This window comes from Rhinoderma darwinii, chromosome 3 (assembly GCF_050947455.1).
Source record: "Rhinoderma darwinii isolate aRhiDar2 chromosome 3, aRhiDar2.hap1, whole genome shotgun sequence".
Taxonomy (NCBI): domain Eukaryota; kingdom Metazoa; phylum Chordata; class Amphibia; order Anura; family Rhinodermatidae; genus Rhinoderma; species Rhinoderma darwinii.
Genome location: NC_134689.1, coordinates 357,378,961 through 357,451,049, shown reverse-complemented (window position 1 = coordinate 357,451,049; position 72,089 = coordinate 357,378,961). Strand labels below are relative to the sequence as shown.

At 43.5% G+C, this 72,089-nt stretch overlaps 1 long non-coding RNA gene across 1 annotated transcript; it reads left to right on the top strand.

Moving 5' to 3' along the window:
* The first annotated feature begins 17,243 nt into the window (after positions 1-17,243).
* On the top strand, positions 17,244-58,160 carry LOC142748236 (uncharacterized). Its single transcript, XR_012882200.1, has 3 exons — positions 17,244-17,329; positions 29,768-29,942; positions 57,834-58,160. It is a non-coding gene; the product is annotated as an uncharacterized LOC142748236 (long non-coding RNA).
* Positions 58,161-72,089: the final 13,929 nt, after the last annotated feature.

Genomic DNA, 72,089 nt, shown 5'->3' with positions numbered 1-72,089 from the left:
CATCCCTTTCATGTATGGAACAAGAATATCTTGAAATGTTTTGTAGTAGTCATTTGCCAGGCCATCTGGTCCCGGTGATTTAAATGCAGGAAGGGAAGTGATAATTTTAGAGATCTCCTCCCTCGTCACAGGAGAATTCAACATAACTAGCTGATCTTCTGTTAGTTTGCTCAGTTTTAGTTTAGACAAAAATTGTTGGATATCTGTTTCTAGTATTGGGAAGGAAAAAGGGTCCGATCGCAGATCATAAAGCATACCATAATAGTCTTTAAATCTATTAGCAATTTCTAAAGGGCTATATAACTTTCCATTCTCCATTTTATTTTTCAGGTAAGGAATTCTATTTTTAGTATGTTGTATTTTAATTCGGGAAGCTAGGAGTTTAGTCGCTTTATCATTCTGGGAGTAATATTTGGCTTTCACCTTTTTTAAATTATGTTGATAGCGAAAAAGGAGAGAAGTGCAGAGTTTCTGTCTAAGATTTGCTAGGGCAGCTACTTGTGCTACTGTTTGTTGGGCTTTATTAAGAACTTCCAGTTGTTTGATTTCTTCAAGAAGCTTAGATATCTGCTCATTCCGTATTTTTTTGTCTCTATGTCCCAACTTAATAAATGTTCCCCTTATAAAAGCTTTATGGGCGTTCCATAAGATGTATGGATCACTTACTGAGTCGACATTTGCTTCAAAATATTCTTTCAAGTCTGCTTCAAAAATAGGTCTATATTTCAAGTGATTTAAAATATATGAATTACTCCTCCAAATATATGTCTGCTTGGAATTGTACGTCTCCTCCAACGACAATGTAATGGCGGCATGGTCCGACCACGTAATAGTTTCAATTGTGGACGCCTGAGAGACTACTAAACTTTCTTTGTCTACTACGAACATATCTATTCTTGAATATGTTTTGTGTGCTGCTGAGAAGAATGAATAGTCTCGTTCTGTAGTATGATGTGTTCTCCACACATCATACAACTCCCTCTGCCACAGTACTCTGCCCAGGGACGGCGCATTTCCTCTGGCAGAAGAGGTTGCATCCACCGCAGGATCTGATACGGTATTAAAATCTCCACATATGATAAGTCTCCCTTGTTTGATGTTATTCACCTTTCTCAATATTTTATGAACAAAACTTATTTGGCCTTTATTTGGAGCATATATAGACGCTATTGTGTATATCACATTATTAATGGAGCAGACCAGTATAACAAATCTACCCATTGGGTCCACGACCTCGGTAATACTTTGGAAAGCTAGTGAATCTCTCATAGCAATAAGTACCCCTCTAGATTTGGAATGGTAATGTGCTTGAAATACATGTCTGAAATTTGGATGTTTCATCCGAAATGCATCCTTCTGGACAAGATGCGTCTCTTGCGCACATATGATATCACATGATAAACTTTTAGCTTCCGCCCATAAGGATGCCCTTTTTTGTGGACTATTCAGCCCTTTTACATTTAAGGAAAGAATTTTAAGTACCATTAGGAAACACAACAAGATTGATATATTTTAGATATGTACCTGTCATCAGATGTTCTGTCACATAGCGATATGCCCTCAGCATACTTAAATATGTTGTCAGACTTTGTGGAAAAACATACAAACAATAAAACCGTATAACCATGAGTAAACATGACTTTGTGATTAATGCCCTTGTGGGCAGACAAACAAAAAGGTCTAGCATATTAGCTAACCTCAAACTTTCGGGTTTAGAGAACATTGTCCCTGAGTACCGAGACTACAGGAAATAGCCGCTCGGTTCACCCGAGATCTCTCTTCGTATCCTCAGATCTTATCCCTTCTCCGCTGTTTAACGGACTGCCATCCATCTGATATCGGTCTCAGACCTTGTCGTTGTGTCGACTCCGCCAACGTTGCTTGTAGGTTCCATTTGCGTAATAAGGCCAACCCTTCTTCCATATTCCTAACAATGTGGAATTCGTTTTTATTGGATATAATCAGCCGCACTGGGAAGCCCCACTTATATACAATCTTGTTTTCTCTCAAAACTGCAGTGATCGGATTCAGTTGTCGACGAAGCTGAAGCGTTGCCGCTGATAGATCCGTGAATAACATTAGCTTCTGGTATGGCTCTGGTAAGCTTCCTAACTTTCTTGTTGCCGCCATTAGATTCTCTTTGGTCTGATAAAAATGGATACGAGCCAATACATCTCTAGGTACTGATTCTTCCAAGTGTTTAGGGCGAGGAGCTCTATGAGCTCTATCTATCAGCATATCAGATGGCCGACACGTAGGAAGCATAACTTGTATAAACTTTTGGATGAATTGCTCCAACTCTTGGGGGGCTACATTTTCAGGTATACCCCTAAATTTAATGTTATTTCTCCTCGATCTATCTTCTAGATCTGCTACTTTGGTGCGGAGAAACTGCACTTCTGATTCCATTTGGTAATGGGCATCAATCAGATTATTGTGTGAGCTTGCAAATTCTCCCATCTTAGACTCCACCACATGAACCCTTTGATCTACTTCCTGTACCGCCACATTTAGAGGATTAATCAAATGTCCAATGTCGTTTTGCAATGAGCGTCTCAACAGTTGGAGCATATGCTTCATGCTAGAGTCAGTAATTGCCAAGTCAGATGTAGGAATGCTTTCGAACATGTCTGTAGTCTCCAAGATCCCCAACCCTGGAAGAGCATCGTGGCTTACCTCGTTGATGAGGACAGACGGAGGCTGTAACTGTTGTGTGTGGTTTTTCTGGTTAATGGGGGATGGTGACGTCGGAGCAGATGAGGAGAACTCCCTTGAATGGCGTCTCACTGGTAAGTCTGTGTCATCTTCTCCTTCTTCCTCTCCCTCTTGGCTCCCCTCCGTTGAAGAAAATATTACCGGAGGACGGGGAGGCACTGATGTACTGCGTCTCGGCATGTTTGCTGCAGCCCGCGCTTCTCGGCGTCCGAGCGGGAGCTCAGACACCACTAGGCCTATACCTGTGTCTGCGGCCGCGCCATCTTGGATTCTCTCGGAGGCTGCAGAGAAGAAGAAATCCATCAGCTTCTCCGGTTTCGTCGTTAGTTTTTTCTTCTTAGGCATGTCGGCACTTGCTTCCCACGGTTGGTTCGTGTCTTTGAGGATAATTTGCTGTCTCTGTCGTCGCTTTTACAGGATCTCGGGTGCGGAGCTAACCTCTCATGCAGCCATCTCGGTCAGCAGCCAGGCCACGCCCCCGACATGATTGTATTTTGGAGCGCAGTGTGTGACATGATTGCATTCAGGGATCCAGTGTGTGAAATGATTGTATTCAGGGCACAATTGTATTTAGAGGCACAGTGTAATGTGCGATTATATTCAGGAGCGCAGTGTGTGGCACCATGAGAATATTGTCTTAGCTTATACGTGCGGATATCTTGGAAACGTTAGGAGTAATAGACATCTGAATGGAAAACCCTGCAGAGATGCTGTGGTTGAGAAAATTTGTCATGGTGGTCTGGACTAGATGGAAAAGAAAAGGAAGGAGAATGACTGCAATCGGAGAATATGTCACAGATGAGTCACTGAATGTAAATGTTTATTCTCCCTCTGACTAATCAGTAATGTATGATCTGAAACAAGAGGATGGGTGATAGCATTTTTTTTTTGTGAAACAGCAACTCCCAGCATATTCTTACCATTGTGCAGGCCATACTAGAAGCTGTAGATTCACATAGTACAAACTTATACGGCACGGGCTATCCTGAATTTGCAAATGATCTCTGTCTTGAGCTATATTTATGCTTGTATTGTATATTTTGTATTGAGCTTTGTTCTGGTGCTGTAGTTATGTTCTGAGCTTGGTTCTGGTAGTGTGTGTATGCACTGAGTTTGGTTCTAGTGCTATATTTATGTACTGAGCTTGGTTCTGGCACCATATATCTGTATTGAACTTGGTTCTAGTGCTGTATATATGTACTGAGCCTAGGTCTGGCACAGAATCTATGCATTAATTTGGCATTATTTAGTGCACTATATTCAGAGATTTTGTCAATAAGGAGAGAGACAGGATTTGCACACTACAAAAGGGAAGCAGAGGATACTGCATCTGTGGAGGCTCCAGGGGACCAGACAGAGCAGAGGAAGACGCTGCAGGGAGAATCTTTCTTCAGCAGAGGCAACAGGTACCACTAGGTGCCTATTGCCCATAGTCGAGAGGCCCTTCACCATGACAGACAGAGATAGACTGTGGGGTTAGTTGGCCTAAAGGTCATTATCTGACAGGATTCTAGTTTCCCGAACTTTCATTGGAAACCGTCCCATGTACTCAGTGGTAGCCCACACCCTCCCCTACCTAAAATGTGTGTGAACAACAGTAGCTTTGGTTGGGGACACAAAGGAGGAACAAGACGACAAAGTGAGGGCACAAAGAGGAAACATTACCACTGTGTGGGAGCACAGAGGGAGGACTTAGTGTATAGGAAGCACAAAAGGGGGCATTAATACTGTCATGGGGCACAATTATTAAAGTTATTAAACCATACTGATATCCCTTATTGATATGCTATCCTTCCTGATATGAAAAACAAAACACTGCATAGGTCACAAATTTAAAAAAAGTTACGTTACAGAAATTGGTGGAGAAAAGAGGTGTGACTAACAGATGGGGAGTGCGCCAGAATTTTTGCCCCGGTTGAAGGTAAACATAGCTATGCATCTGGTGAGAATGCATCCTTTATAATAACTGCATGTCCACAGTCCACCATGAACACAGGGGTGAACATATTGGGGGCAATTTATCAAACAGGTGCAATGAAAAAGTGGAGCAGTTTTCCATAGGATCTATTCCGGTTGCAGCTTTCATTCATACAGGGCCTCTGAAAAATGATAAATGGAAGCTGACTGGTTGCAATGAACAACTGCACTACTAATTTTTTTGCACCAGTTTTGATATATGTCTCTTTTTATCTTGCAGCTCTGTGTAGGAGCAGAAATACCATGTGTGCAGTTGTACCAGGGCCCAGTTGGTGAGGGCACTCACTGCCACCTGAAAGCTTTATTCACACAGGATGGATACGCTGCGTAAAAGCACACAGAATAACCGCCTGGGTGCCACAAGGAATTCCGGCCGAAAAACCGCACCAAATTGTGGTGCAGTTTTTCGGCCGGAATGTCCGCTGCGGAAAACTGCACATAAATAAAAAAGTTTCATACTTTCATAGCCATGGCGATGCATCCCTGTGCCGTCCTGCAGCTCGGCCTCCTGGGGTGGCGTTTCATCCCGTGTGACTGCTGCAGTCTGTGATTGGCTGCAGGGATCACATGGGATGAAACGTCATCCCAGGAGGCCGTCCTGGATGGAGAAACACAGAAAACTGGGTAAGTATAATTTATTTTTTTTCTGCATTGCGTTTTTTTTAGGTGGAATCGCTGCTTTTCGGCCGCAAAAAAATGCAACATCTGCTATTTTATGTGGGTTTTACTTCCCCATTGAATTCAATGGAGAAAACCCGCATTGAATAAGCAGCGGTTACGCAAATACAATTGACATGCTGTGGATTAAAAAACCGCACCACAGGTACATTTTTTGTTTGTTTTTTTCCGCTTATCATTTTCGCAGCGTGTGGATGAGATTTGTTACAATCTCATCCACTTTGCTGCTACTGTATTATGCTGTGGATTTTCTGCAACAAAATGCGTTGCGGAAAATCCACAGTATTTATGCTACGTGTGAACATGTGAAAATAACTTCCTATTGTCTATTGAATTGCATGTAAGGAACTGAGCTAATAAAAATCATTGTTTACATTTATTGGTCGATTGCTAGAGAGACTTAACCCCTTGAGTACCCAGCTCATTTTGGCCTTGAGGACCAGACCCATTTTTTCAAATCTGACATGTATCACTTTATGTGGTAATAACTCCGGAGTGCTTTCACCTATCCAATTGATTCTGAGATTGTTTTCTCGTGACATATTGTACTTTAGTTTATTGCAAAAATTTGGTCGATAAATTCATTGCTTATTTGTGAAAAACACCAACATTTAGCGAAAATATGAAGAAATTATGATTTTTCCAATTTTAAATGTATCTGCTTGTAAAACAGATAGTAATACCACACAAAATAGTTACCAATTAACATCTCCCATATGTCTACTTTATGTTTGCATCGTTTTTTGAACATCCTTTTATTTTTCTATGACCTCACAAGGCTTAGAACTTTAGCAGCAATTTCTCATATTCTTAAGAAAATTTCAAAAAGCGATTTTTTCAGGGACGAGTTCAGTTCTGAAGTGGTTTTGAGTGCCCTATATATTAGAAACCCCCATAAAACACCCCATTTTGAAAACTGCACCCCTCAAAGTATCCAAAACAGCATTCAGAAAGTGTTTCAACCCTTTAGGCGTTTTACAGGAATTGAAGGAAAGTAGAGCTGAAATTTTCAAATTTCATTTTTTTTTACAAAATTCATTTGTAATACATTTTTTCTGTACCACAGGAGGTTTTACCTGAGAAACGCAACTCAATATTTATTGCCCAGATTCTGCAGTTTTTAGAAATATCCCACATGTGGCCTTAGTGCGCTAATGGACTGAAACACAGGCCTCAGAAGCAAAAAAGCACCTCTTGGATTTTGGGGCCTCCTTTTTTCAGAATATATTTTAGGCACCATGTCAGGTTTGAAGAGGTCTTGTGGTGCCAAAACAGTGGAAACCCCCAAAAGTGACCCCCATTTTTTAAACTACACCCCTCAGGGAATTTATCTAGGGGTATAGTTAGCATTTTGACCCCACAGGTATTTTGCTATATTTTCTGGAGTTAGTCTGTGAAAATGAAAATCTACTTTTTTTCTGGAAAAACGTAAAAATTTCTAATTTTTGCAAGAAATAAAGGAGAGAAAGCACCCCAACATTTGTAAAGCAATTTCTCGGGATTACGTAAATACCCCATATGTGGTAATAAACTGCTGTTTGGACCCACAGCAGGGCTCAGAAGGGAAGGAGCGCCATTTGGATTTTGGAGCTCTGATTTTACTGGAATGGTTTTCAGTGCCGTGTCACGTTTGCAACGCCCTGGAGGGACCTAAACAGTGGAATCCCCCCAAAAGTGACCCCATTTTGGAAACTATACCCCTCAAGGAATTTTTCTAGTGGTATAGTTAGCATTTTGACCCCACAGGTTTTTTGCTGAATTTATTGGAATTAGTCTGTGAAGATGAAAAGAGACTTTTTTTTTGAAAAAACACAGAATTTTCTAATTTTTATAAGGAATAAAGGAGAAAAAGCACCTCAACATTTGTAAAGCAATTTCTCCTGATTCCGGAAATACCCCATTATGTGGTAATAAACTGCTGTTTAGACCCATGGCAGGGCTCAGAAGGGACGGAGCACCATTTGGATTTTGCAGCTCAGATTTTGCTGAATTGGTTTCTGGGGGCCATGTCGCATTTGCAGAGTCCCTGAAGTACCAGTACAGTAGAAATTCCCCAGATGTGATCCCAATTTGGAGACTATACCCCTGAAAGAATTAAATTAGAGGTGTAGTGAGCATTTTGAGCCCTCAGGTGTTTTATAGATTTTATTAGAATTGGTCCGTGAAAATGAAAACATTTTTTTTTTCCAATAACCTGTAGCTTTAGCTCAGAATTTTTCATTTCCACAAGGAATACAGGAGAAAAGACACCCCAAAATGTGTTACACAATTTCTCCTGATTACGGAAATACCCCATATGTGGTTGTAAACGGCTATTTGGACATACGGCAAGGGTCTAAACGGAAAAAGTGCAATTTCGTTTTTGGAGTGGAGATTTTACAAAATTTGTTTTTGACGCCATGTTGCATTGCGCTGAGGTACCAGTACAGTGAAAACTCCCGAGATTTTAGGAAACTACACCCCTCAAGGAATTCATCTAGAAGTGTAGTGAGCATTTTGACCCCCAAACGTTTTGCAGAAATTAGTGCACAGTGGATGTTGCAGATTGAAAATTGACATTTTCCACATATATGCTATTTCAGTGCCCAATGCGTTGGGCCCAGCTTGTACCACTGGAGACAATAGGCCCCATAAATTGTTAAGCGGTTCTCCAGAGTACGGTAATACCCCATATGTGGTCATAAACCGCTGTTTGGGCACACTGCCAGGCCCAGAAGGAGCGCCATTTGGCTTTTGGAGCGTAGACATTGCTTGGTAGTAGTTTTGTTTAGTGTTTTACTGGTGTTTCAGTTTATAATGTGGGGGCATATGTAATCTGTGCGGAGTACATCAGGGTATATGTAAGTTGGGCAGAGTACATCAGGGTATATGTAAGCTGGGCGGAGTGTATCAGGGTATATGTAAGCTGTGCGGAGTACATCAGGGTATATGTAAGCTGGGCGGAGTACATCAGGGTATATGTAAGATGCGCGGAGTACATCAGGGTATATGTAAGCTGTGCAGAGTACATCAGGGCATATGTAAGCTGGGCGGAGTACATCAGGGCATATGTAAGCTGGGCGGAGTACATCAGGGCATATGTAAGCTGGGCGGAGTACATCAGGGTATATGTAAGCTGGGCGGAGTACATGAGGGTATATGTTTGCTGGGCGGAGTTCATCAGGGTATATGTTTGCTGGGCGGAGTGTATCAGGGTATATGTTTGCTGGGCGGAGTACATCAGGGTATATGTAAGCTGGGCGGAGTACATCAGGGTATATGTAAGCTGGGCGGAGTTCATCAGGGTATATGTTTGCTGGGCGGAGTGTATCAGGGTATATGTAAACTGTGCGGAGTACATCAGGGTATATGTAAGCTGGGCGGAGTGCAACAGGTCATATAATAGGATGGTGTAATAATGGGGAGAATGAATAATAAAATTAATTATCCCTGGATAGTGACGTACGCTTTGAACCAATCCTTCATGCACAGGCCGGATTATTGGGTGCAGGAGTCGCACTTCTAAGGCCCTGTTCACACAGAGTTTTTTGACACGTTTTTTGACGCGGAAAACGCGTCGGAAAACGCGCCAAAAACGACCCAAAATGACTCCCATTGATTTCAATGGGAGACGGAGGCGTTTTTTTACCGCGAGTAAAAAAAACGCCTCGCGGCAAAAAGAAGGGACATGACCCTTCTTGATGCGGTTTCCGCGTCCAAAACCGCATTGAAAGCAATGGGGACACGTCAAAAAACACCTCGAACTAGTGAGGTGTTTTCTGACGAGTATATTGCCGAGTGTTTTGGAGGAGTTTCTTGCAGGAGTCGTCTCCTGCTGCTAGTCCAGCCCAGCAAGGGGCTGTCATTTCCTGTCTGCTCGTGGAGCCTGAAAAACATCGTGGACAGAACTCAGGGATACAGAAAACCGAAGTCCTGCATCCAAATCGAATACAAGTAAGTGCAATTGCTCCTATGTTCCATACATGCTATACATGTATGGAGCTGTGCATTTTTTTTTTTAGATTTTTTTTTTAGATTTTTTTTTTCAATTTTTTTTTCAATTTTTTTTTTCAATTTTTTTATTTTTAATTTTTTAATTTTGTTATGCAGTTGTTCATGTATGTCATCTCTTTTTTATTTATTTTTTAACATTACAGGAACAGAAATGACGACAGCAGAGGTGTACCACCGAATGGACATTGATGTTGGGAAATTGATTCAAGAAGTAAGTATACTTTTTTTTTTTTAATGTGGGCCTGTTCACATCAGCGTGATTTCCGCTGAGGGGTTCCGTCTGTGCTTTCAGTCAGGGGAACCCCTCAACGGAAGGGCAAGTGTGAAGTGGTGACAGATCCGTTGCTAATGGTTTCTGTTTGTCCCCGTTGTGCAAAGGGTTCTGTCGTTTAGACGGAACCAATACCGCAGTGTAGGGAATCCCATTAGCAACGGATCCATCAGCATTGAAGTCAATGATGATGCAAACAGAAAACAATGTTTTTTTTTAATGTGGGCCTGTTCACATCAGCGTGGTTTCTGCTGAGGGGTTCCGTCGGTGCTTTCAGTCAGGGGAACCCCTCAACAGAAAGGCAAGTGTGAAGTAAGTTCCGTTTGCATCACCATTCATTTCAATGGTGACAGATCCGTTGACAGAAGGATGTCAGGCTGGGTTCACACGACCATGTTACGTCCGTAATGTACGGAACGTATTTCAGCCGGAAGACCCGGACCGAAGACAGTGCAGGGAGCCGGGCTCCTAGCATCATAGTGATGTACAACGCTAGGAGTCCCTACATGATTACAGTACGGGACAGTAGTTCCACGCAGAGGCAGGGACTCCTAGCGTCGTACATCACTATGATGCTAGGAGCCCGGCTCCCTGCACTGTCTTCGGTCCGGGTCTTCCGGCCGAAATACGTTCCGTACATTATGGACGTAACATGGTTGTGTGAACCCAGCCTCATGTGTGTGAAAACCTCGGCAAAAACAGCCTGAAAAACCGCCTGGAAAACCGCCTCAAAAACCATGTCAAAAACCACGTCAAAAACCACGTCAAAAACCATATCAAACATGAAAACCTCCAGGGTCAGTTTTTACAGGAGGAATTTTCCTCCTGCAAAAAACTCCGTGTGAACAGGGCCTAAAGGGTGTCTGTGGTGTTGTACAAAATATCCGCACTCCAGTATTGCCTAATCTTTGACTTCTTTACTAGCCCCATCGTTTTCGCTGGATTTACAGGGTCTACCAATGGGGGCTGCAAATGATGACGTGGGGTTTTAGGTGAAGAACTGCTGCACACATAAATTAGTCTGGGCCGTCGTTAACTTTTTATTTTTCCGTTGACGAGCTATGTGAGTGCTTGATTTTCATGGGACGAGCTGTCGTTTTTATTAGTATCATGGGGTACATGCGATAATTTGATCAGTTTTTATTCCATTTTTTGTGAGGTGAGGAGACCAAATACCAGAAATTCCTTCACTATTTTTTTTATGATTTTTTACCGGCGTTCTCTGTGCAGTATAAACAACATGTTGACTTTATTCTACGGTTTGATACGATTATGGCAATACCAAATTTATATAGTTTTTATGTTTTACTACTTTTACAAAAAAACAAAACTTTTTTCTAAATAAAATGTTTTAGTGTAACCATGTCCTGAGAGCCATAACTTTTTTATTTTTTTGTCGACGGAGCTTTGTGAGGGCTTGTTTTTTGCGTGACACACTGTCGTTTTTATTGGTACCATGTTTGGCTACGCGCGACTTTTTGATCACTTTTTATTCCATTTTTTTGGAAACAACATGACCAAAAAAGGAAATTCTGCCATTGTTTTTTATGGTATTTTTTTTACGGTGTTCACCGTGCGGGATAAATAATATGATATTTTTTTAGGTCAGGCCAACACGAACGCGGCGATACCTATTATGTCTAGTTTTTTCATTTTTTTTCTAATTATAAAGGGCTTGATGAGGGAAACAAGGCGATTATTGTTTTTATTACGTAAAACTTGTATTTATTTATTTATCTAAAACTTTTTTTTTACTTTTTTTCACTTTTTATTTTACACATACTAGGGGACTGGAAGATCTGATCTTCTGATCCCCTGCACAATACACTGCACTACTTCTGTATGTACTGATGTAGTGCAGTGTATTGTAACTGTCACTTTACAACTGACAGTTGAGCCTATTACGTCCTGCCTTGGGCAGGACCTAATAGGCTCCCGTACCTGGCAACCAGGAAGCCGTTGCTAGGCTTCCTGGTTGCCATTGCAACCATCAGAACCCCGCGATTTTTTGCGGGGGGGGGGGCAATGGGGTGCAGAGGGAGCCCCCTCCCTCTGTATTAATCACTTAAATGCCGCTGTCGCTATTGATAGCGGCATTTAAGGGGTTAAACTACAGCGATCGGAGAGGACAGTGATCGCTGTAGTTGCAGTGGGATGTCGGCTCCTGTGCCCGCTTCATCCTCAGGGCATTACTATACGCCCATTTTCGGGAAGGGGTTAATAAAAATAGTGGTTTTTTTTACACCGCTTTCTCTGATCTCCTCACGTATCTCACAGAAGTGAGGAGATCAGAGAAAGTGACAGGAGCTTTCTCCTGCAGACGACGTCACAGACGGCTCTGATTGGTCAGTCTTCAGAGACTGACCAATCACAGCAATCGCCGGCATTGGGGACTGCTAATTGGTCCCCAGGCCGGTAGCAGAGACGGTTAGCTGTCAATGACAGCTGCCGCCGCTGTTCTGTCACTATGTGATTTCACATAGTGACAGTTTTTTCCTGCGCCGTAATAGTACGTCGAAGTTACGCTGGAATAAGCGGCCAGCTACGTACTATTACGGCGAAGGTACGCAAGGGGTTAAGGTGTGTTCACATCAGCGTTAGGTTCCGTTGATGTGTTCCACTAGACCTTTCCGTTGGAGTAACCCATCAACGCAAAAGCAAACGGAAACCATAGCTTCCGTTTGCATTACCATTATTTCAATGGTAATGCTTCCGTTGCAAATAGTTTCTGTTTGTTTTAGTTTTGTAAGGTTTCTGTTTTTTTGACGGAAACAATAGCGCAGTCAATGAAATAGTTAATTGTCTCAGATCTTGAATCAGGGGCCACCAACCCATAGTTTGAGCAAATAAAATGAAGGATAACTCACCTCCCATACTCCGAAATACAGAATCAGCAAGACTATATGGAAATAATCCAAAGATAATGTTCAAAAGGAAATCTAAAAAAAAGCATCACATTAAAATGTATTGCAAGCCTGAAGTCCCAAATAAAATGAATTAAGTTTCTTATCTGGCCAGTGCCCACCAGAAAAATCTATAATTCTCTCTCTCGCTCTTCAACCTCTTCTGTGTCTTGTATGGGAGTCACGGATGCTGCCTGGAAGCTTCTACATAAAAAGAGTTAAGGGACCGTTCCCCCCTTGTAGATGCAGGACACAAGATGTTACTGCAAACGTATATTTTAATTGTGGCGAGTCTGTCTGCCTCACATTGTTCAATATCATGAAAGCAATTATTAAAAAAAGAATGAAGAGATAGGAGAAATCTACAAACCCTATAGGCGGGGGATGCACGTATACTTTTCTTATGGAAATGACAATATCAGCATCTGCCAATTGCTCCCCAGTCTCTAAAAAATTGCATGAACATAGTTATTATGGTTTGAAAAACACATATGTCCATTTGAGCTCTGTTCACATCTGTGAGCTCTCCCTGCATATTATGCATATTCCAAATGAATATGCATAATATGCATTGCCATTGTACAGAGCAAAGTGATAATTTTATGCCCCTGTCATTTGGGTCCATGCCTGTCACATGCTTACCTCCAGCGCCATCTTGACCTGATAGTCACTGTCGCAATAAGTCTTGCGGGAAGGGCTGGCAGGGCAGAGGGTGAATGGAGCGTACGGCCGCCTGGCCAACTAGAATAAAATGTGCCATATTTAAAACAGCAATGAACTGTAAGGTATTAAATCCTGGCTAGACAGGTTTGACCATTTAATTCCATGCATTGTATTTGCCTCCTCATTGACCTGCGGAATATATTTTTTTTCATTGTTGCATTCCAAGAGCCATCATTTATTTATTTTTTCGTCGATGTAGCTATATAAGGCCTTGTTTTTAGCTAAGGAAAAATTTAGAGGTCCAGCACACGATATGTGAAAAAATACAAAACTGTCTATTTAGGTCAAAATTAAAACAAGAAATTAAAAAATCCCGGAAGAGAACGCCTACGCGTTTCAAACTTTTTAGTTCTTAAAGAGGCTCTGTCACAATATTATAAGTGCCCTATATTGTACATAATGTGATCGGCACTGTAATGTAGATTTCAGCAGTGTTTTTTATTTAGAAAAACAAAATCATTTTTGACGGAGTTATGGCCTATTTTAGCTTTATGCTAATGACTTTCTTAATGGACAACTGGGCGTGTTTTTACTTTTTGACGTTACTCAAGTGTCCTGACAGTGAATACATCACTACCAGGCAGGAAGTGATATCTTTTCATAGAGATTTACAGCAAGGCAAGCGTAATCTCGCGAGATTACGCTGTAAACTGTCATTCAAAACGTGATTACACTTGCTGTGCTGTTAATCTCCCACAAACGTTACCTAAGTGTCAGGATTCTGAATAAACATCACGTCCTGGCTGGTAGTGATGTCTATTCACTGCCAGGACACTTGAGTAACGTTAATGTGTGTGTATGTTACTGCACATCATGATCTCGCTAGATCACTATGTGCTGTGTAATTGAATGGAGAGAAGTGTATGACGCTGATTGGTCACTGATTGGTCAGCGTCATACACTTCTCTCCACAACGCCCACTTGGTCAAAAAGTAAAACACGCCCAGTTGTCCATTAAGAAAGTCATTAGCATAAGGCTAAAATAGGTCATACATCCTTCAAAAATTATTGTTTTTCTAAATAAAAAACACTGCTCTAATCTACATTACAGTGCCGATCACATTATGTACAAGATAGGGCACTTATAATGTGGTGACAGAGCCTCTTTAATCATAGTTATGATTGAGAACTGAAAAGTTTGAAAAGCGTATGCGTTCTCTCCTGGGACTTTTTAATTTCTTGTTTTAATTTTTACTTAAGTAAACAGTTTTGTATTTTTTCACAACAGATCGTGTGCTGGACCTCTACCTTTTTTCCTTGGATTTCTACCTACTCCCGACGTAGCTCTCTTGCTCGTGCACCGAATAATCAAGGAATGTGGCGTCATGGTGAGCGGACCAATTTTTCTTGTATATTTTTTTACTTGTTTTTCGCTGCCGCATCACTGTTTATCCCTGCGTAGCAGTTCCTTGGCCAGGCAACCTTAGCACGTCATCCATACCTCCCGACCGTCCTGGATTGAGCGGGACAGACCCGGATTCCAGGCAGTGTCTCGCTGTCCCTGCCGGCCGGCGTATGTCCCGCTGTCAACTATATCTGCGTCCGCAGCTATGGGGGCATTATACTGTATCTTGGCTGCTAGAGGGCATTATACTGTGTGGGGGCATTTATTTGGCATTATACTGTATGGGGGCAGCTATGGGGGCATTATGCTGTATGGGGGCAGCTTTGGGGGCATTAAGCTGTATGGGGGCAGCTATAGGACATTATACTGTATGGGGCATCTGTGTGGGCATTATACTGTATGGGGTATTATACTGTATGGGGCATTATGGGGGCATTATGCTGCATGGGTGCAGCTATGGGGCATTATACTGTATGGGGCATCTGTGTGAGCATTATATTGTATCGGGCAGCTATGGGGGCATTATACTGCATGGGGCATCTGTGGGCATTATACTTTATGGGGGCATCTGTGTGGGCATTATACTGCATGGAAGAATCGGTGTGGGCATTATACTGAACGAGGGCATCTGTGTTGGCTTTACACTGTATGGGTGCATCTATGGGGGTATTATACTGTATGGTGGCAGCTATTGGGGGCATTACACTGTATGGTGGCAGCTAGAGGGCATTATACTGTGTGGGAGGCACTAGGGCGGGAATTGGGTGGGGTTAAAGGGTGGGATTAAAGGCGTGGCTTAAAATGAAAAAAATTGGCAGGGCTTCAAAGGAGACTGTCAGAATAGCGATATACTGCCATACATAACGGGTATCGCTGCATCCGTAAAAGTCGAAACTATTAGGCTCTGTTCACACGGTCTGTAATCAACATGTTTTTCAGCGCAAATTATGCAAAAAACACTTGTTTTAAGCTTCCCATTGATATCAATGTGAAAGCGCATTAATAGTGCATAAGACACGTTTTTTTACATGTGTGTGTTTAAAAAACCCGTAGTGTGAAAAAAGAAGCGTCAGGTCAGTTCTTTGGCACGTAAAACACCCCGAAAATGCCCTTAAAATGTGCCAAATTCCCATAGTCAATGGGAGTCCTAATTACTTGTCAAAAAAACTGACGAAAACTCGACAAAAAGTGACAAAAACACATTAAAAACGCCTGTATTTTAAAAAGGGCTTTAGAAAAACACTAGCGTTTTTGTCACCTTTACATGTCTATTTTTTTTAGCGCCGTGTGAAGAAGGTCCTACAATATAGCGTTATTTAACCCACTCGGTAAATGTCACAAAAAGAAAAAAGTAAAACAAATTGTTGTTTTTTGGTCACCTTAGATCTCCAAAAAATTGTAATAGAAAGTGATCAAACAGTCGCATGTACTCCAAAATTATACCAATAAAAACTACAACTCGACCAAAAAATAAGTTTAAGAATTTTAGGTCCTTTTATCACTTTGCAGACCAGAGTGACCACAGGACTGATCAGCCGCAGTTAAGGGGGGATTCACACGAGCGTGTATTCGGTCCGTGCGGGCCGCGTGGTTTTCACGCGGCACGCATGGACCAATACAAGTCTATGGGGCAGTACAGACAGTCCGTGCTTTTTGCGCAGCGTTTGTCTGCTGCGCAAAAAGCGCGACAGGTTCAATAACTCTGCGTATTTCGCGCATCACGCACCCATTGGGGTATGTTCACACGGCCTATTTACGGACGTAATTCGGGCGTTTTTGCCCCGAATTACGTCTGAAAATAGCGCCTCAATAGCGCTGACAAACATCTGCCCATTGAAAGCAATGGGCAGACGTTTGTCTGTTCACACGAGGCGTATATTTACGCGCCGCTGTCAAATGACGGCGCGTAAATAGACGCCCGCGTCAAAGAAGTGACCTGTCACTTCTTTGGCCGTAATTGGAGCCGTTATTCATTGACTCCAATGAATAGCAGCGCTAATTACGGCCGTAATTGACGCGGTGTTCAAGCGCCTGCACATGCCGGTACGGCTGAAATTACGGGGATGTTTTCAGGCTGAAACATCCCCGTAATTTCAGCCGTAACGGACGCCCTCGTGTGAACATACCCTTGAAGTCAATGGGTGCGTGAAAATCACGCGCACCACACGGAAGCACTTCCGTGGGACGAGCGTGATTCGCGCAACAGCAGTGAAGAGGATGAATGAAAACTGAAAAGCACCACGTGCTTTTCTGTTTCCGAACATCCAAACGGAGTGTCTTTGCGATGAGCGAAGCCGGACAAGCGTACCGAACTTCACCGGGTTCGGCCAAACTCGTTTTGGCCGATCCCGGCAAAAAAATTATCGGTATGCGACGTCAGGAGATAGTCACTGTCCATGGTGCTGAAAGAGTTAAACTGTTTCAGCACCATGGACAGTGACTTGCGATCCCAAAATACATTAACCTGTAAAAAAAACCGAAGTTCTAACTTACCGATTACTCATGTCTCCTTCTTGCAGTCCGACCTCCCGGGATGACACTTCAGTTCAAGTGACAGCTCCAGCCAATCACAGGCCAAGCACAGGCTGCAGCCAATCACAGGCTGCAGCGGTCACTTGCACTGCTGCGTCATCCAGGGAGGTGGGGCCCGATGTCAAGAGAGGCGCGTCACCAAGGACGCGTCACCAAGGACGCGTCACCAAGGCAACGGCCGGGAAGTTCTCGGTAAGTAGGAACTTTATCTTTTTTTTTTACAGGTTTTTCGCTGTTGTGTTCGGCATTCACTGTCGAGGGTGCTGAAAGATTTAGCTCTTTCAGCACCTTGGACAGTGACGGGCGTTGACAAGCATGAGCTCTATGATGCCGGCTGCGCGAAAATCACGCAGCCGCGCATCAGACACGCATGACACACGCAGCTGTCAAATGGTTTTTGCGCTCGCAAAACGCTGCGTTGTTTGCGCGCGCAAAAACGCAACGTTTGTGTGAATCTGCCCTTAAAGGAAGAATAAACATTTACATTAAGTGACTGATTGTAGTTGTTTTCATGCTTTTCTCCTGCATCTGATCTAGATCTTCATGATAACTTTTCTTGGCCACAACTCATCTCTGCAGCCCAGAGGTCTTTCGCTCTTCACTTTGCAGCACATCTCCTACACTGTGCCCCCTAACTAATAATAATAATTGCGCTACACACTTTGACCCCTGAATATAACACCACCCTGTGCTCCCTGATTAAAATTGTCTCACACTGTGCTCCCAATATAATAAAAATGTCCACCCTTTACCCCTCAAAAATAAATATTTCCCACACTGTACCCCTTAATAATAAATAATGCCCACACGTCCCCCTCTTAGTAAATAATGTCTACTTCATGCCCATTTAGTAAATAATGTCCACACTGTGCCCCTTCAGTAAATAATGCCCACACTGTGCTTCTTTAGTAAATAATGCCCACACTGGTCATAAATTACCCGCACTCTGGTTATATTAAAATTTCTGTTGGCGGGGGTGTGATCTCGGCATGTGAGGAAGCAGGATGCATAGATCAGGAGCTCCCGCCAACCGTGATATTTAACGCGACATACAGCATACCAACAACCTGCAAGTACCTTGTTTCCCGAGCAATGCCCCGAGGGAAGACCCTCAAGACTTCCCAAAAGATTAATCGTCTTCACTAACTCATTTCTTGAGACCGCGTCTCTCGCAAGGACAGGAGCAATCCATCATGGCCGGCGCCTCCCCCAGCTCCACTCCACAACAGCATGCCGCAGCCTCCCCTCCATACTCAGGCGTTATATATCAGGTGCGTTCACGCCACCAGACCCCTAGCCACGCCAGTTGCTTTTCCCAGCTTCGGGAGATCCCCTCTCAGATCCAAGTGGTCGCCAGGCCCTATATCGCCAAGCCATATAGAAGAGGCACTACTGACTAGAATGGACCTTTCTTAAATATCTTCCGTCCAGAAGTTTCTTTGATAATATACCGGACAGGATCGAGAAAATGCAGCGCAAATGTCTGGAAGAAGTAAACCGCACTGTAGAACAAATGTGCATACATACGTGTTTCTGCCTTAGAACAGTAAACATCTCAAGGAGGCAGGCTGGACAGGTTGGAGAACCAACTTCAATCTCATCAGTCGCTGTTACAATCTATGGCCGTAGAACACGATGACCTGGAAAACAGAAACAGAAATAGGCGCAATAATGTACGTATAAGGGGATTACAGGAATCGAAGGTGGGAGACAATATCCGTGCCACAGTGACGTAAATTATTAATAAAATTTTGGGGGAGCCGCCGGACAGCCCTATTGAGCTGGACAGAGTGCACAGAGCGCTGGGACCTAAATCGCAAGATCCGGACAGACCCAGGGACATTGTGTGCAGAATCTACTATTTCACTGTAAAGGAACACTTAATGCGCAAAATGGGCAACATGGGTCATTTGGAGTTTAATGGCGCTGAAGTAAATATCTTTCGTGATCTGTCGGCCCGTACATTGCTGATGAGACACATGATGCATCCTTTGCTGGACATAATCAGAGCGACTGAAGTGACATATTTGTGGGGCTATCCATTTCATCTTATTGTCAAGAAGCAAGGGGCCTTGTTCTTGGTGCAATCTTCACAGTACTTGCCTGCCCTCTTCGCCTTCCTTGATACTCCGAGTGACATTTCGGACTGGAAAGCTGCTTCCCTGAACTATCGCCTCACCTAGACTAGGACGGAACTGTCCTATGGATCTTCTGCAGCCCCGACCACAACGAATTAGACCTGCGAGACAACAAGTTCCGTAAAGGAGATGTTTATTTGTTAGAGTATATGAATCTTACAAAGACATATCCTTTTCTGGGGTCCGACCTACGTATCTCTTATAGTGTGAGCTTTGTATGGTTTTGATGTTCGATAATATGTTTTTTTTATTAAGATATCCAGTCTCTATACCGGGTACATTTTGTTGGGCAGTTTAAACAGATTGCAGTCAGTACGTTTTAGGCTAATTTCACTAATGATGTATATTATGGTCACTTATAAACTAATGGGTGAGGTATTTTTGTCCTCACATCGTTCATCAGTTGACTTGCACATGTGAGAACCTTGAATTTATTTGTTCTGAGGCTAACATAGCAATTGTTTGTGCTTCAAGAATAAGAATTGTACTTATAGGTGGCAGTTTCATTTTTATTTTTATTTAGTCGTTAGTTGTATTTCTATCAGTTATATGGGAGGTGGTGTCTGCTTCCTGGAGTGCCTTACTTACTCTCCTCATAGGGATGCCCCCTGGAGCACCTCTCTGGTAGAACTTCTCCGGTTACTTTTGACTCCCCTAGTATATCCCCATCTTTTTCTCCTTTATTGTCTTCTCTCTACCTAAGACTTTTTCTGAAGTCCCTCTCTCCTCACAGTTCTGAACAACATACAAATTAATGCGAATTCTCTCCTATAATGTAAGAGGTTTGAGCACTCTCGAGAAGCACACTATGGTCCTCAATGACCTATGGCGACATAGAGCACAGGTGACATTCCTCCAGGAGACGCACTTCAGAAAAGATAGGGTACCTAAATTGTCCAATAGACGCTACCCATATTGTTACCATGGCTGTTCTAGAGATGTGAGTATTCTTATTGCACAAAATGTTCCTTGGTCATTTACAGACTCTAAAGCTAATTCTCAGGGTAGGTTTCTATTTGTAAAGGGTACTCTATTTTCGCAAGTTGTCACATTTGCCAATTTATATCTACCCAATACGGTTCAATCGGCTGCACTTGCTGAATAACTAGAGCAGCTCCAGTCTTTTGGGGCAGGCATCATTATAGTGGGAGGTGATTTTAACGTAGCTCTAGAACCGAATCTCGATGTCTCAACAGGAGCGTCTCATCTATCTTTTTCCCAGCTCCGATCTAAAGAAGCCACTATACATGACCACCAATTAGTGTATGCGTGGAGGACTCTGTACCCGGGAACTCGTGACTATTCATACTATTCAGCTACACACGACATGTTCTCCAGAATTGACTATTTTTAAGTAAATTCCATCTTGATAGAGTGATTAGAGCAGACATACACACATCCACCTATATATGATTATTCGCCGATTTCAATTTCTCTCTCTTTTGCTCCACCCTCCATTGCTCAGGGTGGTTGGAACTCAATGAGATTCTGCTTCATCATCCTGAAGCTCCGTTCAAAATCTGAAGAGAGTTGGATTTATATTTCTCTACTATCTCCGGATCAGTGTCGAACCCCCTGATTCTCTTGGAGGCTCATAAATGTTATATAAGAGGTGTTTTCATTAAATGGGGTGCGAGGCTCAAGAGATAGAGGACTGAGAGAGCAAGTGGATTATTGACATGCATTAGAGAGGTTGAATCCAAACATAAACAATGTCAGTCGCAGTACACTAGGATACTGTTGATTTCCCTTCGGTAGGAACTAAGATCGCCAGGGGCGTAGCTAAAGGCTCGGGCCCGGGTGCAAGAATTCAGCTTGGGCCCCCCTACCCCTCCCCAACACCACCATCATCATCAGACCCCTTCGCGTGCCTATGCCCAGACGCCTTGCCCAACAGCCCCCATAGTATAATGCCCCCACACAGTATAATGCCCCATAACGTATAATGCCCCCCATAACAGCCCCATACTGTATAATGCTCCCCATATCAGCCCCCCATACAGTATAATTCCCCCATATCAGCCCCCCATACAGTATAATTCCCCCATATCAGCCCCCATTCAGTATAATGCCCCACATCTTATCAGCCCCCATGCCATATCAGCCCCCATGCAGTATAATGCCCCCATATGTGCATAATAGAAAAATAGCATAATTACTTACCTATCCCCGTTCCCACACCGGGTGGAGGATCCTTCGCCTGCTCCGGTGTGTGCTATGAGTGACTCAGCGCAGGCAGGGCACAGTGAGTCAAGGTGATGTCAGCTCCTTGCTCCAGGATTGAATGGAACCGGGACCTCGGTGAGTGACTCGCGACCCCCCGGAGGTCTTCACACGAACCCCCAGGGGGACGCGACCCACAGTGTAGGGATGTCACGATACCAAAATTTGGACTTCAATACCGATACTTCGTTTACAGTAATAAAAATAAAAAGTTATTTCCTTTTCTAATGTGAGGCGCGAGGTGAATTTTGAATGTGCCTCACATTAATAGTAATTAATCCCATCATGTTTCTCAGTCATAATGGGTTAATGTGTGAGGTACATGATGGGGTTAATTACTATTAATGTGAGGCACATGGAGGTTAAATTCATCATCGCACCTCGTGCCCCACAATAAGTGATAGAAAGCAGTGTTTATTTTATTTTTTTACAGCGCACACATCATAAATGATGCAGAGAAATTGTTGTGCAGGTTATTACGGTCACACCAATACCCAATATGTGTATATTTTATGTGTTGAGACTTATTTTAATGTTTATTGTAAAAAAGGTGTATGTGTATTTTTTTTATTTAACATTACTTTGTTTTTACTTTATTTTTAAACTTTAATGTACTGGCATATATCTATATTACAGTACATTAGCCTGTGTACGGATAGTACACAGGCAGTTGTTAGGACATACCTAGGTATGTCCTAACAACAGGAAATATGGTTGGACAGCCCTGGGGTCCTTCAATGGACCTGGGCTGTCTGCCCATATATAGTATGTCCCTCAATTGCGTCACAGGGATTCCTGTGATGCGATCCAGGGGCATCCCCCTTCTCACTTCCTCTTGAATGCTGCAGTCTGCTTTGATCGCAGCATTCAGGGGAATAGCAGCGGAGATGAGAGGTTTCTCTGATCTCCGCCGTTATAGAGCGGGGCTGCGGTTGTGTAATATAGCCATTGCACCGCTCCTGACAGTAAGTGCGCGCGCTCAGCATGAGGTGATGCGGCCGGCGCTGCACTGATGAGCGGTGGTTCAGGCACTGAAGACAGAACATGGGGGTGTTTTGTAGCGCGCCCGCCATGTTCTGTCTTCAGTGCCGCAGATCATTAGTGCAGCGCCGGCCGCATCTCCTCATCCTGACAGCGCGCACATGTCAGGACTCAGGAGCGGGGCAGTGACTGTATTACACAGCCGCAGCCCCGTTCTCATACACATGTGTACTATACTGTATTGTGTTGGATTGTGCAGTTTGCGGTGAAGAGAGGAGGGGGGGGGGGCTGTGATTTAATGGGCCCCCCCTCTCCACCGCAAACAGCACAATACAACACAATACATTACAAGGCATCACAACACATTATAATACAACACATTACATCACAATACATTACAACACAACACAGACTGCAGCTTACCTGGAGTTCTCCGCACCGACTCTTCCACTCCACTGTCCGGAAGACGTGTCACGTGATAACACGGTCACATGGTACACTAAGTGTACCATGTGACCGTAACCAGCAAGTGCCGGCTTTACGGCACAGAAGATTTTTTTTTAAAGCATACAGTATGGCAATGGGGGCCTGTGGGCCCCCCAGGCTTAGGGGCCCGGTCGCAAGTGCGACCGCTGCGACCCCTATAGCTACGCCACTGAAGATCGCTATTGTAAAGGATCTGCCAGGCACAACTTCTGTGTATACGCCCATAGGTAATCAGTCTGCACCTGAGTCTATGTCTCTGAGACGGACTCCATCTTCCACCACTCAGGATGGCAGGCTCATCATTTCCTCATCATTTCCTCATCATTTGCCGCCGTTCCGCTGGAGCAGGCCTGATCAGAAAAGATCAGGCCTGCATCAACGGAAACTTTATTCCGGAGTCTGCCGACGCTAGTAACTCCTAGCGCGGGGACTCCTTTGTATTTGAAGAAGTCCCAGCATTAGGATTACAGTGGCGCATGCACCCGAGATGCGCCAAGCTCTAAGCTGTCATTGGTTAATTTACATCACGTGGTGGTCGGTTACCTAAGTTCATTGGCCTACATTTAAAAGTAGACCAATGAACTGAGGTTACATGGGACAATGTGATGTAGACTATCCAATGACAGCTTAGAGCGGTCATTGCTTAGTTTACTGTCACAGACCCAGGAAGGTAAGTATGATAATGGTTTTGTTTTTTTACATATTAGTTGTAAAGGATCTGCCAGGCACAGCTTTGGGGTTAACTCCCATAGGTAATCAGTCTTCACCTGAATCTACGTCTCGGAGACTGACTCCATCTTCCACCACTCAGGATGGCAGGCTTAGGAGCGGGAGAGCCTATCGCAGCCTGGCCAGACGGAGCTAGCTCCCGCCCTCTGTCTATTTATACCTGCCTTTCCTGTTCCTCCTTTGCTTGTGATTCTTCTCGTGTGGTTTCCTGGCCCAGCTACAGCTTCTGACTATTTGATCCTGCTCCATACTGACCCTGGCTTACTGACTACTCTCCTGCTCTGCTTTTGGTACCTCGTTAACTCCTGCTTTGACTCGGCTCGTTCACCACTCTTGTTGCTCACGGTGTTGCCGTGGGCAACTGCCCCTTTTCCCTTAGCTTTGTGTACCCTTGTCTGTTTGTCTCGTGCACTTACTGAGCGTAGGGACCGACGCCCAGTTGTACCCCGTCGCCTAGGGCGGGTCGTTGCAAGTAGGCAGGGACAGAGTGGCGGCTAGATTAGGGCTCACTTGTCCGTTTCCCTACCCCCAACATTACAGCTATATAAAGTGAGAGCTAGAGAAGCTTTGGTTAAATGCCGTAGAGCATTCTATGAATGTGGCAATAAACCTGGAAAAATCTTGGCAAACGCCCTGAGAACACAAATAGCATCCACATATGTCCCCCATATTACTTCCCCAACGAGTACAAAGGTTACCTCTCCGAGGAACATTGCCCGTTCCTTTTAGGGGTTCTACTCCTCTCTATATCAGTTGGAGCCACATAGACCACCCACCCATGTAGACATACATGACTTTATATCCTCATCAGGTTTTCCCCAGTTTTCTGCAGAGGCATGCGCTACGATAGATCATCCAATCACTCTTGAAGAAATTTTGAGGGCTTTGAAAGACACCACATCAGGAAAAGCCCCAGGCCCTGACGGTTTAATTGTTGGCGTCTATAAAATGTTTATAGATCAGCTCTCAGATCATTTCTAGACGGCTCTTAATGCAATGACATCGGGCAGCTCACTCCCTTCAGACTCCTTAAAAGCTACTATAGTGGTTATCCCAAAGTAAGGCGTCTATAAAATGTTTATAGATCAGCTCTCAGATCATTTCTAGACGGCTCTTAATGCAATGACATCGGGCAGCTCACTCCCTTCAGACTCCTTAAAAGCTACTATAGTGGTTATCCCAAAGTAAGGCAGGATCCGTCATCCTGTGCTAGTTACAGGCCAATCTCATTGCTTAATATAGATTTAAAACTGTTCTCAAAAATTTTAGCAAACCGCCTTGCTCCGCTGATGACTTCCGTGATCCTCGGGGATCAAACAGGATTCATTCCATCTAGAGAAGTGAGGGATAACACAATTAAGGCCCCTTAAGAAGGCCTTTGATCTGGTCGGGTGGCCCTTCCTACTTGGAATTCTGGAACATCTTTGTTTGGGACCTAACATGCGGGCTTGGCTTGGAGCCCTCTATTCCTCGCCTTAGGCCTCTGTGAGGGTTAATGGTACTTATTCCTCACCTTTTTTGATTCATAACGGCATGAGACAGGGTTGTCCTTTGTCACCACTGATATTTTCCCTATCCCTAGAACCTCTCCCTGTAAGATCAGAAATAACGTGAACGTGTGGGGATTAACGATGTGAGGTCAATCCTTTAAAGTAGCTGCTTATGCGGACAATTTATTGTTCTTCGTGACCTCTCCTCGTGTTTCTATTCCCAACCTTATGGAGGAATTTCGGAAATATGGTTCTCTGTCAAACTTTAAAATTAATTTTCAGAAGTCGGAGTCGATGACACTAAATATTCCCCATATCCAGAGGGGTCACTTGAGTTCTAGCTTTCCTTTTAGGTGGACACACGACTCGATCAAATATCTGGGCATCCAATTACCGGGTCATATAGGTCAGAAATTTAAGCTTAACTTTATACCTCTTCTGCAATCGGTGAAGAGTGACTTGGACCGAAGGACAAGGGGGACCTTTTCTTGGTTTGGCCATGTTGGTATCCTTAAAATGAATATTTTGCCTCGTTTTGTACCCAATGCAGGCCCTGCCGATTAAGATATGCTCTATTTTTTTTTTTAAAACCTTATGCCAACAATTCACGTACTTTGTGTGGCCCAATAAACCCCCTAGACTTCGGAGGAAGATTCTTGTTCTTGCTAAGAGACGTGGTGGGATTGGACTGCCCGATATGGAGCATTACTACCACACTACTTATTTGACTAGGATAGTGTATTGGTATAGGCATTATTCAATCAAGGCCTGGATTACGGTGGAACAAAGTTTTATCCCTCTAAAATGTTTACCATGGATAGCACCAACTCATAGGAGGTCTCTGGCTGCCCATCCCAATATATAACCCGACTTTGCAGGTATTTAGGGCTTTACACAAGCGTACTGTGATATCACCCCCGCACTTGCCTTTAACACCGGTCTTGAGCAATCCAGAATTTGATCTGGGCCTGACTGATCAGACATTTAGGGCTTGGATAAGTGGGGGACATTTCAAGGTCAGTCATTTCTATAGGAATGACATATGGTTACAGGGAGAGGAGATCTCAGTACCTATAGACCTACCGGTGGTTACGCAGTGGCAGACATTACAACTGACACATTATCTTCTCTTCCTGTGCCCACTACTTATACTTGCACATTAACCCTTTTGAGTCTTTGCATTCTCAGCGGGGCCATGTGAGACGTACGTTACCAAATATTTATAGCCTGCTGCTTACACCTGATGAGGATTTTACTCCCCCATATATTAAGAAATGGGAGAGAGACCTCCAGATATAATTATCAGGAGAATAGAAGGAGAAGATCATGACTCTATCTCATAAAGCCTCAATTAGTAATACCTATCAAGAAACAAACTTTAAAATACTCTCCCGGTGGTACAGAATCCCACATGTTTTACACAAAATGTTTCCTGATGTCTCTCCCCTTTGTTGGAGGTGTGGCAAGGAAAAAGGGACTCTTTTGCATATATTTTGGAGTTGTGACAAACAGACTTTTTGGACTGAGATTTAGGATATTATACACGAGATCATGGGGTGGTCCTTGAGAGATGATCCAGCGTGGATCATTCCACAGGGTGGGCCATTTACATGGATACACCTAAATAAAATGGGAATGGTTGGTGATATTAACTTACTGTTTGTGGCACATTAGTATATGGGAGGGGGGAAACTTTTCAAGCTGGGTGTTGACCATGGCGGCCATTTTTAAGTCGGCCATTTTGTATCCAACTTTAGTTTTTTCAATGGGAAGAGGGTCATGTGACACAACAAACTTATCGAGAATTTCACAAGAAAAACAATGGTGTGCTTGGTTTTAACGTTACTTTATTCTTTCATGAGTTATTTACACGTTTCTGACCACTTATAAAATGTGTTCAAAGTGCTGCCCATTGTGTTGGATTGTCAATGCAACCCTCTTCTCCCACTCTTCACACACTGATAGCAACACCGCAGAAGAAATGCTAGCACAGGCTTCCAGTATCCGTAGTTTCAGTTGCTGCACATCTCGTATCTTCACAGCATAGACAATCGCCTTTAGATGACCCCAAAGATAAAAGTCTAAGAGGGTCAGATCGGGAGGCATTTCTTCTGCGGTGTTGCTATCAGTGTGTGAAGAGTGGGAGAAGAGGGTTGCAGTGACAATCCAACACAATGGGCAGCACTTTCAACACATTTTATAAGTGGTCAGAAACTTGTAAATAACTCATGAAAGAATAAATTAACGTTAAAACCAAGCACACCATTGTTTTTCTTGTGAAATTCTCGATAAGTTTGATGTGTCACATGACCCTCTTCCCATTGAAAAAACTAAAGTTGGATACAAAATGGCCGACTTCAAAAAGGCCGCCATGGTCAACACCCAGCTTGAAAAGTTTCCCCCCTCCCATATACTAATGTGCCTCAAACAGGAAGTTATTGCAGTGATTCATCTTTTGTGGTCTGAGGGTGTGTCTGGTGCCGATATTTATCGAAGACTTTGTGCACAGTATGGTGAAAGTGTTTTGTCGCGAAGAAGTGTGTTTAAATGGATAGAGAAGATCAAGGAAGGTCGCACAAGTGTCAGTCGTGAAGAAGGAGCTGGACGCCTGTCCACGACTGATGACAACATTGAGCGTGCACGTGAACTGATTTTATTGGATAGACGATTATCAGTGGATTATGTGTCAAATCATTTGCAAATCAGCCATGGCTCTGCCTTTGCAATTATCCACCTATGCCCTTACACTGTCCGAAAACTTTGTTTTGAGGTGTTAAAGCATCCTCCCTGTAGTCCTGATCTTGCTTCTTCAGACTATCACCTGTTTGGTCCCCTGAAAGAGGCCCTACGAGGATGAAAATTCCCATCTGATGAAGAGGTGAAGACAACGGTGCATTTGTGGCTTGCAGCTAAGCTGAAAACATGTTTTAATGTGGGAATACGAAAGCTTGTTGACAGATGGACAAAGTGTATTAAAAAGCAGGGAGGTTATGTCTAAAAAATTATGTATTTGTATTTTCTGAATGTTGATTAAAATAAATTCTACAGCCAAAGTGCGGATAATTTTTGACTCACCCTCATATTATCATTGTGCAATTATCATGAAATGTCATGACAGCACTTTCCTATGTACTTGTGATATTACTGGTTTTATGTGCCAAGATGGTCTATGGGCTCCTCTTACTTGTTGGGAGCTTAATGCCACTGCTACCTCTGAAATCCCTATAGTTATGCTACTTGGTTGGAAGACTGAAAAATAACTTTCCTATATCTGATCTCTTTATCGGTAATACTGTTGAATAATCCTGTATATTCTACTATTTAATTCTCTATCCTCAATAACACAATCACATAAATGGAAAAGTCAATTTATATCATGACAAGAATATGAATTTCCTACAGTGCATAACATTGGTCAATTTCCTTCAGGGTGCCGGTGTTTTTGACAGTAAGAATAGCATAGTTTGCAGCACTATGCTTGCTTGCTATAAAAAAAAACACCAGAGCCCGGATGAAAACCTGACAGACCCTATTATAAGTCAATGGAATCCATCATGGTTTGTTAGGATCTGTTTGAAAAAGAATACGTCATATCGGTCATAGCTTTGCTTAGAACGAAAGCCATGACCATAGGATGAACAGAGTCAAGCCTGAACACAGGTAAACTTGAGCAGCTCCATCAGCTTGAAAGCCTCAAGAGTGCAATTCCCAGAAACACCTCCGGGCACAGAGATGTTGAGACATAGATAACTTGAAACAAAGGAAAAAAAATCTAGCACATGGCAGGGGCAAATGCAGGATTTTTAAAGGGGGGTTGCATAATTTTTAGACCAAGTTATTATTGCTACGCTCCCCCTACCCTCTGGTTTTTACACTATGAGTATTGGTCTGCACGTATCTGCCAGCCTAGCCCTTACAAGCGCTAATATAAAGGGATAGGTTAGTGGATATATCCTGACCGCTACTCGTAGCGTAAAAACCAGCATAGATAGTGCCCCTCTAGACAGGACCACATTGCCCCATGTAGATAGTGCCACCTGTAGATAGTCTCACAATGCCCATTGTAGATAGTGCCACACACTGTCCCTGTAGATAGTGCCACAGTACCCATGTGGATAGTGCCACAGTGTTCCCTGTAGATAGTGCCACAGTGAACCCTCAAGATAATGCCACAATGCTTATGTAGATAGTGTCATTGCCCCTGTAGATAATGCCACAGATATAGATAGTGCCACACTGTCACCTGTAGATAGTGCCCCCTGCCGCAACAAGCACACTCAACTTTTTCCCACGCTGTCCTCCAGCAATATAGGCCTGGACTCTTCTAACCAGGCCTGTTCCAGCAGAACGACCAAGGTGGCGCTAGATGGCTAAAATGGAACTGATGGCTCCCTTGCTAGCATTGTCAAATGTATCCGCTTCCTAAGGACGTAGATACAATTGAGTCCAATTGTATGTAAGTGTTGCTTAGTATAAGTAGACATGTGGAAGCCAATAGCAATGGCATTTCCGGCTTTCAATCTATAGGCTTTTTTTTCTTCAAAAATATATTAATTCCAATCTCTTTGTCTATTTGTTCGCAGGCTTTCTTGAATATTCAGTTCTGTCTTATGTTTACTGCAAACATTTTGAATTCCCTCACTACTACAGGCATTTTGTGCCTTTGTGTAGATATCAAAGAAGGTCTCTCCCCATTGACTATCCACTGACAGGAGGATGCAAAGGACCTCATGAGCTGGTTCTGTCTTTCTGAAGCCTGTAAGTAGCTAGTTATTATATAAGCAAGTAAATAATCAATTGTCTGAAGAAAAAGAGCTTTGCTGCTCTGGCTAGTTTTGATTTATGGGAGCATATATTCTTTATACTATGTAACACAACCTGAATTAATATTATGGTTTCTTATAGAGATGAGCAAATCGATTCTACACAAATCTAATTCACTACGAATTTCCCCAAAAGTTTAGTATTTTATTGAATCAGAAACTCTTGGGAATACTCCCGCACGAACTGCTCAAAATGGTGGATGCCATTTTATAGATCAGAAAAAGACAAAAAGACAGAAACGCAGGAACACATGTCCGCAGTGTTCCCCATAATGCCTTGCAGGCAGCCCTCCTTCTTGCATAGCCAATCATAAGGGGTATAGGAATAATATTATTGAAGAAGATTTGTAAGAGATGTGTTAAAGATTTGGGGTTCACAAATTAATGGAAGAATTGTATAGCTGCTGCAGCACTCACTCACAGCAATAGCTGCTTGTGTCTGCCTAACTGACACACGGACACTGATTTATATTCCTCTAAGATCTCTCTATCAAATTATTGTAAATCTAACTATTCTCTTCTCCTCACTATGAAACACACTCCCTGACACTAATCCACTATCTATCTGTATTATGCATTAGTTATATTTACAATAATTTGATAGAGAGATAGATTTTAAAGGGAGATAGGAGTCAGTCAATGTGTCAGTTAGGCAGTCACAGGCAGCCATTTCTGTGCTGCTGCAGCTATACAATTCTTACAATAATTTGTGAATACGCCATCTTTAACACATCTTTTACAAATCTTTTTTAATAATATTATTCCTAGTGCTGTTAGCGCGCACTGCCTGCTGATACAGACCTCATGGATCGCTTGTTAAAAAGCCATTGCTTCTTCCGAGACCACCTTGTTTGTGTATAAACATTGGCGAAAAATAATCATTTTTGAACCGTTTTTTAATTTTAAAAAGCATAAAAATCTGACAGTGCAGTGTGTTTTTTAACAGGCTGCTTGTTATCACTGGCTACCATCCTTTTACCCATAACCATATATGTTGTTGTCATGTTGACATTACTAATACTGTCTTGACGTTAAAGGACTTGAAAGGGGATTGTATACCATCCTAGAAGACCTAACAATTTTTTAGGACAATTGGGCCACTTTCGATTCGAAACAAATTTATTTGGACTGAAATGAATCTGACAGCTGGTTCAACAGAATCGGACCCGAAACGAATTTCAGGAAATACGGTCATCTCTTTTTCTTCTACATTACAAATTTTTACCTGTCACCGCCCCTACTTGCGGGGAACTCTTGCTCTCCAACTGAAACATTCACGGACCCTTTCTGGCTTTAGGGTCGAATAGCAATTGCCTATGGGCTGCAGCCCACGAACTGTACACTGTTAGGTGGGAAGAGAGGTATTAAATAATTTAGGTGCTGTCCTTAGCGTGAGGTACACTGCGTAACCACACTGTACACCTTCATCCCTGTTATGGCACAGCCAACTGCAAAAACCTGGTGTCTGGGCAGTTTTTTCACGGCGCCCAATTTAAAACCACTGTGAACAACCATTGCTGCCTTCCAGAGTCCAACCCCGTGAAGAAAACAAGTTATTAACAACAACTTTGTACTTATAAAGAGACAGCAATACACCACCATTCCTCAATGGCAAATGCTAGGTTAATTTGGCATGTGTGACTTCTTCTATAGTACCCGACTAGTTACTCAGGGCAACCCTAGCCTTGTAAATAAGTATCTTCACAACTAACTCACTCTTGATACAGTCTATCACTTTACTCATATATAAATCCACTTTGGAAAGGGGCTTCTCCACACCATAAGGAAGGGATGGGGGATCTTACGTGAAACTGTGCTGCTTCCAAAAGGCCCTTGCAAAGAGGGGGGCCCAGCGATGATAGGTCTTAACCCTATTTGCTATTAGGTGGCTAGAACCTTTGCAAGACTTTAGGTCTTCTTCACTTTCAGCTTTGAGTATAGTGTCATTAAGATGTTGACGGCTTCTGTGGGGGCCAAGAATTGGAAATGTTTGATGAAATTGCGATGGATTTGGGTTATGAACTACTCACTACATTTGAAGCATTATATGGCACCCTCTGATATTTCTGGGCAGCAGTTTATTTAATTGGACTCCAGTAGTTTTCCAAAACAGTGGGTCAATCATGGGGCAGGTCTTGGCTTAATATACCGAATAGGACACTATACAGGGCGTTTTCTAACCCAAGCGACTCCTGACAACATCTTTAGTAATGGAAGTAATGCCCTGGCAGGGGCAGGTAAAACTGAATGTAAAAGATAAAATGTTTAGCCCAGGACTATTGCAACAAGAATATTATTCATAGAGGAAACATCTTCAGAACCCTAAGCAAATAAAATGCATGTCTCTCTACGCATCAATAAATAAGGACAGTGAACAGTTCAGCATACAATCTAATGGAAAATAACAAGATAGTTGTATAGGATTTTCTATATTTCTAAAATGTATGGAACATATTTCAGTTCTCCACACTTCCCTTCCCCAATTACACTCACAAGCCTCGTTGTCATGGATTTTCTGCTTGTGCTGCTGTTTCTTTTTTTTTTCTTCTTCATTTCCGCGAGTAAATACATTTCAGGCTGATTATAAAGGGAGTTTTAGGCCAGATTAAAAAGCTTGAAGCATGCTCATTTATTTTCCTATAGAAAGTATATATATATTTTAACAGTATTTATTTTTTTCACCTGCTCATCTTTTAATTCAGACTATTTTCCCAGTTGCCAGTTTCACATGACTGCGGATGAAAAGACGAAATAGCACAACTTGATTTATGAACTTTTAATGGAAAATCCCCATGGGTTATGTATAAATCTTATTTATAGCTGGAAAAGGATGTAATAGACTTGCAATATATTATCAAACCTTGAGAGTACAGAGACACTGTCCTGGTTAATCCATTAAAAACACAAAGCAGCTCATTATGACTCCTAACCACAATTCAGTTAACCCATTGGTTACAACTTTTATGGCATAGCACAAGTCTCTTCAGGAAAGTGGTAAATGGAATTAACCAAACTCAGACTTAAATATTAAACTGGTATAATATGAGGCACACAGGCATATAGCCGCTGTGCCTTGGACTGGGGCTTTAAGGGGGATAAAATATTTATTTGGTAGGCTAGGGGTGTAGTTTTACAGTTTAACCAATCAATTAGTAAGGGGGATGGCTATGGTAATCCGTAGGGCTTATAGGGACAGGGCCACTTCCTTCTTCCTCTTTTGGCCGTGGGATTTTCTGCATCATGGACCGGCAAAAGCTGACAGAGATCATTAGGCTGCATCTCCTGGATGAAGGTAGTGGCTAGCTACAGTCTCTTATTCAAGAGACTGTTCCACCTGAACCCCCCATGAGTGCGACTAATCGCCGCTCCTCGTGGTCATCTTGTTCGCCCATCTGACTGTCCCCTTCGGCCGGGACCCACACGCGGTCTCAGGCTGTGCGGCCTAGGCCCACCCACAGCTCTGCCCCAACCCCTGCTGCACTGCATGTTCTACCGGCTCGAGCGACGCCGAGGGCTGTGACTGTAGCTAGGTCCCTCTCCGCGCATCTGGCTGTCGCTTTCTCCGGCCCGTGCAGGGAGCAATCCCGCTCGGTGGCTGTGCGGAGCACGCTATCCATCACTACAGCGTCGGCGCCTTCTGGTGGTGACGCTGTAGTTACTTTGCCCTGGACTCCCCTCCTCCCCCTGCTCTTCGCAGGTCCGCGGGCTAGTGGTCTGGGAGGTGTCCTTCTCTTTCTCAGGTGGAACAGGCAGGTCCCGGCAGGCTGGAGGGAGACATCTCCCCCCATTGTTTCATGATGACTTCTCTGCGGATGGCGCAGGAGTTTTTTCCCTGTACTCATGGCCAATCCTTATGGCCCTCTGGTGCTATTGCTTATGTGGGCACGGTGTTAGTGCACCCTAGTTTGGGGCCCGCATATATTTTGGCTGAGGCCCATTCCAATCCCTCCTCGGCTGCGTCGCAGGCTAGTGGTAGTCACCATTTGTCTCGCTTTCATCGGGGTCGCTCTTGGCGGACACGTAATCGTCGTCATGGTCTTTCGCAGCGGTCCCCATCGCCCTCGGGTTCATCTTCTGGGAGTTATACCTCTGCCGATTTTGGTGTGCTTCCGTCTGGCTTTCGTGCTGCTCGCTGTCATCGACTGAGGTAATCCGGGAGGAGTCGAGTGGTGTCGGCGGTGTCGCCTCGCACTCAAACCCGAGGTCGGGTGGTCTACTAAGGTCGACCGACATTTGGTTGCGCCTTATGGTGTCCCAGAGGCCATTTACAAATGCCACCCCCTTTTCTGCCATCTCCCCCGGTGCCGGGGCTGGAGTTGGGGGTCTTGGATTGCGCAAGTCCAGATCCTGCTGGCTCTTTAACGAGGGCCACTGCAGGTGTTTTGGGTCATGTAAATTTAGACATGAATGCTCCAATTGCGGAGGTACACACTCCGCCAGTAGATGCACTCGGCGCAATTTTCCCTCCTCCAGCCCTGCGTATCCTGGTGGAGCAGAGGACCCTGGTTCGCATCCTAGAGATGGTGCCCTGATTAGAACGATACCCCATGATGGGGGAGGCCGCCCTGCTTAGAATTGTTTTTTTCCCACTTGCTGTACAGAGCCTGTTTTTTCTAGGAATTTAAAATTCGCTTTGGAGTTTCGCCTGATACTCCTTGAGAAGGTGGGGAAGGAGGTGGATTTGGGTCGCATTGCTGGCCCTCTCCCTTATCCTCCGTTTTCTAACCTGAGGGTTTCTCCTTTGGGCATTGTTCCCAAAAGGGAGGCCGGCAAGTTCCGCCTCATTCACCACCTCTCTCAACCTAGGGGTTCTTTTGTTAATGATGGAATTAGCAAGGACCTTGCTGCAGTTTCTTATGTATCGTTTGATAGGGCGGTTTAGTTGGTTTGTACATCGGGTAGGGGTGCCCTTTTGGTGAAATCTGATGCTGAATCTGCCTTTCACCTATTGCCCGTTCATGCTGATTGCTTCCACCTTTTAGGTTGTTATTTGGACAAGGGTTTCTACTACGAAATATGTCTGCCTATGGGTTGCTCCATTTCTTGTTTTTATTTTGAAGTTTTCAGTTCCTACCTTAACCCCTTAATGACCGGGCCATTTTGCACGTTAATGACCAAGGATTATTTTTTGTTTTTTCATGGTCGCATTCCAAGAGTCGTAACTCTTTTTTTATTCCGTCGACATAGCCGTATAAGGGCTTGTTTTTTGCGGGATGAGTTGTATTTTGTAATTGTACCATTTGTAGATGCTTATAATATATCGATTAACTTTTATTAACTTTATTTTAGGAGAGAATTGAAAATAAGCAGCTATTCAAGCATTGATTTTCACGTTATAAGTTTACGCCGTTTACTACGCAGCGTAAATATCATGTTAACTTTATTCTGTGGGTCGGCACGATTACAGGGATACCAAATATGTAAAGGTTTTATATGTTTTTCCTACGTTTGCACAATAAAAACCCTTTTAGAAAAAAATTACTTGTTTTTGTATCGCCGCATTCCAAGAGCCGTAACGTTTTTATTTTTCCGTCAATGTGGCCGTACGTGGGCTTGATTTTTGCGGGACAATGTGTAGTTTTTATTAGTACTATTTTGGGGTACATAGGACTTATAGATTAACTTTTATTTAATTTTTTATGGGGGGAATGGGAGAAAAGAGAGAATTTTGACGTTGTTTTTTGCTTTTTCTTTGGACGCCCTTCATCCGGCGGTTTAATTAATATGTTTATTTTATTGGTCAAGTTGTTACGATCGCGGGGATACCATATATGTGTATGTGTGATTTGTTTTGACCGTTTTACTAAATAAAACCACTTTTTGGGCCAAAAAAGTAGTTTTATTTGACTTTGACTGTAATTATAATTTATTTTTTTTTCACAAACTTTATTTAACTGTTTTACATTTTTTTTTTTAGTCCCACCAGGGGACTTCACTATGCGATGTGTCGATCGCATATATAATGCTTTGGTATACTTAGTATACCAAAGCATTATTGCCTGTCAGTGTAAAACTGACAGGCAACCTATTAGGCCATGCCTCTGGCATCGCCTAACAGGCAGTTGCGGAAGACAGACCTGGGGGTCTTTGTTAGACCCCCGGCTGTCATGGAAACCCGACGGCGACCCGCGATTTGTTTGCGGGGGCGCCGATCGGGTGACAGAGGGAGCTCCCCCCTCTGTCAAACACATTAAATGCCGCTGTCACTATTGACAGCGGCATTTAATGGGTTAAACTGCCGGAATCGGCGCGCGCTTCGATTCCGGCAGTTGCAGCAGGAGCCAGGCTGTGTATAACAGCCGTGCTCCTGCCGCTGATCGCATGGGTAAGCTGTCAGTACCCGCGCGATCACAGGACGGATATATCCGTCCTCCTGCGCGAACTAGCAGCTGCTGAGGACGGATATATCCGTCCTTCGGCGTTAAGGAGTTAAATGGGTGTTGCGTGATGTTACCGACTCGGCTCCTGTCACTCATTACCTGGATGATTTTTTGTTTGTTGGTCCGGTTTCTACGCCGCATTGTAATTATCTTTTGTCATATTTTCATTATATCTGCCACCGTTTTGGAGTCCCCATGTCTGAGGATAAGACTGAGGGCCCCTGTACATCGCTTTGTTTTTTTGGGTATTGAGATAGATTCAGAGGAGATGGTGTTTTGTTTGCCTGAGGAAATTTTTTTTAAGATTAGGGATTTTTTTGATCTGGCTTTGGCCTGACTCAAGATGCAGCTTAGGCAGGTTCAGTCCTTGCTGGCTTTGTTGGTTTTTGCTTGCAGGATCATGCCTATGGGCAGGATTTTTTCCAGGTGGGTATCCTTAGCTACAGGTGGTGTTTTGCGACCCTCTCACTTTGTTCTTCTTCCATTAAGGCTGATTTGCGCGTCTGGCGTACCTTTTTGGAGGAATATAATGGGCGCACCTGTTGGCGTCCCCCCTTAGCGACTAATCATGATCTAGAATTGTTTACTGATGCGTCAGGTGCTGTTGGCTCGGCTTGGTGTGCTGCCCTCTGGCCAGACGTATGGCGTACCAGGGGTTGGTGTGCTAACCTGACCCATCTTGAGCTTTTTCCTATAGTGGTGGCAGTGGATCTGTGGGGGGCACTATGGCTAATAGTTCAGTTGTTTTTTGGTCTGATAATTTAAAGTGTGGTTTTTGCTATTAATAAACTCACTTCTTCATCAGAGCCGGTGGTGGTGCTGCTCCGTCACCTGGTCTTGCGTAGCTTGCAATGTAATATCCAGTTCCGGGCTCGCCACATTCCTAGGGTATCGAATTGCATTGCTGATTCTCCTTCTCGTTTAATTTGGCAGGTTTTTTGTTCCCTATGTCCGCAGGCAGACCTTGCAGGGACCCCCTACCTGGAGGCATTATGGAGGCTGCTGGATCCCAATTAGTGCCTTATGTGAGATCTTCTCTGGCCCTGTCCACCTGGTCTGTTTATGGTAAGGCGTGGAATGAGTGGGTGGAGGTTTTCTGGGAACAGGTTGCATTCCATTACCGATGATGTTTTTTTTTCTGTTTCTTTGGACTACATGTTCGGTTTGAATGATTTTGGCGTTTTGGGCCTAGTTGCGCAGCGTTGGCTTGCGTGTGTGTAATATTTCTTTAAACTGCGGGGTTGGTCTGATGTGACGAAGTAAATCTTTATTTCCCAAGTTTTGAGAGGCTGGAAGAAGTCGACTGTTCGGTATGAATCTCGCCGTCCTGTTTCCTTTTTGATGCTACAGAAATTAGTCTATTCCCTTCCTTACGTCTGTTCTTTCACGTTTGAAGTCTCCTTGTTTTCTTTTACTTTTGTTTTATTTATTTTTCGGTGCCCTGCGTATTTCTGAGTTAGTTTCTGCCAGTGCGTCCCGCCCGGGGGCTTTGCTATTAGAGGACGTAGTCGTTTCCTCTTCTTCCCTTCGGCTTCGTATTCGACGGTCCAATACTGATGTGTTTGGTCGTGATTGTTGGGTGTCTTTGCGTCTGGTCCTGGGTGCTCTGTGCCCGGTTTTCTCTGTTTCTGCTTACTTGCGTGTACGTTCCCTCGGTTTGCAATTCTTGTCCTATATCGACGGTAAACCGTTGACACGTTTAGAGTTTTCTTCGGTCTTTAAGAAGATGTTAGCGTACACTGCTTTTCCCTTAAAGAGTTCGGTACACGTACCTTTAGAATCGCGGCTGCGACAATGGCGAGGGAGTTGGGACTTCCGGACGCCGAGGTCCGGCGTATAGGTCATTGGCGTTCTGAATGTTTTGCTGGTTATGTTAGACCAGACTTGCTTTTACAGTGATTTTCTTTTTATTTTACGACCGTCGGTGTGGATATTGAGGCATTCATACATTTTATGGGCTGAGCACAGAGCTGCTATCCACCCCAGTGGTCTTTCGCTTGGCTTCTCGGATGCAGAAGTTTACTGGAGGGGTCTGCGAGACCTACAATGGTTGCAGACTTTACTGGAGGTCATGGAGATCAGCAGACACTGGCTGGTGCCTACTGTTTTGGTCATACAAGTGGGAGGAGATTTGTGGTCTGTTAGGCTGGGCGAACCGATCGCTCTGATTCAATCTGACTTGGAGCGCTTTTCTTCCTTCTTTCCTGACATGGTTTTGGTCTGGTCCGAGATCATCCCTCGAGTGGTTTGGCACAGGGCCCGGGACATCGCTGCTATTGAGAGGGGCAGGGGATTGCTTAATACCATGGTTTCTCATTTTGTTTGTTCTCGGGGTAAGGTGGATATACGACCAGTGGCGGATTATCATATGGGCGATTCGGGCGGCTGCCGGGGCCCGAGGCTCCCAGGGGGCCCATGGCAGCCCGAACCGCACATCATTTTGCAAACCACTTCAGCGCGCTAGCGCTGCTACAAGCCGAAGATGAGGAGGGGAGGAGCAGAGAATTGGCCGGGATCCAGGGGTAGGACACGCCTCCCTGACAAGTGCGGGCGCCGCCATTGAGTAACAGAACAGCGACGGACGGCTGTTCTGTTACTCCAAAGCTGCAAGAAGAGCCGGGCGGGCGGTCACCGGCGCTGAGGTCAGTACAGGCTTATCCTCCTGCCCAACTGGTTCCCGACCGCTGGCTGTATTTTTACGGCCAGCGGTCAGGGACGGGTCCTTAAAACCCGAGCCATAGACTTTCTACGGCTCGGGTTTTAACATGCTGCCCGCGCGATCGGGCAGCTGAATGTCGGGTCTCCGGCTGTCAGTGACTGCCGGGGACCCTGAGGAGAAGACAGAAGCAGCTATTCTGCTTCTGTCTTCTCCGATGTCTTACACAGCGTTCAATGAACGCTGTGTATAGGAATAGAGACAGCAGCAGCGGCGCTGTCTCTATTCCTAACGGTGATCATGTGACTGGTCACATGATCGCCGGGTGCCGTTAGTGGCAGACTGTTGCTGGGTCTAACTAGACCCAGCACAGCCCTATTAGTGACAATCGTCACTATGAGAGGGCTGATTTTCCCTGTAACTGGGGCTGCTGTGCAGCTCCAGTTACAGTGGAAAAACATGGTGTAAAAGAAAGAAAAAGTATATATAAAGTTCCCCAAAGGTCTTTTTTGACCTTTGAGGATCAGACCACAGTAATAAAAAAATAATAAAGTAAAGTGCAAAAAAAAATTAAATAATAAATACACATAAAATACCCACCCCCAAAAAAAACATTCCCCCCGCCAATCATTGTTGTAACGCTAGCGCTGACCCAATTACCCTAATATAGACATGTAATATATTAAAATTTACGGTAGACAATGGCGATCACAAATAAAAGGTCTATTTTAGGGTAAAACTATGTTATTACCAAAAAAAATAGCTGAAACGTAAAAAAGCTTATTTTTTTTACTATTATTTTCAAACTTTATGAATAAAAATTCTAAAATAGCAAAAAAGGTGTGTATAAAAACGATAAAAAACGAAACCTGCATTGTCTACGGAAAAAACGTCGCAAAAATCACGTCGTTTTAATTTATTTTTTATAAAAATGTGTGTTTGGTGCAACTTTGTAATTACGTTTTATTAAAAAATATTTTCACTTTTTGAGATACAGCTGCTTTGTATCCTGTATCCGTCAGGTCAGCAGGACTGATGGGATCAGTGACACGGGCCCTGCGCTAAATTATAATCTTAGATGTGATAGATTTGAGGTGGATCCTGCGTGTCACTGATCCTGTCAGTCCTGCTGACCTGACGGATACAGGATACAAAGCAGCTGTATCTCAAAAAGTAAAAATATTTTTTAATAAAATCAATCAATCACACACATACTAATATATATATATATATATATATATATATATATATATATATATATATATACATATATATATATATATATATATATATATACATATATATATATATATATATATATAAAATTATGATATAAAGTTTTTAAATGTGTACATAACATTGTGGCACTATATACAAGGGGGAGCGCTGTGTGGCACTATATACAAGGGGGAGCGCTGTGAGGCACTATATACAAGGGGGAGCGCTGTGTGCCACTATATACAAGGGGGAGCGCTGTATGCCACTATATACAAGGGGAGTGCTGTGTGGCACTATATACAAGGGGGGGCGCTGTGTGGCACTATATACAAGGGGGAGCGCTGTGTAGCACTATATACAAGGGGGGGCTGTGTAGTGCTATCCACAGTGGTATGTGTGTGGCGCTCTTTATAGGGGGGGGGCTTTTTGGTGCTATTTACAAGAGGGGGAGGGCTGTGTGGCGCTCTCTACAGGGGACTGTATGGCACTATCTATATGGGGCTGTGTGTAACGCTCTCTACGGGGGGAATGTGTGATATATAGAGGGGGCTGTGTATGGCGATATCTATGGGGGTGTGTAATATCTACAGGGGCTGTGTGTGGCACTATGTACAGGGGGCTGTGTGTGGCACTATGTACAGGGGGCTGTGTGTGTATGTGGCGTTTTACAGTGTGTGGTATTATATTCAGGCACGCAGTGTTTAGTGCTATTATATTTAGGGGCACAGTATGTGGCACCATAATAACTTTATTTTCGTTTATAGGTGTGGAAATGTTGGAAAAGTGAGGAGACGTCTGAGTGGCAAATTCTGCAGAAATGAGTCATGGCCGGGAGAAGTCGTCATGAGCGCTGGATCGGATGGAGAAGAAAAGAGGAAGAAAACTACTAGAATCTGAGACGTCGTCACCTGTGAGTCACTAGATTTATAGAGAATCTGTCACCTCTCCTGACATGTTTATTATAGGAATCCTTGTATTTCACAAAAAGTCTTTCTGTAGTCCAGGACTGATAGACAATTCCCCTTGTCAGGAGGATGTGTCCCTGCACAGTGTGATACTCTCAGTATGTAGGGACACAGCCCTGTGACAAGGGAAATCGTAACACTGTTAATGCTTGCCCAGAAAGGTAGTGTTAAAAATAGTTACGGCAGGGTGGCGGTGAGGAAGGGGGGCCCAAGTTTGGGTAACAGCCCAGGGCCCATGGTCTACTTAATCCGCCACTGTATACGACACAGACAGCTTGAAGGGGACCACCGATGTTTACTGCTCCCTGATGGTGTCCACCTTACTGACATTGGGTTAGACATTTTTCTTTCCGGGCTTCAGGATGGCATAGAGCAGGCTCTGTTTCTGTTGGCAGGGGGTCGGAGAGACGTGTAAGTAGGGGTTCATGTTCTCCTTATGGCAGGGAATGGTATTAGTTCTTACCCGCATGCCCTCAGTTTTAGGCTGGCATGCGGGTTTGGTTTTTCATCTTACCATGTTACATATAGTTACATAGTTAGTACGGCTGAAAAAAGACACATGTCCATCAAGTTCAACCAAGGGAAAGGAAAAGGGAAGGAAAAATTTCTACACATAGGAGCTAATATTTTTTTGTTCTAGGAAATTATCTAACCCTTTTTTAAAGCCATCTACTGTCCCTGCTGTGACCAGCTCCTGCGGTAGGCTATTCCATAGATTCACAGTTCTCACTGTAAAGAAGCCTTGTCGCCTCTGCAGCTTGAACCTTTTTTTCTCCAGACGGAGGGAGTGCCCCCTTGTTTTTTGAGCGAGTTTTACAAGGAACAGGATTTCACCATATTTTTTGTATGTGCCATTAATATATTTATATAAGTTAATCATGTCCCCCCTTAGTCGTCTTTTTTCAAGGCTAAATAGGTTTAATTCTTTCAATCTTTTCTCATAACTTAGATTCTCCATGCCCCTTATTAGCTTCGTTGCTCTTCTTTGTATTTTTTCCAACTCCAGGGCATCCTTTCTATGAACTGGAGCCCAGAACTGAACTGCATATTCTAGATGAGGCCTCACTAATGCTTTGTAAAGTGGCATTATTACATCCCTGTCCCGCGAGTCCATGCCTCTTTTAATACACGACAATATCCTGCTGGCCTTTGAAGCAGCTGATTGACACTGCATGCTGTTATTGAGTTTATGATTTACAAGTACACCCAGATCCTTCTCAACAAGTGAATCCGCCAGTGTAGCGCCCCCTAGGACATATGATGCATGCAGGTTGTTGGTACCCAGATGCATAACTTTACATTTATCTACATTAAACTTCATTTGCCAAGTGGACGCCCAAACACTTAGTTTGTTTAAATCTGCCTGTAATTCATGAACATCTTCCATAGTCTGAACTATATTACATAGCTTGGTGTCATCTGCAAAAATAGAAATAGTGCTATTAATCCCTTCCTCTATATCATTAATAAATAAGTTGAATAATAGTGGTCCCAGCACTGAACCCTGGGGTACACCACTTATAACCGGGGACCATTCAGAGAAGGAATCATTGACCACAACTCTCTGGATACGGTCCTTGAGCCAATTCTCAATCCAATTACAAACTATATTTTCTAAACCTATAGTCCTTAATTTACCCATTAGGCGTCTATGGGGGACAGTGTCAAATGCCTTTGCAAAGTCCAAAAACACTAAATCCACAGCGGCCCCTCTGTCTAGACTTCTGCTCACCTCTTCATAAAAACAGATTAGGTTAGTTTGACAACTTCTGTCCTTAGTAAAACCGTGCTGGCTGTCACTTATAATGCTATTTATTGTCACATAATCCTGTATATAGTCCCTCAATAGCCCCTCAAACATTTTCCCCACGATGGATGTTAAGCTTACTGGTCTATAATTACCCGGGGAAGACCTAGAGCCCTTTTTGAAAATAGGCACCACATTTGCCCTGCGCCAGTCCCTTGGCACTATACCAGTCACTAGAGATTCTCTGAATATTATGAAAAGGGGGACAGAAATAACTGAACTAAGCTCTTTAAGAATTCTAGGGTGTAACCCATCTGGTCCCGGAGCCTTGTGCACATTTATTTTATTTAATTTAGCTTGGACCATCTCTACATTCATCCAATTCAGTATATCAGCCGATATATTAACAGCACTGGCACCGGCTACATGAGCTGCTCTTTCTTCTGTTGTATATACAGAGCTAAAGAACCCATTTAGTAACTCTGCCTTCTCTTGATCCCCTGTGATCAACTCCCCATTACCATTATCTAGGGGTCCTACATGTTCAGACCTTGGCTTTTTTGCATTTATATGCTTGAAGAATTTTTTGGGATTTGTTTTACTATCCTTGGCCACCTGCCTTTCATTTTGTATTTTTGCTAATTTTATTACATTTTTACAGATTTTATTAAGCTCTTTATATTTTACAAAGGCTACAGCTGTACCCTCAGATTTGTATTTTTTAAATGCCCTTTTTTTGTCATGTATTGCCCCTTTCACAGAAGGTGTAAGCCATGTGGGGTTTAATTTGAGTCGTTTATACTTATTACCTGTAGGAATAAATTTTGCACTATAATAACTCAAAGTAGATTTGAAAATCTCCCATTTATCATTTGTTCCATTATTTGACATTAGTTCTTCTCAGTCTATATCCTGAATTGCAGCCCTCATCCTGGGGAAATTGGCTTTCTTAAAATTAAATGTTTTTGCCCTCCCAGCCTGCGTTTGTTTTTTACAGTATAGGTAAAATGTAACTATATTATGATCACTGTTACCGAGGTTTTCACGAACATTGACATTCCCAACAAGATCTGCATTATTAGAAATGACCAGATCCAACAGAGCTTCACCTCTAGTCGGGTCTTCCACAAACTGGCCCATAAAATTTTCCTGCAACAGGTTGAGGAAATGTCTCCCCTTTGCAGTTGAAGCCGAACCATGACACCAATTAATATCCCGGAAATTAAAATCTCCCATTATCACTACAGTACCCGCCTGTGCAGCCCGCTCCATCTGTTTATATAGCTGAACTTCCATCTCCTCAGTTATATTGGGGGGTCTATAGATTACACCAAAAGTAATTTTTTCAGTGTTTACCTCCCTTTCTAGTTCCACCCACAAGGTTTCAACCTCCTCACAGTCTTCACCCACTATTGTCTCTTTCACACTTGCCTTCATATCACTTCTCACATACAGACATACACCACCAACTCTTCTATTTGTCCTGTCTTTACGAAAAAGTGTAAAACCCTGTAGATTTACAGCCCAGTCATGTGAAGAGTCCAGCCATGTTTCAGCAACACCAACTATATCTATATTTTCTTCCAGTATCAAGGCCTCCAGCTCCCCCATTTTGCTTGCTAGACTTCTGGCATTTGTGAACATACACTTTAACTTGCCTGGCAGTTTTTCACTTTTATTATGAGAAATGTGATTTGACATTAATCGGTCCTTTTTATTTACACTGATGTTTTGTAACGAAAGGATCTCCTTATCTTGTTGTCTAGTCCTCTCCCCACATTCTGTTTCTCCCCCCACCAATATAGTCTGACCCCTCTCTAACCTGGCTACCCCTTTTTTTTCTACATTGACCTCCCTCCTCAGCCCTAGTTTAAATACTCCGCCACCCCAGCTAGAATTCTCTCCCCCAGCACAGCGGACCCCCTTCCATTTAGGTGCAAATCATCTGCAGAATACAGTTTGTACTCCAATGAAAAGTCAGCCCAGTGCTCTAGAAACCCAAATCCTTCTCCTCTACACCAAGACTTCAGCCATGCATTTAACTCCCTAAGCTCCCGCTGTCTTTCCTGTGATGCGCATGGCACAGGCAGTATTCCTGAGAATACAACCTTGGAGGTCCTTCCCTTCAGCTTGTAGCCTAGTTCTTTAAAATTATTCTTAAGGCTCCTCCACCTACCATTTATTCTGTCGTTGGTACCGACATGGACCACGACAGCTGGATCATCACCAGCCCCTCCCAGCAATTTGTCCACCCGTTCCACCACATGCCGAACCCTGGCACCAGGGAGACAGCAAACCATTCGGTTGAGGTGGTCTTGGCGACAAATAATTATATCCGTCTTCCTGATTATAGAATCCCCTACGACTATCAATTGTCTTGGCTTACCTGCATTACCATCACGCCGACTACTAGCTGGGCTGTTCTCCCGGCTGTTAGGGAGATCAGTATCCACTAGGGCTGCCATTTCTGAGACTGACACCCTCGCATCATCACCCAACTTGGCAATTTTGCCTGGAATGTCAGAAACCGGATCGGTCTTCCTTGTCTTTGACCCCTTTCTACTGCCCCTAACTACATTAACCCAGCTACTTACCTGATCCTGCTCACCCATGTCTTCACCCTCCAGTTGTAACCCACTAACTGCATGCTCTGTGAGCAGCAAGCTCCGTTCAAAATTGTCTATCCTCCTCAGTGTTGCATTCTGCTCCTCCAGATCTCTAATACGAGCTTCCAGGTGAACAATATGCTCACATCTGCCACAGAGATATTCACCCTGGAACTCCGGCTCCAGTCGTGCATACATATGGCAAACTGTGCACTGAAGAAAACCTCCAATCTTGCTATCCATTATCCCAGTTACAAAAAAACAGCGAACAGGTGTTAATCAAAAAGATAAAGAAGTAGAAGAGCACTTACTTGGGCTTTAACTCTTCTTTTCAAATCCGGTTTTTGGAACTCCACTTAATATACAAACCACTTGCTATTCAAGCCACAGAGCAGGCTCTACAGAGTAGTGAGGCCTGATTTATACCACCTGGTAGCAGCTAAGCCCTCCCCCTTACTCAGCTACTCAGGAAACTGCAAAGGAAAAATAGTTACAAATTATGTCACTTTTGCAAACTTTGTAGCAAGCAAGCAATCAATACATATATCACATACAATGGCCCCCCACTTTGTCACACACAACACAGTAAATCAATCCGGTTTTTGGAACTCCACTTAATATACAAACCACTTGCTATTCAAGCCACAGAGCAGGCTCTACAGAGTAGTGAGGCCTGATTTATACCACCTGGTAGCAGCTAAGCCCTCCCCCTTACTCAGCTACTCAGGAAACCGCAAAGGAAAAATAGTTACAAATTATGTCACTTTTGCAAACTTTGTAGCAAGCAAGCAATCAATACATATATCACATACAATGGCCCCCCACTTTGTCACACACAACACAGTAAATCAATCCGGTTTTTGGAACTCCACTTAATATACAAACCACTTGCTATTCAAGCCACAGAGCAGGCTCTACAGAGTAGTGAGGCCTGATTTATACCACCTGGTAGCAGCTAAGCCCTCCCCCTTACTCAGCTACTCAGGAAACTGCAAAGGAAAAATAGTTACAAATTATGTCACTTTTGCAAACTTTGTAGCAAGCAAGCAATCAATACATATATCACATACAATGGCCCCCCACTTTGTCACACACAACACAGTAAATCAATCCGGTTTTTGGAACTCCACTTAATATACAAACCACTTGCTATTCAAGCCACAGAGCAGGCTCTACAGAGTAGTGAGGCCTGATTTATACCACCTGGTAGCAGCTAAGCCCTCCCCCTTACTCAGCTACTCAGGAAACTGCAAAGGAAAAATAGTTACAAATTATGTCACTTTTGCAAACTTTGTAGCAAGCAAGCAATCAATACATATATCACATACAATGGCCCCCCACTTTGTCACACACAACACAGTAAATCAATCCGGTTTTTGGAACTCCACTTAATATACAAACCACTTGCTATTCAAGCCACAGAGCAGGCTCTACAGAGTAGTGAGGCCTGATTTATACCACCTGGTATATATGTTATGTATATGTTATACAGTTAATGTCAATATATAACAAAAATTAAATATTACTATTTTGTTAACTAATAAGTTATTTGAATAATAAAACTGTGGCCGACCCCTAAGTCAACCCACTTGAAAATTAAAGCTGTGTCGCGTGATTTATTTAAGGGTTTATGATATTTTGAACCTATTGCCAAGAGAGCTGCGGCTGTCACGTACTCTCTGCCTACGGCTCCCTCGGTCTCCAGGACACTGAGAGTTACTCGATTTGGGGTCGTCCGGCCTGGCAGACTGAGGCAGTCTGCAGCCAATAGGAGCTCAGGAGCGTCAGGTCAATCAAAGCCTGGCTGATGTTCCTGAGCTCCCGCTCTCTCCTTATCTCCTTATTAGGTCTCCCCTGGTTGCCCAAGCATAACCCCATCTTAGATTGGGTGACGGGGGAACTTGTTACTTGGGGTAAGAAGTGTTTGTCATCTTGTATGTCCACCTTAAGGGTCAGTCTCGTTGAGGAGGGGAACACCCTTCCTGAATTTATTCAGGACTTCCGTGACGTCTTTTAAAAAAAAAAGCCTCTGAAGAGTTACCTCATCGAGTACACAATTGCGCAATCGACCTGGTACCTGGAGTGAAGCTCCCCAAAGGTAGAATCTTTAATCTATCTTGCCCTGAGCATAAAGCAATGAGGGAGTATATCCAGGAGAGCCTGGTCAAGGGGTACATCCGCCCCTCCTCAACACCTGTAGGTGCTGGTTTCTTTTTTGTGGGGAAGAAAGACGAGGGGCTCTGACCCAGTAGTGACTACCGCAGCTTAACAATATTGCCATAAAGAACCAACACCCACTTACGCTCATCCCGATCTCTTTAATCAGGTTCAGGGGGCCCAATGGTTTTCTAAGTTTGACCTGTGGGGGGCCTATAACCTGATTAGAGTTTGTAAGGGGGATGAGTGGAAGACTTCCTTTAACACCCCCGAAGGGCACTTTGAGTACCTGGTGATGCCCTTCGGTCTATGTAATGCGCCAGATGTGTTCCAGACTTTTGTAAATGATATTTTTAGAGACTATCTGGGGCTCTTCTTGGTGGTATACTTAGATGACATTTTGGTGTTTTCCAAAGACTGGGACTCGCACGTCAAACATGTCAGGACTGTCCTCCACATTCTCAGGGAGAATAATTTGTTCGCTAAATTTGAAAAATTGTTTTGGTACTGAAGAGATGCCTTTCTTGGGACACATCCTTACCCCTGAGGATTTACGAATGGATCCTGTCAAGGTCCAGGCGGTATCTGACTGGGTTCGGCCTGCTTCCCTGAAAGCCCTCCAAAGGTTTCTAGGGTTCGCAAATTATTACCCCTTACCGACCTCACCCGTAAAGGTGCGGATCTTCTCCACTGGTCTCTGGAGTGCGGTCCGAGCCTTCGAGCTCCTTAAGGGGATCCAACTGGATCAAACTCAACCCTTTATTGTGGAGGTGGATGCTTCCGAGGTGGGTGTGGGAGTAGTATTGTCTCAGGGTCCTACTTCTCACACTCACTTCCGACCCTGTGCCTTTTTTTCCCGTAAGTCCTCTCCCACTGAGAAAAATTACGATGTGAGTAATCAGGAACTGCCGGCCATTAATTGGGCTTTGGAGGAATGGCGCCATTTTCTCGAAGGGGCAAGACATCGGGTCACGGTCCTCACTGACCATAAAAACTTGGTCTTTCTAGAATTAGCCAAGAGACTCAACACGAGACAGGCTAGATGGGCTCTATTTTTTTTTACCAGGTTCAATTTTGTTGTTACCTACAGGCCTGGTTCAAAGAATATTAAAGCGGAGTCTCTGTCCCGTAGTTTTCTGGCCACCCCTCCGCCTGAGACCAATCCCGAAGGAGTATTGCTTCCTGGTGCGGTAGTGGCACCCGTAGACTCAGACCTGACCACAGAGATCATTTCCAGCCAGGACTCTGCCCCTGAAGCCCTTCCAGAGGGCAAATTGTTTGGACCCCTACACCTCCGGCTGTGGCTCCTCCAGGAGTGTTATGACTCAGTCCTGTCAGATCACTCAGGCATCTCTGGTACCAGGGACCTTGTCACCCGTGGTTTCTTGTGGCCAGGGCTGCTACGGGATGTCCGAGTCTACGTGGTCTCATTCCCAGATCCCGACCTGCAGGCTTGCTGTGTCCTTTGCCAGTGCCCCAAGGACCCTGGAGCCATCTAGCCATGGATTTTATCACCGATCTCCCTTTGTCCCAGGGCAGGTTGGTGATCTGGGTAGAGATAGACCGGTTTAGTAAAATGGCCCATTTCATTCCCCTGAAGAAATTGCCCAATGCTAAAGAGCTAGTTAACCTCTTTGTTAAACATATTTTACGTTTGCACGGGGTACCTGTTAACATCGTCTCTAACAGGGGGGTCCAATTTGTATCGTTGTTTTGGAGGGTGATCTGCAAGCAGTTAGGACTAGACTTGTCCTTTTCATCTGCTTTCCATCCAGAAACTAATGGCCAGACTGAGAGGACCAATCAGTCTCTGGAACAGTATCTCAGATGTTTCGTGGCCGACGCTCAGGATAAATGGTTCAGGTTTTTGGCACTTGCGGAATTTGCCCTAAATTATCACATCAGCACTTCGTCAGGAATTTCTCCATACTTTGCTAATTATGGTTTTAAACCCCGTTTTTCTTCATTTTCCCCATGCGTATCAGACAACCCTGAAGTGGAGCTTCTCACTGGGAATTTGAGAGTCATCTGGGACCAGGTCCAGAGTAATCTCAGGGCAGCCCAGGACCACCAGCGGCTTCAAGCCAATAAAAGGCGTTCGGCCAATCCTGATTTCTTGGTGGGAGATCGGGTTTTGTTATCTTCCAAGAACCTCCGCCTGAGGTTACACTCCAGAAAGTTTGCCCCCAGATACATCGGTCCTTATGAAGTAATGGAGAAGATCAACACGGTCTCCTTCTGCTTAAAATTGCCCCACTCCTTCCACATTCACGATGTGTTTCATTCTTCCCTTCTTAAAAGATTTGTTCCCCCCATCCTTCCCATAATGAAACCCCCCGTCCCAGTATTGACACCCGAGGGACAAGAGTTCGAGGTGGCCAGGTTGCTGGACAGTAGAAAGGTTATGGGGTCTATCCAGTACCTGGTCCATTGGAAAGGATATGGTCCAGAGAACAGGACTTGGGTCCCAGTCCAAGTTATCCACGCTCGGACCCTTATAAAAAACTTTCATAAAAAGTTTCCGAATAAACCTGGTCCGGGGGTTGAGGGTCCAGTGACCCATCGTAAAAGGGGGTACTGTCACGTATTCTCTGCCTGCGGCTCCCTCGGTCTCCAGTACATCAAGAGTTACTCGCTCGTGCGTCGCCCGACCAGGCAGACTGAGGCAGTCTGCATCCAATAGGAGCTCAGGAGCGTCAGGCCAATCAAAGCCTGGCTGATGTTCCTGAGCTTCCGGCCTCTCCTTATTTAGTTCAGCCTGGGATAGTTGGCCTTTGTCTGTAATTAGAGTTTCCTTGCCTGGAGCTTTCCCTTATTTCAGAATCCCCTGAGCGACTTGCATTTTGACTTCTTGTGACCTGACCTCGGCTGGACTCCTGACTTTTCTTTGCCTTCTGACTTTTGTTTTTTCCGCACTCTCCCGGTTTGTCCCTGCCTGCCTGACTCCGCCTTTTTCGCCCCGGACTTGTCCGCGGCGCAATTGCCCTGCCACTGCCTCCGTGTACTTCCCAGGTGACCCTTTGTTATTTCGTTCTGTCTCTGTCTTATCTATTTGTCAGTTTCACTTGTACCAGTATAGGGAACGCCGCCCAGTTGTGCGCCGTCGTTTAGGTCGAGTCGTACAGGTAGGTAGGGACAGAGGTTTGGGAAGAACAGGGACCTCACTGTTTACTGTGTATTTGTTAATGACAGTGGCCTTCATCAAGGTATGTCTTATCAGGAACACATCTGTTACCTCAACAACACATGAAGTATATAAATTATTATTACCCTATTACTATTTTTTCTATACTATGTGTATTAATATTAGAGCACAAGAGATGTGTTAGATCTACTTCATATCTATCTATCTATCTATCTATCTATCTATCTATCTATCTATCTATCTATCTATCTATCTATCTATCTATCTATCTATCTATCTATCTATCTATCTATCTATCTATCTATCTATCTATCTATCCTGCAGGCGCTAAGATATATATACACTTTATATTTATTATGCATTGTATTATTTTAATTGCAATACTGCAATAATTATTATGTTTATAAATGTGAGGTTCTTAGCACTCAGTTTGATCAAATTGTGCGAGGCCACCTGCCACGACAAGGTGACCTCGACTATCTATCTATCTATCTATCTATCTATCTATCTATCTATCTATCTATCTATCTATCTATCTATCTATCTATCTATCATCTAATATGTTAGCTGTATGTTTGTTAACCCCTTAACGACCGGCGTATAGTCATTTTACGTCGACTAATCTGGGTAGTTCTTTTGAAGTGCCGCCTTTTCACGTCGGCATTTCAGAAGAAGTTTTCCCACATCGGGCGGGGTGCTCCTGTAGCCTAGGGTGCTGCTAACAGCCTCCGGCTTTTGGGCATCGATCGGGGACAACTTGCAGTGGTGTGCCATCATGTTTAAACACTCAGATGCGATGCGATCGCGGGGTGATGATGGTTTCTATGGCAGCCTGGGGGCCTAACAAAGGCCCTCAGGTCTGCTTTTAGTAAATGCCTGTTAGGCCATGTAAGAGGCATGGCCTAACAGATGCCTGTCAGTTTTACACTGCAATGCAGAAGTATTGCAATGTATTATAAAAGTGATCAAAAGATCACATAGTGAAGTCCCATAGCAGGACTAAAAAAAAGTTAAAAGTTTAATAAAGTTTGTAATAAATAAATAAAAGTAAAGAAAACATTAAAAACCCAATTTTTTCCTTACAAAATACTTTATTATGAAAAAAAGTAAAAAGTTACACATATTTCGTATCACCACGTCCATAACAACTCCAATTATAAAGCAATTGCATTATTTAACCAACAATGCCAGAATTGCTGTTTTATTTTCATCCTCAGGGGTGAACCTAGCCCATCTGCTGCCTGAGGCGAACTATAAAAAGGTGCCCCCCCCCCCAATCTATCGGAGTTTTCTCATTACTACCTTTACACATCAAACACGCAATATATAAAAATAAAAAAAATAGGAAAACATTTGTTGTTTATTTGTAAAGTGCTGTTTAATGTATAGAGAAGATTTAAAGAACTCTTTTTACTGTATTATTTAGTATCATAGATCAGCAAAGCAGCATTATCACTGAAAATGGTTTAACATCTTCTATGCCCCCTTTTTATTACCTAATTAACTTATGATTTTTAACCGAGTTCAGTGGCCCTTAGTGGTCGGCATGATGCAGTGACGTCATCGCGCCGGGCAGTTGACGTCATCAGCGTGCTCCCGATCTCTTGTAGGCCTCAGGCCTAAACCAGGCTGTGGCCTACAAGAGCAAACGGCGGAGCAGGGGTTTCTATTGTGGCAAATTATTATTTTTTTTACATTTTATACTGCTAACTTTTTTTTGTTAGGTTTCGCTGGACCGTTTGGACTACGTCGTAGATTCATTGGACTACTTCAATGATCTACTTTAAAAAAAAAAAAATTGTGAAAGAGGGTTGCATGGGGGAGTTTTGATTTCAATAAAAAACAAATGTTATGTCTGGTTTTTTTTTAATACTTTATTATGGCCTTAGTAATGGCAGCTGTCTGATTGACAGCGTTCAATTACTAAGGCTGGGGCTTAGCATTAGCCAGTAAAAAGGCTATCACTAACCCCTATTATTACCCCGGTTCCCACTGCCGCCAGGGATACCGGGAAGAGTCGAGTACGATTCAGTACCTGGCCATCTGAAACGACTGTTAGGCTGCAGGCTGGTATTATCAGGCTGGGAAGGGCCAAAAAAGTGGCCCTTCCCACCCTGGTAATGCTAGGCTGCAGCTGCTTTATTGTATCTGGCTGGTTATGAAAAATTGGGGAAACCCCTCGTCATTTTTTTAAAATAAATTGAAAAAATAAATTACGTGAGATCCCCTCCATTTTTCATAGCCAGCCAGATACAATAAAGCAGCAGCAGCAGCCTAGCATCACTAGGGTGGGAAGGGCCATGGTTTTTGTCCCTTCCTAGCCTGATAGTACCAGCCTGCGGCCACCCAAGTGCCCTTCTCTTCAGACGGTCGGGTGCTGGATCGTACCCAGCTCTTCCCGGTACTCCTGGTGGCGGTGGGTGCCGGGGTAATAATAGGGGTTAGTGACGGCCTTATTACTGGCTAACACTAAGCCCCTTCTTAGTAATGGACGTTCTCGATCAGACAGCAGCCATTACTAAGGCGGTAATGAAGTATTAAAAAACAGAGACATAAAGTAATTTATTTTATTGAAATGACAACTCTTCCACACAATCCACTTTAACCATTTTATTAAAAAAAAAAGAAAAAAAGCTTACATCAGCGAAGTAGTCCAACGAATCTACGACATAGTCCAAATGGTCCAGCGGAACCTGCAAAACAAAAATTAGCAGTATGAAAAATAAAAATAAAGTTGGCTGCCCCCACAGACGTACAAACATATGAATAAATAGCTACCTTCGGGAACATATTAAAATAATAAGAAAAATTAGACCAATAAAATAAAACATATCAAATAAAAAATAAAAAATTATAACACCTTTCATCTCCCCATCCATGTACAGCTGAGTGCAGCATGTAATGGGCAGGGCCGCACAAACTCTGGGGCACTTTCCATTTTTTTCCTAGCCTCCTTCGTTATTTAGATATCGGTGCTGTAATATTTGGTGCCTGATATTTAAATAACCCCCACCACTAAGGAACAGAAGAAGAGTGTGAATTCTTCTTCTTCTGTTTCATGGCATCGGAGCTGTGCGCGCACGCACGCTCTCACTCTTTAGCTCTCGGCAGACAAGGACGACAAGACTGATCTCTCACCTGAGATCACAGTCTTGTACTTGCCTGCCGAGAGCTGAAGAGTGAGAGCGTGTGCACGCGCACATGCTCTCCTCTCTCCAGCTCTTGCTGTTGACATTGTCCGCAGCGGATTGGACAGTGTCACAGCGATGTTACATGCCCCCTTGCCAATTACCGCCCCATTGGCAGTTCATGGGGTTATTTAAATATCGGCGCCAAACATTACGGCACCGATATCTAAGTAAGGAAAGAGGGTAGGGAAAAAAAATGTAAAGTGCCCCAGAGTTTGTGCAGCCCTGACCATTACATGCTGCACTCAAATGCAAATCTGTGGGCAGTTGAAAGATTCTCTTTAAAGTGTAACAACTTTTTAAAAAACTTTTGACATGTCAGAAGTTTTGATCAGTGGGGTCCGAGCACTGAGACCCCCCACTAGTCGCTAAAACGAAGCAGCAGAAGTGCTCGGGTGAGCGGTGTGCCGCTTCAATTCTGTTTGGCTTTCCTTGGAGCAGTGTACGGGCTCAATAGAAAGTCTAGGAGTCCGTACACCGCTCACTCGGCTGAAAGTCGATCATAAATGAAGCGGCACAGCGCTCACCCGAGCACTTCTGCTGCTTCGTTTTAGCGATCGGTGGGGGCCTCAGTGCTCGGTCCCCCACCGATGAAAACTTCGGACATGTCACTATGATATATAAAGATATCTATTACTGCGATTGGTGCAAGTTTTAATTACTTTTTATTGAAAATGATTTGTACTTTTTGAGATACAGCTGCTTTGTATCCTGTATACAGAGCAGCTGTATATTGCGCTGAGACCTGAATCCATTAGGTCGCCTATTACCGATCACATCTAAGTTATGAACTTAGATGTGATTGGTAACAGCTCGATCCTGCAGGACCCGCTGACCAGACGGATACAGGATACAGCGCTATATGCATTATATAATATATTTATTTTAATTAGCGGGGGCAGGTTTATGGGGAAGGATTAGGGCCTGTTCACATCAGCGTTGGCTTTCCGTTCCGGGGTTCCGTGGGAGGTTTCCGTCGGGTGAACCCCGCAACGGAAGGTTAAACTGAAACCACAGCTTCCGTTTCAGTCACAATTGAAATCAATGGTGACGGAAACATTGCTAATGGTTTCCGTTCGTCACCATTCCGGCAGGTTTCCGTTTTTGTGACGGAATCAATAGCGCAGTCGACTGCGCTAATGGTGACGGAAACGGAAGCTGTGGTTTCAGTTTGACTTTCCGTTGCAGGGTTACCTCCAACGGAACCCCAGAACGGAAAGCCAACGCTGATGTGAACAGGCCCTAAGGCTTCTTTCACACTAGCATTAATATACGTTTACCTCTCCTCCGTCAGAGGAAGAGAGGATCGATACGTTAAACGGAAAGCAACGGTTCCATTACAATTACCGTTGCTTTCAATGGTAATTCTTTTGTATCAGTTGCTTTCCGTTTGTCTCCGTTCGCTAAGTTTCCGTTTTTTTTAAAGGAAACAAAAGTGCAGTCTGCAGAACTTTTATTTCCGTTCAAAAGAACGGAAACCTAGTGTACGGAGACAAACGGAAAGCAACTGATACAAAAGAATTACCATTGAAAGCAATGGTAATTCTAATGGAACCGTTGCTTTCCGTTTAACGTATCGATCCTCTCTTTCTCTGACGGAAGAGAGGTAAACGTATATTAATGCTAGTGTGAACAAAGCCCAATACAAGATATTATTTAAAAAAAACAAAAAACCCCAGTTGGGATTTGAACCAGCAACCTCCATATGTAAGGCAGACAAGCTAACCACTACCCTACAGAAGCTGTCATAGACAATCCCTGTGAAACTGTAGTAGTTGAGGGTTTACTATTAGTCTCTCCTGTCTCTGCTGCATGTGGGTGGTGACTGGTCAGAGACTCACAGTCAGACTGGCTACCGCAGCTGCCGCATTCAGTGTGCACTGTGAGTGACTGTGAGACTCACCAGTCACAGCCCTATTTGTAGCTTTCCCACGCTAATTAAGCACGGGAAGGCTACAAAGCCAGGAGTATACTGCAAGGGGGGGGGGGGGGTTGGTGTTTTACTGACAGCAGAGGGCTCTATAGGGGGGAATTATGCCCCCACCATAGAGCTCCTTGCTCCAGCATCGAATGGAACCGGGACCTCGGTGAGTGACTCGCGACCCCCCGGCATTCTTCACACGACCCCCAGTTAGTAATGTATTGTATTGTGCAGTTTGCAAACCACAAACACAGACAGCACAATACAATACATTACGGGCCCCCTCTGCAGCTCACCTGGAGTCTTCCAGGATCTTTCGCACCGGCTCTTCCGTGCTGGCTGGAACACACCCCACATGATGTCACGGTCACATGGTACATGTACCATGTGTCCGTGACGTCTAAGGAGCCCTGCCAGTAACCATGAAATGGCGGCGTCACGGCACAGAGAATTTCTTTAATCATTAACGCTCTGTGTGACAACAGGGGCCATATGGGCCCCCCCCCAGGCTTAGGGGCCCAGTCACAACTGCGACTGCTGTAACCGCTATGGCTACGCCACTGATGCGAGCTACGCTGATTCCGTAACTACCATTCAGTTCTATAAGACTGACAGAAACAGCATAGCTCAGCGAGATACACTGTTTTCGTAACTCCCGACCATGTAACCTTTTTTAGGGAGCCCCATTCTAGAGATAGGTGTGGGTCCCGGAGGTGGGACCTGCATCTATCTGACATTATAAAAAAATATCTCACAGAGCAAGTAACACTTTGGCTAGGTGATTCAAAGGACTGTATCTCACCTCCAAAATATATTAAGAAGTAAGAAATACAAACTCCACAAAATCAATTATAAACACATGAGAAAGAAGGAGTCATGCACTATTTAGTGTAAATATGAAAAATATCAAATCTTTTATTTATACAAAACATACTAGATAAAATCACATAATAAAGTGGATCCCATAAATAAACAGCTATACAGAGGCTACACTTTAGATGTTAAAGTGAAATGCGAAAATGCCGAAAAGTACTAGAACAGCAAAATGTAACTGCTATGGTCTGATGTCCAGTGAAAAGGAAGTGTATAAGCAGTAAGTGACATAAAGAGGATGACCCACCATCTCTTCAAAAAAGTGGATGAAATAAATCCTGATAGGATAACTTACCCTTGTATGTTGAGGTACAACGTAAGCCCAGGTATAGCGCCCCAATGCGCGTTTCGCGTTTAATCGCTTTCTCAAGGGGTACTGGGTCAATATCATAAACAAATATTTCCCAGAGCAAGTGCAGTACCCCTTGAGAAAGCGATTACATGCAAAATCTGTTTATAATCTATCTGCCATTTATGACATCCTGTGGATATGTCATAAATGTCTCTTACTGGAAAACCCCTTTAAGGTTTAAAATACCTTCGGTATTAATGGGTTAATTAGGAGTTCTTTTGTTAGGCATTATCAATCTATGTTGATATTTACAAATGGACCTTCAAGAAATGATCTATCCCCAGAGAAGTGCATTAAATACCTTGTACAAATATGTTCCATCCTTATTATAGATTTTTATGTGATCCTAATTTTCATCAAGAGTCTTTATCGCTCTCTTTCTTTCTAGGCAGCTCATCTGCCCCTAAATCTCCCACACAGGAGAATCAAGCTGTTGTCTCCACTTTAATATATTGCAACCAAGAGGCTAAGAAGCTACATAATTAAAACAAAGATTTCCGATCTCACATCAGGTGTGAGGCCGTGCGCTTTTATTTATTTCTCTATTTGTAGATGTAGATTTCCTGCTTGCCTGCTCTCTGTTTGACTTTTTATGTCTCCTGTTTTTGATCCATATAGAGTATTGACAGCTGCCAGTCACCTGCAGTCACCCGCTGCCACCCTCTCTGTCCCTGACCAAAACAGTCACTGAATCTCCAGGGGACTTCTGAAAAAGTGCTGTGATGAAGTCTGACAGTATGACAACTTCAGAACTGCTGGATTGTACAATGAAAACCTACATCAATCTTCAAGGATACACCATACCATCCAAGGGATGTCTAAATATTGAAATGCAATGTTTATGCCATTGGTTGAAAATAACAATTCAACCAGCCATTGCAGGGTATTGCTCGCCTTTGCAACCAATTTTTCTATTGCTTTAATGCATTGAAAAAATAAATAATTAAGCAACGTTATTAAAAAAATATCCTCCTTTATTAAATATCTATGCAGACCAATTAATTTCCATAGTTACTGACTACTCAAAACCTTATGCAATCTAATCTTGCAGTCAGACTCCCTACAATATGTCCCTCTACTTTTTGCAAACCTCTCCAATGCATTTTTTTTTTTTAGCGGTTGGGTGAGAAAGGGGTTTTCTATGCAAAAATAAAAAAAATAATAGTAAAAATATATACTAATAATTACAAATAACTGCATCTAGTACTAACCCTGAGTGTAATACCAAAAAGTACACAATATGGCCCGCATTTACGAAGACTGTAGTTTTTACATCAGGCTAAGTAAAGGAGGTCGTTGGAGTAAATTATGCCAATATTAAGAAAAATAAACACCTGCTAATAATTTTGGCGTATTACAGATGTAGCCGTCTTTATCTTGACTTTTAACGCATTAAATACAGAGTGGCAAGAAACTTCAACTTTACTTTTTCAATGGCTACAATGTCCAATGTGATAGCACACTGAAGCAAGTTATCAGTGTCCAGATAAACTTGGCTACATCTGTATATGGCGTACTTGTCAAACAGGCAAAAAATCAAAACTATGCCTGAATATAGATTTGCGCTATAATTTAGTACCTTTTCAATATTATTTAATGAATACATTTGCTTTAATCTTAACGTAAATTTGTTGCATGTTCCATTTGCAGCTTTTGATCATAGTTTTATATCCTATTTCTTTTTTTTTTTTTACACAATAAAACCCTAGTGACACAAAAAGATACACAAAATATATATTGACTAAAATCAAGACACAACCATATTGTTTTGGCCATTCAACCAGCATTAAAAATCAATAAAAACTGTCTGATCATTAAAGAAATTGTCTAGATTGGACAAACACCTAATAATTGGTCCATCTGATAAACTGATCGCTAGAGGTCCTACAGTCAACTAGTTTTCATTTACACAGTGGCAATTCAAATCACTGGACATTGCATAGACGAGCTGAGTCCTCTAGGGGGGAGAACTATTCTATCTAGCGGCTCTCCACTCTGGTTAATACAGCACACAAGAAAATGGCGACAGCACACTGTGAACACTAATGCCACCTAAGCCACTAAATATAAATAAATATGCATTACTGCTAAATCTACTTACAATAGGGGGGTTCTTAGCTCACATTTTGATCAAATTGTGTGAGCCCACCTGCCACGACAAGGCGATCTCTGAGGTGGTAACCTACGCTGCACATACACCCAGAACTGGGACTAAGCCTACATATATCTGGGGATGTAGGAACCAGCATTAAACTAATTAAAATTACCCAGGGCAGAATGGGAGGAGTGCAAGATCAAAAAAATGGAGGGGAATAGTAGGGAATGGCAGTTACGGAAGAAGCGTAGCATGCGAGTTACTCATGGTCGGAAATCACAAGCTTCAGCCACAACACATAGAGGTAGAACGGGGTTTAGGGGACCCCGTTCTAGAGATAAATCTGGGACCCAGAGGTGGGACCTGCATCTATCTAACATTTATGACATGTCCTGTGGATACATCATATATGTCCTTGATGGAAAAAAACAAAACTTTACGTCACCTGAACTCACTTAGAGTGAGTAGAGGGGGTAGACAGAGGCAAGGAGGGAATGACACAGCGGCAGCGACGGTCAGAGAGATTTCGGGGCATGCTGTGACAGGAGTGGACCAGTCCAGTCACCTGACCTCACGTCAGGTGACTGGACTGTGCCGGCCCGGGAGTGGACCAGTTCGGTCATCTGACCTGAGTCACCTGACCTCATGTCACTGTCTCAGGTCAGGTGACCAGACTGGTCCACTCTTGGGCCGGCACGCACCAACCTCACGCAGACCACCACCGCCATACTTTGCTCTTGTGCATGAGTAGGGCGGGCGGACGGAGCCAAGGAGGGAATGACACGGCGGCAGCGGTGGTCAAAGTGAGGTCGGGACGTGCTGTGACGGGATTGGACCAGTCCAGTCACCTAACCTCATGTCATTGATGTGAAGTCAGGTGACTTGACTGTGTCGGCCCGGGAGTGGACCAGTCTGGTCACCTGACCTCACGTCACTGACTCAGGTCAGGTGACTGGACTAGTCCACTCTAAGGCCGGCACGCTCCAACCTCACTCAGACCGCCGCCACCATACCTGGCTCTGTCTGCCATTCTCCTGCTCCTAAATGCGAGTGAGTAGGGCGGACAGAGCCAAGTCGCGAATAAGGTGGCAGCAGCGTGGTCTAAGTGTGGTCGGATCGGACCAAATGATCACGTGGGCCTTATACGGCACACGGGCCAGACGTTTCCCACCCATGCCCTAGAGGGTGATGTCAAGTGGGGTACTCTTTTCTATTACCTTACTTTTTTTTAATGTGAGACCCTTGTCACTGTCTTGTCACATGTCGGTACACAGGGGTGTAGCTATAGGTGGTGCAGAAATAGTGGTCAAACCTTAACCCTCTTGTGTAAGGGGGCCCCTCTGCAGATAAAAATACACCAGTTTTTTTTAAATAGCACATTGTAGTGGGAGCCCAGTTGCAGATTTTGCATTGGGGCCAAGGACCTACAAGTTACTCCTCTGTTGGTACACATCAGATGTGAGGTTTAAGAAATGGTAAAGGTGAAACCATAAATGAGTATCTGGTGGGCAAACCTGCCAACTTTGCTGAAGCTATTATGATTTTGTGTCAACGAAGCCGGACTTAGAACTGTTTTATGAAGATTACAAACTGAGTGCAGGGAATAAGAGCAAGCTGTAAAACATAAAAATCAGCTTATTCTGAGTTACAATGTTATACAGTTTGACCTCCAATGTAAAGTTTCTGAACACTTGCTGGCATAGACAATACGGCTTCGTTCAGCTGTCAGCGTAAAGCAGGACACACATTCAGCTTGGATTAGCAGCGATGCCAGGAGCAAATCTCTGTAGTAAGGAACATTTTATCGAGGTGATCAAACAACATGATGAAAAGAGACCCTTTTCCACCTGAGCAGCTGCAAACTTTTCATCTCTGGGCTGGGGAAAAACCTTGTCAAATTAAAGGAGGGTATTAAAATAAATGGCTGGGCAATTCCAAAGTTTGTTCGAGTTGACTAAAATAAAATGTTCAAATGTCAATCAAAAATTAAATCAGACAGATCGTATGATGTGGACAGGTAATAAAAGCAACGGGCAGATTGTTGAAAATTAAACAATGGTTATGACTGAGAGGGGACCTGACTTGTCTGATGCTTTCTAAATACACGCTTTCTGTCCGCTACCGGGCAGACTTAATTTAAAAGCGATTTCTGCCTATCAGTGTAAAGGATCTGCCAGGCACAGCTTCGGGGTTAACTCCCATAATTAATCAGTCAGCACCTGAATCTACGTCCCTGAGACTGACTCCAGCTTCCACCACTCAGGCTGGCAGGCTTAGGAGTGGGAGAGCCTATCGCAACCTGGCCAGACTCAGCTAGCTCCCGCCCTCGGTCTATTTAAGCCTGCCCTTCCTGACCCTCGGTGCTTGTGATTATTTTCGTGTGGTTTCCTGGCCCAGCTACAGCTCCTTCTATTTTGATCCTGCTCCATACAGACCCTGGCTTACTGACTACTCTTCTGCTCTTCGTTTGGTACCTCGCACACTCCTGGCTTGACTCGGCTCGTTCACCACTCTGGTTGCTCACGGTGTTGCCGTGGGCAACTGCCCCTTTCCCTTGCTTGTATTCCCTTGTATGTTTGTCGTGTTTGTCATGCACTTACTGAGCGCAGGGACCGCCGCCCAGTTGTACCCCGTCGCCTAGGGCGGGTCGTTGCAAGTAGGCAGGGACAGAGTGGCGGGTAGACTAGGGCTCACTTGTCCGTTTCCCTACCCCCCGTCATTACATAATCACAAGCCCATACCTAGTCTATAATATTATTAATATTATTGATGATGAAATTGCTACTCGATCTTCCATGTAGTCTAGTCATGCAAGGAGGTATATACCATCGAGGCAGACCATGAGATCATGAGACCATGAGGCTGCTGTGGGGCCCTTGAAGAGAGAGGACCTAGCCTAGTTTGTTCCCATCCCCTGTGCTACTGGCTGGCAAGAACCTACGCAGGACCATTCCACAGTGGAGCTACATTGTTAGCAAGCTACATGGTGGGGAATTGGCTCAAGGGTCAAGTAAAGGGCATAGAGTGGGAAACAAACGCCAGGCCCTTCTGTCCTAGGTGGAAAAACCTGGCACCATAATAGGGGCCCATTTTCATCTTTGCTATATGGCCCCTCTCTTCTATGTATGCCACTATAATCATGAGGGAGGTTTCTGGCTTTCTGAGACCTTTACCATTCACTGTGTTTTAATATGTCCTATGTATCATACTTAGCATCTGGAGTATTTTAATTATAGATTTACAGATGTGTCCACCCTTATCTTTGCTTGAATTTAGATAAGGACTCATGAAACCAATTTCAATACAATATCGTGACATGTTAGCAAAACCCTTGACAGGCTGCAATTCACATTACAACCACTAAGTGGCCACCCAGAGACACATATAGCATAGGCATCTCGTGACAAAGCATCACAAAATCATGTTTTTTTCAGGCTGGTCCTCTTGCGGAGCATATCTCAGGATATGTTGAGATAAGAGGAAAGTTAAGGAAGAATATATCTGTAACACTCTCATTTACCTTTTTTTTTTTGCATTGGTTCTAATCTGTTTCTCAGTATTGTCTTGGCTAGATATTCTTTTTTCCATTAGGTTTTAATTTTGTGTTGGTTTCAGTGTTTTTTTTCTGCACAATTTAGAGGGAATTAAAATAAATAAGACAAACTAAGAGCAACCCCCAACCCACATTAAAAAAAAAAATCCAAAATATTATTTTAGTGCCTAAAGTACATTATGCTGGAACAATATTTATTGTGGCTAAGACCAGCAAGCAGGCATGCATTGCACCCATTAAACAGCTTATCACTATAAATCTGTGCCATGAACCTAGAAATCCCATAGTTAGTATTGAGTCTGAGGGTATGTGCACACGCTAGCTGTCATTTACTTGTGAAAAGACAGACTGTTTTCAAGAGAAAACAGCTGCCTCATTTCACACGTAAATGCTCCTCCTCGCATTTTGCGAGCCGTCTGAGACGCTCGTAAATCTTGAGCTGTGCTTCATTGAGTTCAATGAAGAACAGCTCAAATTACGTGGCAAAGAAGTGTCCTGCACTTCTTTGCCGAGGCAGTCCATTTACGCGTCGTCGTTTGACAGCTGTCAAACGACGACACGTAAATTACAGGTCGTCTGCACAATACGTCGGCAAACCCATTCAAATGAATGGGCAGATGTTTGCCGACGTATTGGAGCCCTATTTTCAGACGTAAAACGAGGCATAATACGCCTCGTTTACGTCTGAAAATAGGTCGTGTGAACCCAGCCTAAAAGTGACCCCTTCCAGAAGACACTGCAAGCTACCAAAACAGTTCTGAACAATGACGAGATTTCATTAGTTACCTGAGAAACATTAACCATCTTGTGATTTAAAGGGAATGTTACATAGTTAGTACGGTTGAAAAAAGACACATGTCCATCAAGTTCAACCAAGGGATGGGAAAAGGAAAGGGAAAATTTCTACACGCTTGATTGTAAGCCTATGAGTGGGAAGGGGGGTGGTTATGCTAATAAGGGGAGCTTATAACCTCATTACTCCCCCTGTACTTCCTCTTTGGCTGTGAAAATTTACCTCCCTCCCTCCTAGGTTTACCGTGGTGTGTTTCGGTGTTTTTTCTTTTACACTTTTGTGATTGTTAAATTTCGTGTCTCTTATTTTATGTCAATAAATGAGTAAAGACATAACTAAAAAATAATAAGCGCCTTCTTAAAAAAAACAAAAAACAAAACAAAACAAAACATAACAAATACATGAGTAACTGCATAACAACTAAAAAGTCATACGCTCATTATAAAAAATAAAAAAAAATAAACATAAATACTGCTTTTATTTTCCATTTTGGTTTTATTCTATTTTCAATGCTTGATTTGTCATGTCTGTTTATGTCACAGCTGGCGGGGGTTTTAGTTTATTACCTGCATGCTCTTAGGGATAGGCTGGCATTCATGTTTTGTTGACCTCTGGTTTAGGTCATTGAGTTTTTGGATAATGTTATTTATAGATAAAGTTATTTTATATTAAAATTAATCTAATTATTTTCAAAATAAAGCTGTGGCCGACCCCCGGGTCAACCCCACATTCTAAAGAAATTTGGTGTTGGTAATATTATTTATACGTCTACTCTACACTTGGATAGGTAGTTATATATGCACACAGTGCCAAACACTTAGTGTGTCCAAATCGGCTTGCAATTTACGCAATGTGTCATGTGGAGTAAAAAAATAGATGACTAAGCTGAAAAAATATTTTTATTACTCTAAGGGTATGTTCACACGGCTTATTTACGAAAAATCGGAAACAGTACGCCTTCAAACATCTGCCCATTGATTTCAATGGGAAATACGGCATTCTGTTCTGACGGGCCGTTTTTTATCGCGGTCGTTTTAGGAAAAAAAAAACGCCCGCAAAAAAGAAGTGCATGTCACTTCCTGAGCCGTTTTTCATCGACTCTATAGAAAAACAGCTCCAAAAACGCAGCGAAAAACGCAAGTTGCTAAAAAAAATGGCTGAAAATCAGGAGCTGTTTCCCTTGAAAACAGCTCTGTATGTTCAGACGTTTTTTTAGTAAGCGTGTGCACATACCCTAATTTTTATGTGTATGTTCCCCTGCAACTGTAAATCCACCTCTTCCAGCATGTCCTATAGCAGAGTCTTGAATAGGGTATGCTGGGAGCTGTTTTTCTAACGCACGCATGGAGGTAAAACTGGTGATTTAGAAAAGCTGGGCTCCCCTACAACCGTGAAGACACCACTCCCAGCATGTCCTATAGGAGAAGCTTGGACAGGGCATGCTGGGACATGTTGTTCTATGACCGCAGGGAAGGGAAATAAATAAACTTCTTGTCAGTAAGATTTATTTCTTGGCTCCTACTGTACCTCCTACATGATGCTCTTCCTTCTATGCTTACATAGCTTACATGTCCTATCCTCCCTAGGCCAGGATCACACATGTATTTTTTTGCCGTTTTTGGGGCAGGTTTTGGCTCAGTTTTTTGAGCCAAACCCAGGAGCCGACTTAAAAGAAAATCAATCTATCGTTCATTATGGATCCACTTTTGGCTTTGGCCTAAAAAATTTGACCAACCAAAAACTGCCTTAACCCTTTCAGGACTTTCGTTTTTTAATCCCCACCTTTCAAGGACCATAACTTTTTATTTTTTCTGCCAATAGAGTAGTGTGAGGGCTTATTTTTTTTTTTTTGCGTGAAGAGTTGTAGTTTCTATTGGCACCATTTAAAGTACCATATAATGTACTGGGAAAATGTACTGGGAAATTGAAAAAAAATTATTTGCGCCCTTAAAAAAACGTATTCCTCTATTGTTTTTGGGGTTTTGTTTTTACAGCTTTCCCCGGGCAGTAAAAATGTCAACATAGCTTTATTCTGTGGCTCAATACGATTATGTTGATACCAAATTTCTATAGTTTTTTTTATATTTGTTAAAATAAAATTGTTTTGTTTCACCACATTCTGAGAGGCATAATTTTTTTATTTTTTCATCGATTGAGCAGTGGGAGGGCTTATTTTTTGCAGGACAAGCTATAGTTTTTATTAGTACATACGACTTTTTATCACATTTTATGCCATTTTATTTAAGAGCTATGGTGGCTAAAAAACAGCGATTTTATTGTTTTAAATGTTTTGTTTTTACGGTGTTCACTGTGCGAGTTGAATAATGATATCTTGTAGTAGTTCGGACTTTTCGGACACAGTGATATCAATTTTATTTATTTTTTAAATTTTGACATTACTTTAGAGGAAAAATGGGAAAAGGTTTTTTTTTTAACTTTTAATATATATATTTTTTTACGGCTAATAACTTTATTTAACTTTCTTTTATTTATTTTTTTTACACATTTTGTTAGTCCCCCCTAGGAATAATAAATTGCTGGTACAATAACGATCGCTGGTAAAATACACTGTCATTTTTACAGGTTTCTGTTAAGCCCTACCATAGGCAGGGTTTAACAGAGGCAGAGTGAAGGCAGACCTGGGGGCCTTTAGTAGGCCTCTGGACAGTCATGACAACCATCGGCACCCCGTGATTGCGATTGACCACAGCATTAGAGGGGTTAAACGACCAGAAACAGCGTGATCGCTGTTCTTGGCCTTTAGTCCCGGGGGTCAGCTGTAATACATGGCTGACACCCGCAGCATATAGCCCACTCCATACAGGGGCGTAGCTAGGGGGGGGCAAGCGGGGCATGTGCCCCGGGCGCAGCTTAGAGGGGGGCGCCAGCGCCCCCTCCTCCTGCACTATAATTGTACCTGTGTCGCAAGGACACAGGTACAATTAGAAGCAATGAATGACCGGGCACGTTCCGTGCCCGGCCATTCAGGGCCTTTCCACCAATGAAGCGACTGGTACCTTTTGTACCAGTGACGCTTCCATCGATGAAAGGCGCTGACTGACTGGCAGGGAAAGTCATCCTGCCCAGCCAATCAGCGCCTTTCATAGACGCCACGTTCAACCCCCTGGAGACCTGCGCAGAAGAGAGCAGGTCTCCATGGCTGCCGGACGGCGTGGGAGCGGGAATAAGGTGAGTTTGAATATTTTTTATCTATTTTTTTAAATTGTAATAGAAGTGTGTGGCTGTATCTACGGGGGGGACGACTTTGTCTACACGGGGGACTTTATCTACGGGGGTGTCTATCTACAGGGGGACTATATCTATAGGGCTGGGCTATATACAGGGGGACTATATCTGCTGGGCTATATACAGGGGGACTATATCTGCTGGGCTATACACAGGGGGACTATATCTACAGGGGGACTATATCTACAGGGGGACTATATCTACAGGGGGACTATATACAGGGGGACTATGTCTACAGGGGGCTATATACTGGAGTGGGCTGTCTATAGAGCACCATATACAGGGGTGGGCTATATAGTATATAGCCCCCTGTAGATATAGCTCACCCCTGTATATGGTGCTCCATAGATAGCCCACCCCAGTATATAGCCCCCCCTGTAGATATAGTCGCCCTGTATATAGCCCAGCCCTGTAGATATATTCCCCCTGTATATAGCCCCCCCTGTAGATATAGTCGCCCTGTATATAGCCCAGCCCTGTAGATATATTCCCCCAGTATATAGCCCCCCCTGTAGATATAGTCGCCCTGTATATAGCCCCCCCTGTAGATATAGTCGCCCTGTATATAGCCCAGCCCTGTAGATATATTTCCCCTGTATATAGCCCACCCCTGTAGATATAGCCCCCCTGTGTATAGCCCCCCTCTGTAGATATAGCCCCCCTGTGTATAGCCCACCCCTGTATATATAGCCCCCCTGTGTGTATCCCAGCCCTGTAGATATAGCCCAGCCCTGTAGATATAGCCCAGCCCTGTAGATATAGCCCAGCCCTGTAGATATAGCCCAGCCCTGTAGATGTAGCCCAGCCCTGTAGATATGGTCCCCCTGTAGATATGGTCCCCCTGTAGATAGCCCACCCTTGTATATAGTCCCCATGTAGATATAGCCCACCCCTATATATAGTCCCCCTGTAGATATAGCCCACCCCTGTATATAGTATCCCACAAATAGCTCCCCCCTATAGTGCTCCACAGAAAGCCCACCCCTGTATATAGCCCCCTTGTACATATAGTCCACCCCTGTATATAGTGTTCCACAGATAGCCCACCCTTGTATATAGTATATACAGGGGTGGGCTATCTGTGGAGCACTATATACAGGGGTGGACTATATAGTGGAGCACTATATACAGGGGTGGACTATATGTACAAGGGGGGGCTATATACAGGGGTGGGCTATCTGTGAAACACTATATACAGGGGTGGACTATATGTGGAGCACTATATACAGGGGTGGGCTATATCTACAGGGGGGCTACATACATGGTTGGGCTATTTGTAGAGCTTTATATACAGGGGTGGGCTATATCTACAGGGGGCTATATACAGGGGTGGGCTATCTGTAGAGCACTAGGGGGAGTTATTTGTGGGATACTATATACAGGGGTGGTCTATATGGGGGCACTATCTACAGGGGGCTCTATGGCAGGCACTATCTACAGGGGGCACAGTGTGTGTGTGTGTGTGTGTGTGTGTGTGTGTGTGTGGGACACGGTATATGGTGCTATTATAATTAGAGGTGCAGTGTATGGCGCTATTATATTTAGGGGCGTAGTGTGTGGTATAATGATAACTTTATATTTATTTATAGGTGCAGAAATGTTGGAAAAGTGAGAAGCTGAAGACATGTGAGCGGCAAACTGCAGAAATGGTCTGTGACCGGGAGAAGTCATCATAGAGGTCTGGACCGGATGGAGAAAAAGAACTAGAATCTGAGACGTCACCGGTGAGTCACTTAATGTAAATGTTTATTCTGCCTCTAATCAGTAATGTAGTCACTGTATGATCTGCAGCGAGATGATGGGTGGTGTGATTATGATAGGATTTATTTTTTGTGAAACGGCATCTCCCAGCATATCCTTACCATTGTTCGGGCCATGCTGGGAGCTGTAGTTTTACGCCGTACACACCTATACGGCAGGGGTTGCACTAAATTGAGCTGTATTTGTGCTGGTGTTGTATTTATGTACCGAGCTTGGTTCTGGTGTTGTGTATAGAACCATATTGCTTGTGAAATGGACAAATAATTTTATGCTCGCGTTACATAAAAAGAAATGACACGTCGATTGGTAGAGAAAACAAACACGGCGAGGGGGAAGGAGATGTCGGGAAAGAGGTTGGGGGGGGCGCCAAACTGAATCTTTGCCCCGGGTGCTGGAGAACCTAGCTACGCCTCTGCTCCATACATCACCTCCCCCCCCGCACCAGGACGTGCCATTACGTCCAGGTGCGCGAAGGGGTAAACTGCATCAAAACTACATGTGTGATCCTGCCCCAAGTGGGCACCTTTGCGTTTGTGGCTACAATCTATAAGGCCTCCTGGAATAGCTCTTTATTATGTATATGTCCAGTTCTGCGTTTTCTAGTATTTCCCTATAAACTCATTACATGCTCTCTATTCATTTAGCGGGATATATCTGAACGAGCCCAGATTGCTCCCCCTCCATTGCATTGCTTGTCCATATTGTTATCAGATATTTGTCTGCTGCAGTACCTTTAATAATACACATTCAGTCCAGGCAGAGATTAGATTATTAGTCGTGAATGTTTTTTTGGAAAGTAAAGTAGGAATCTGCTTTGTCTGTGTTCTTTCTTAAAATATCTAAAAGCTCCTACATTTTTTAATTTTCTTTAAGGCAAGAGATAAAAGGGAGCTGATAGGGCACGGCTCTATAAAAGCTGCAGCGTTTTTTTTGGAGAAAAAAAATGTAGTTATTTCCCTGAAGAAGTTATTGATGGTGGTGATAATAGGGTTTCACATGCCATTTAGGCTGATTATCAGAATTTACGTACCACTGGGTGCCAGATTAATGGAATATTACTGTTCAATATAAAATATATTCATTCCTATAGTTAGAAAGCTCAGTTTGACATGAGTACATTATTTTGCGATTAGAATAAACCTTTGCACCAATGCACCACCTTCCTACACTCCAACTATTTTATGTGGCTGGATACTATTTCTATATGGCCTACAGCTATGCTTCTGTGTCAATACAGAATTTATAGTTTTGGCCAGATTTTTCTGCTACGGCCAAGATCTGGAAAGGCGCCACTCAGGTAAGAAACTTTAGAGACCACCAAAACTTTGTAGAGGCCCATAACTCTAGTCCACAGCTCAATCTTTTCTAATGTTTTTTGAATTAGACATTATGAGACAACCTCTTTTTAAATTGAAGCCTACTCAGCGATCAGATGATTGTAGTGGTCCCAGCTTCAGAACCCCAGTGATCAACTGTTATTACATGCCATCAGTTTTAATGAGTACATGGATTGACCGTGTCCATCGGGCCAAGAGCTACTATTTGGAGGCCCAAGCAGGGGGCCACTTCTATAACGTAAAAGCATACAAGCACACTGAAAAGTCCCACTTATTTAAATAGGACATGCACCTAACCTACGACATTTGAACCACAAAGAGTGCATATGACCCAAAAATGAATACAGACCCTAAAGAGAGACCCCTTAAAAATAAATACAGACCACAGACCAGACCCCATAAATAGCTGTTGACCCCAGACCCCATAAATACAGACCCTTAAAGCTCATTTTGTCCGAAAAACCACACCACATTATTACGTAATAATCTCTTAGGCTGGGTTCACACGACCTATTTTCAGGCGTAAACGAGGCGTATTATGCCTCGATTTACGCCTAAAAATAGGGCTACAATACGTCGGCAAACATATGCCCATTCATTTGAATGGGTTTGCCGATGTACTGTGCAGACGACCTGTAATTTAAAAGCCTGCTACCGTGTGCACATACCCTAAAGGTATGAGAGTCAGCACCCACGCAACATGTTTAGATCCCTTCCCTTTAGCCAAATGCTTAGGATTATAATGATTGTTGACGACGAGTCAATTATGACTGACTGTTTGAATGTCATGGGTCATAAATTCCAGTCAAGGGGTTATCCAGATAAATGTAATAAATCCCATATCGCAAAAGCTAGGGATATTGAGAGATATGGTAATACAGCTGTGGGTGCTACAAAAGAGAAACATATTCCATGTGTTATAACATATTAGCATAGTTCACAAATTATGCAGGTCATACGCAAGCATTGGCCCTTGTTAGGCAATTTTTATGATATTCCTTCCTTCCGAGTAACCCCCCTTTTTTCTTATAGGGGGTCCCCTAATTTAAAGGACAGACTCGTGAAGAATAACCTTGGCCCTAAGAGCAGCGGTAATTCCACTGGATATGACTTGACCACTTGCAAGGGTTGTCTTGGCTGTGCTAACTGTGGTCTTATGTGTAAAAGTGACACCTTTATACACCTGAGTACGGGTAAGATATATAAAATTTGACACTATTTGACTTGCAGGTCAGATTTTATTATCTACGTTCTAATGTGCCCTTGTAAACTCCTTTATGTGGATGAGACGACCACTGAGTGTAGGATTTGTTGAATATGCATAAATCTACAATTAATACCAAGGGTATGTTCACATTGCCTATCTTCAGCCATTTTTTTGGGCGTAAAACCCCCGAAAATAGCTAAAATGGCAAAAAATACGGTGGCTGAACACCTCCAAACATCTGCCCATTGATTTGGTACGTTCACACACATACTCAAAAAGTCTGAAAATACGGAGCTGTTTTCAAGGGAAAATAGCTCCTGATTTTTAACCGTTTTTTTAGCAAGTTGTGTTTTTGGCTGCTTTTTTAAGGCCTTTTTGGAGCTGTTTTTCTATAGAGTCAATGAAAAATGGCTCCAAAAACGGCTCAAGAAGTGACATGCACTTCTTTTTCACGGCCGTTCTTTTACGCGGCCGTTTTTCAAAGCGGCTGCGTAAAAAACGGCCCATCGGAACAGAGCATAAAAAATGGCCCATTGGAACAGAACACCGTTTTTCCCATTGCGTTCTGCTTCCGATTTTTCAGCCGTTTACGGCTGAAAATGAGAGGCTGTTTTCCCTTGAAGCCGTTTTTTTGTTTAGCGTGTGAACATACCCTAAGAAAACGGAATTACCGATACCCAGACATTTTTGTGAAGCTCAACATAGGGTTAATCAACTCCAATTTTGGATTATTGACTACATACCACCGATTAGGAGAGGTGGCGACAGGGAGAAATTGCTTAGGAGACGATAGTTAGAATGGATCAGCAAACGTAATACTTTACAACCAAATGGGCTCAATTTTGACTATAGTTTAAAAGCATTTATTTAAGTTGTAGTTTC